Raw genomic sequence first — 71557 nt, 5'->3', positions numbered from 1 at the left:
GCCTAGGCTCTGATACCACTGTTGGGTTTTGAGCATTCTAACACTCCTAAGTGTACATGCAACCCTAAATACCTTGGATCTATGTTTTCTCTATTATACATGCAAATAAGAACTTCCAAGGTATTATCCTAATCTAGCATATAAAACAATGAGTGTAACAAGATAGAATACATACCTCTTAGATGTAGAAAGTCTTCATGAAGCTTGAGTGCCTAGTGCCCCAAGTGTGACACCTCAAATGGTTCACACAACACCAAATACACTTGGAATAACTTGAGAGAATTCTACACTTCATAAAATCAGCTAGCCCTCTCTAGATTGATACTAGTCGCCGATTTTGTCAAGAATAAGATCTTTATATAGTGTTACAATTAGGGTAAACCCTAATTGTCATGACTTTCCATTTCCTTGGATCCATGGGTTCACATACACCATGGATCATCCATGGAGCATCCTATGGGTTTTAGCCCAACTTGATTATCCATGGAGCATTAGCCCACTATACAAGTATGGATGATTTACACAATCAACTCATATATTTAATTAGTCTTCTTTTGATCACTTAATCAATCCTAGATTAATTATTGATCAATACTAATTAAATAATCTTATTATTCTTATTATTAATATACTAGAACTTATAATATATTAATAACCATAAGTGTCTTATTTCTCTCATTATAGTCTATCCAAGTGCATGATGCCATGCAACCCAAATGGACCATGTCGGGTCGGGTCAAGTCTTACCAATTATAGTTATAGACTTAGACATTAATCCAACAATATAAACGTCTTAATCTTCTTCCTAGGGTTCCTTACTGCCTCTTTAGCCCTGGATACCAAACCCTAGCCGTCATATCCATTGATTGAGCCAATTATTGCCTTGAAGAGTGCATTAAGCTTGGAGAAAGAAGAAGAACCTTGAGAGTGCAAAAAGGGGGTTGTAGATCCGGGATTGGGAAGACATTTATGAGCTTTTGGAGGTAATAAGCTAGTCCTTGGACTCCCTTGCACCTAGATCTATGTGTGTGTTAGGCATTCTTGGCATGATAGTAACCATTCCGAGCTAGAAGTCCAGATCTGAGGTTGCTACCTCAGATCCATGCTTGTTTTGGTCTAGTGTCCCATAAAGTATCTGCCCTTGAGCTGATTATGGAGCCTTCTTGCCTTAAACCCTAGTTTATGGTGTATTTTGCTTAGATCTCCTTCTCTACACGTAAAGTTTGCAACTTTACGTGAGGAATAGGCTTGGGAAGGGTAGATCTACAGATTTGAGTCCCTGCATGACTTAAAATTCCTCTGCATGTATGAAGGACCAGGTGGACTCGGCGAGTCCTTTGAGTGGACTCGACGAGTAGCTTGAAGATGAGGAGGAACTCGACGAGTGGGATGAACAGCTCGTCGAGTCGGATGAAGTTGGGCATGAACTTGGCGAGTTGGAAGAACAACTCGGCGAGTTGGATGAAGATTGCCTTGTGCTCGGCGAGTCTGTTCTTGGATTCGGCGAGTCAGGTCGCGGAACCCCAAACCCTTCGAGTTAAGACTCGATTCAGCGAGTCGAGCAAGGACTCAGTGAGTTGGACAGGACAGGATTCGGGAATCAGAAGACTCGGCGAGTCAAGTCGCGATTGGAAGGACTTTGAGCATAAGAACTCGGCGAGTCAGTAAGTGGACTCGACGAGTAGGGTTGACCTGGAAGGTTGACTTTGACCAGGACTTTGACTTAGACCAGAGTTGGCTTGGTAGTCTTTCGGGGGTCAGTTAGACTCAGTGTCGCATTGTTATTGGTAGCTCGGGGAGCGGGTGGAGCTGGAGTTCAGAGAGTTGCCGGGCAGCGGCTAGTGGGATCATCAGCAAGTTCAGCCAGTGCAAGTGAGTTTCCCTTTGTGAGAATGGGTCTAAGGCCACAATGCCGGCCCATGTAGTTATGAGTAGAAGACCCGGGGGTTAGCCCTAGGCACAGTATGCTAGTATGATATTCGGGACGAGGTCCAATGATAGAGGACGGGTGCCCAAGGAATGGTTTAAATGATAGTTTATACTTGTTGTCTGTGTGATACTTGTATGTGCCTGGTAGGGAGGTGAGTGTGGGCGAGGTCCCGTATCTCACCAATAGCAGAGTGTGGATGGCGTTCCATATCTCAGTAGCAGCAGATCAGGGGCGAGGCCCAAGTTAGGGAAGGAGTGAGGGTGGGTTGGGCCCGTATCTCACTATCAGCAATAGTATGGACGGGGTTCCATGACTAATCAGTAGCAGGACATGGGCGGGGCCCAGAGATAGGCGAGGCCTTAGAACAAGATCCGTTAGTATGTATTTAGCTTATGTGATGTGATGTGATATGTTTATGTGCTATTATATGTTAGTGGGCGGGGCCCTGTGACAGGCGAGGCCTAAGTGAAACAGATCTGTATTTGAGCGGGGCTCGAAGCCAGGCGGGGCCTGGAGCGGCGGGGCCGTTGTAGCGGACGAGACCGAGGTAGGGGCGAGGCCCAGGATATGGGGCGTGGCCCAGTATGTGCAGTATGTGGTTATGCATGGTATTTGGTAGGGTGGGGAACTCACTAAGCTTCGTGCTTACGGTTTTCAATTTTGGTTTCAGGTACTTCCGGTAGCGGAGGGAGGAGCTCGGGATGATCGCATGGTACACACCATAGTTTAGACGGCCTGGGAATGTTTACTCTGATAGCGAACATGTATTTTGGAAACTAATACTCTGTTTATGTTTTGAAATGATGAATTTGCTTAAAGTAATGGTTATTTAAAAGAAATTTTTAGTCTTGATTTTTGGGACGTTACAGTATTTTAGGCTATAAAATTAGGCATGTCACACTCTAAAGTTGATACCATATGGTGTAAAATTTAACATATGGATATCTACTTTTTGTGGGTTAGTTAACTTGTCTGCTTCCAAGTAAATGTTACATACTAATCAGATCCCTTTGTATTTTAAATGTCCTAGATCAAGCGCTATTATGCAAATAATTCTAATACTAAGGTATTATTAGTGTTGTTACTAATATGAACCTAAATATAGTGTAACTGTTTATTATGAATAATATTATAGAAAGTGGTGTTAACTGATCACTTACATATCAATCGATAACTCCCACTACATATCAATTTCTTGGTAAAAACCTTTCAAATAGAAATTAAGCGTTTGAAGTCGAAAACAGTTAAATATGTAATTTATTACTTATGACGTTGAGTCTTTTGGACATAGAGTACACAACAAAACTTTCTTACAATGTGATAAGTGAGGTTGATGTTAAGCATAGAGGTAAAATAAATGAATATGGTAATTCTTATCGGTTATGATGTTATTTCACGTTTACAAAATGTGTCATGTTGTGTTACTCATTTAAATATGTATCATACTTCAGTGAACAAATTCAATCATCATTTAAATACATCATTTAAATAATGAATTATATAACAAATGAATAACATTTAATACATCTGCTCATATGTAATGAAGTTTAACAAAATATAAAACCTAATCACTTTTTTTCCAGACGGTAGAGATATTACAAAACCAGTACAAAGCAAGGCAAAACCAAAAATGATTACATGTGAGAAATAGTCAAATATGGATCTTATAACTAGGCCACCCAATTCAAGTTTAAACTAAGACACCTACTATTCGACCATATGAAAGATTGTGTAACAATTTTATCAAACAAAAAAACCTTTTTAAGGATTTCCTCTAGCAAAATTACACTCTTGGTGAAAACACCAAATATGCCCCCATAAAGTGAGAAAATAGGCTTCCAAGAAATCCTGTTTGCACCTTAGACGTCCTCAGAGAATGAAAACCAAGTAATCCAATCCCACATAGAGTCCAATATAGGCACCAAAATATTCCACCATCTACCCATAAGAAGTAACAGATTATGAATTGTGGAACATCCATAAAAAAAGATGACTAGCCAATTCCATCACATGATCACAAAATAGACACGTAATAGAAGGCAAGTCAATGACTCTATTAGAAAAATTGGCCCTATTAGGAAGTTTATTAGAATACAAATGCCACAAAAGAACATTAATTAACAAGATTACACCATCTAATCGCGGTATCAGAGCAAATCAAAATTTTCTTATCAATCTCAAAACGAGCAGAGCAAACCAAAAACAAACCTGAGCCAGTCAACATCCAACTCCACCTATCATGGCTAGAGGAAAGAACCATCCTACGAATTAAGGCCGATAAATCCTCACCCTAAACACTCTTAACTCCTCCTCTAGGCATACAACGAAATGAGCTTGATCTATCAGACCGAATAAGCTTTTGAGTAACCAAAACCTGCTTATCTAACTCCAACGCATAAAGTTTATGAAACTTAGCCTTCAAAGGCATGTCACCAATCCATATACAACAAGAAAAATATCAATACCTTTAGATTGTAAATTATCTAAAGCCTTTATAATAAAAACCCAAACTGAGCTACTAGGATTCCTATGAGGAGTATGACCAATCAAACCACAAAAATTATGGACAACCTTAATAATTCTCACCCAAAGAGCATAGGAGAGAAAATAAAATGTCACACCAATTTAAAAATAAGAGCTCGATTCAAGGCAAATAAGTTACTCACCCTAAGACCACCATCTACCTTTTACGCCATCACCTTATTCCAACTCACCGAAGTCATTTTTCTTTCTTTCAAATCAACACCCAAAAAGAAATAATTCCACAGAGATTCGAGGAATCTAAGTATACCTTCCAAATCCTTAAAAAGAGACATAAAAGAAGTAGGAAGAGTACCCAAGAACGATTTTAGCAAGGTCAATCTACCACCCACCGGTGAAGTTTAAATTTAATCCATAAACCATAATGGACTGCCACTACTCAAGTAAGTGCTAGTGTTTCTTCCTCCTATATACGTAAGTCATCAACTAAGACTTTTATGCATCATGTAACGACCCAAAATTTCACGTCCAAAAATTTCGTTTATAAAACATTACATAGAAAACATTAACAATTACAACATTGTTTAGTTGAACCACTTCACATCGAAAACCAAATTAAAACCACAACATTCGATCGATCACAATATCAGAGTATCAATCCCATAATAAACTCGTAACTGCGGAACCAAGAGAGTGTATGTGACATGCTGCTACCGTGCCGACTCCTTTCCCCTAGCTGAGGAGGTACCTGAAACCAAAACTGAAAACCGTAAGCACGAAGCTTAGTGAGTCCCCCATAATACCTCATACCATGCAAGCATATAACAAACAACGTTCAGCTAGGAGTTACGGGCCCCGCCCACACTCGGGAAGATACGGGCCCTGCCCACACTTCGCTAGCCGGGAGATACGGGTCTCGCCCACACTTGTGAAGATATGGGCCCTGCCCACACTTCGCTAGCCGGGAGATACGGGCCTCGCCCACACTCTACTATCTGGGAGATACGGGCCTTGCCTATACTCAATCGCTAACCCATAATATACAAGTATCACACAGACAACAAGTTTAAGCAACTCTATCATATTGACACATATATCATACTCGACTAAACCCAGAGATACGGGCTCGGCCCACACTCTCGTACTAACATCTCGTCTACACGGGTCGGCCTTGGTGCCTTAGACCCGTTTCTACTGAAAAGGAAACTCACCTCGAAATAGCTGCTAATCTGGTCGAGAACTGACTGCCTACTGCTGCTCCGGAAATCCTCCGGCTGCAAATCCCACAACATACTCAGTCAATCACTGCTAACTGCCCATTGGGTAAAATGACCATTTTACCCCTGATCATGTCATAAGTCAAAGTCAGAGTCAACTTTCAGTTGACCCGACTCGCTGAGTTGGCTCTCCAACTCGCCGAGTCCCTAACCAAACGACTGTCCTGGATCCCGACCCTACTCGTCGAGTTAGGCGTTGCCTCGACGAGTTCTTCTTCTTAACTGAGGTTCAAGTCCTTCATCCTACTCGCCGAGTTGTATGAACAACTCGCCGAGTTCATCTTCATCCGAAGAACACTTTATGCTGTGACTCGCCGAGTTGTATGAACAACTCGCCGAGTCTGTTCTTGATCTAAGGAGATTGCCTTGAACTCGCCGAGTCAGGGCATGGACTCGCCGAGTTCCTCCATGGATGAGTTTGGCTTCCAACTCACTGAGTCACACCCCGTGACTCACTACACCCACTTGGCACAACGAAAAGGGGACAACTCGGAGACTCGCGAGCAGACTCGTCGAGTCTGATGAACGACTCGCCGAGTCGTCGCCATGCATTCACTATATATGCGATTTTGCTCGATTCCAGTCCATGCCATTTACAGATCTGGGTTCCTAGAGCATGAATGACACGTAAAGTTTCCAACTTTACGTGTAGATACTCACCAATGAGGGATTTAGGGCTCAAAATGCCTCAAAAGGGGTAGATATAAGGTGAACAAGCAACATGGGTCCATAAAGGTAACATATTTGAGCTCCTGGAGCTCAATCTTGCCTAGATCTAAAGGCCAATCAACTTATTACGACTTATTTTGCACATACAAGCTTGGGGATTGGCTCAAGAATGACTTAAATGAAGTAATAAGCATAGAAACAGGGGGAAAACGGGTTATACCTCAAAGGAACTGCTGAGAGAGCACAAAGATGCTTGGATTCCTTCCCTTCCTCTTGATCTACTCCCCTTCTGCTTCAAAACCTTCAATAACACACAACAATTTCTTCAAACTCTTAATGAACAAGCTTAAAACGAGGGTTGGGAGCTCTGAGGGTGAATGGGGGCTGGCCTGGGGCGGATAAGACGTTTAAATAGGGTGCAAACCCCTTAAACTTAGGGTTTCATCCAATAGCGGCGACTCGCCGAGTCCAGGATATGGACTCGCCGAGTCGCCAACTTAAACGTGTCCCGGGTCCCGTATCTACTCGGCGAGTCAGACCTATGACTCGCCGAGTCCAAGGCTACAAAAAAAATACTCAAATAAGATTTACGTACCAGGAACCAGGTGCTACACATCAATTCAATGATTCACTTGACACATAATCCATCATAGTTTTTTTAATGTGCACCAAGGTCTAACACCATGAAAGCTAAAGTAATCACCAGTGAACAACCCTCATATCTTGTAACGTCTGAAAATTCAGGCTATAAATTTTAATGATTATAAATTATATAAAATATAATTTTATCATGTACATATGTTATGGGCTTATAAAATTTGAATAAAACATTATTATTATAAAATTAACAAATTACGTCAAATAAGCATCTAAAATTGAAAGACTATTTAGGAGAAATATTCATAAAGAAAGTTGTAGTATACGTGACGAGGATTCCATAAATATAAAGAACGCCCAAATCCGACTTCGTATAAAGAAGTTATGGTTTATTTGAGTTTCACGTTCAAACCGTTATGACAATACGTGTCATGAAAAGTGAACCGAATATATGTTGCTTACCAATAGGAACTCAACAATATAAAGAAAGCCAAAATATGATATCGTATGAGGAAGTTATGACTTTTCAAAGGTTCGAGTGCGACACAGTATAACAGTGTGCGATACATAAATCAAAACTAAGATCGGTTGATTGTTAGCCAAAACTGTGACAACCGAAATTTATTCCGTCACAGTATCCCATTTCCCTTAATAAAATTTATTTTTATTAAAATTTTCCGTTAACTTTTGGATTAAGTTAATTAAATTGGGACTTTTATTTTGACTTCATAAGTGTTGGAACACATTAGAAACACGTTAAAACACTCTCAATATTCAATTGGAAAAGTTTTAGTTACAACTAAGTCGGGTTACAGCAAATTAATCGGGTAAAAATTTTAAACCCCGTTTAACGTCGGTATGGGGTGCATTCCCACTTGGACACAAACTCAAGCCTTATATAAAGGATGAGAGACTTCATTTGAGCTTTTTCCCACCTTCTCATCACTTTCTCTCTCTTCTCCCTCTCTAAAACTCGAGTTTGATCCAAAAACGCCCCTTTCAAGCTCCAAAATTGTAAGTAATCTATCCTAGCTTGTTGTTTAACTTGTTAAGCATGCAAATCTGTGTTTAAATCATTCAAAACACTCAAAATCATGTGTTTACGGTTGGGGAACATCTCCCAAGACCGTTAACTCCCATAGAGGGGTTTTGAAGCCCCAAAACCCTTCCAAATCCTTTCTAGTGCTTAACTATGACTTAAGGACTTGCATGTACGAGCTAAGAACACCAAAATCTTCCAAACCGTAAACACCTTTTACGGTGTTAAATAACCCCTTAAACACCTCCAAAAGCTTCCATGAGTGCCTAGAACCTTATATTCCTTCATGTGATGCACCAAAGCATACACAAATGAGCCACACTTGAGTTTACGGTTTGGGAAGGTCTCCCAAAACCGTAAACACCTCCAAAGGGTGTTTAAGTGCCCTTAACACCTTGTATGGCTTAGATTTGGGTCTAGAACCTTGTATGCTTAACCTACAACCACCAAAACACATGAGAATGAACCAAGCATGAGTTTACGGCCGTAAACTCATGTGTTTACGGTAGTAAACTCACCAAGGGTCCTTCAAGAACCGTAAGCTCCATTTCCAAGGTCATTTCAAGTCCCGATCACTTCCATAGCCTTTGATGCAACCTTAGAACCTTCCCTTGTGCATTGTAAGACCTTTGAACACCCAAAAACACCCCTCCCATGAGTTTACGGCCGTAAACTCATGGGGGATATGGTCTTTGGACCGTAAACACCCCTAAGGGTTTACACTTGAAGAGTAAACTCCTTATCAAGGCTCTACACTCCTTAGATGCAACCCGTATCATTCCTAACACTTGAAATAAAGTGTTTTCGCGCCTTTGAGTGTATTTGCTTGCTTAATTAGTGGTTCAATAGCTAATTAGATACAATTATGTATCTCCTTATGTTACATAGGGACCCCACGCGTGTTCAAGCCTTAAACTGACACTTAACATCCTAACCGGCACACTTCTCGTCTGGTGAGTTCATACCCCTACACCTTTTTCCGTGTTTTTCATATTTTCAGGGGGAATACAAGCAAAAGTACAAGGAAATCTTGTACTCAAACTTATTATTTCGTATGAAATGTTACATGTTTAGTATGCTTTTAATACTGAAAACCGTATATTTAACCGTCTAACTTGCAGAGTTAGTTTTCGAACTAATTGTGAAACTTATTATAAAATGTTATATTTTATATTTCACGAAGGATTTCATGTTATTCGTAAATCTAGATTTTTCCGTATTATTACTTGTAAATTCGTTATTCTTAAGATTGGAGACACGTCCTCTGAAACACTCCACAGAGATATGCGAGTGGAGGACCGCCCCTGTAACCAGAATCTCCTGGATGGAGAACGTGACTTGAGTGTATAGATCTATACAGGGCTGACTACCCCGCATTTCGCTGCTAGCTACAATGGGACCGACAGGTCTACGGGTGACAAAAGTCATAAAATGATATTGGACTTCTTATTGCCATATCTAGTCTATCGTATGGTTATGTAACTCGCAACTTAGATAATGGAGATTTACTCTTAAGTAATAATGAACCTAGTGAACTAACCTCAAAGTAATAACTGTTTGATTACTAGAGGGTATCAGTAATACCCTTAGGTATTAGTTCACAACCTACATAATAGTTTTATATACGTGTTAAAACTAATGTACTTCCAAGGATAACTAAACTTTCAGGGAAACTTTACTTAACATTGCAAGTATGGTAGATACTTGTACGTTTCATTCCGGATCGATAACCAACCACCTACTTTTAAGGAAAATAAGGGTTTTTCCTGAGATAACTTAACTTGACTTGTCATAAATAGGTTGTTTAACAAACGAGTAACTAAACTTCTTTTATAAGAAAATATGGGATTTTCTTGGGAAACAACTTTTCGCAAACTTAAAGGAACATTTTCTTTCACAGAAACAAACCGCTTATGAACTCACCAGCTTTATGCTGATATTTCTAAAATTGCTTGTATTCTCAGGTTCACATTAGACAGGTAACCCGCTTTCTTTTGGAGAAGATGGAGCGTATAGAAGTCTCGTCTTTACTTTTGTTATACAGTTATATATAAAACATGTATTACTTTGCTTTTAAACAAATGTAAATATTCCTATGTAATGTAATGGTTGTGTTTACCATGCTTGCTATGTACATTGGTTGTGATACTTTACATGACGTCCTCCGCCCCAGAACGTTTCCGCCATCGGTTTCGGGGTGCGACAAAAACAATGTAAACGAGAGTTGAAAATCTCGTAAATACGAATCCGTCGACATAAAGACAGTCAAGAAAGGAGTTCATATGTGAAGGATATAACTGAAACTTGGTCCCTAAGTTTCGAAACACAAGCGAAATTTGTTCAAGTTTGTAAAACTGAAATATAATGAGAATTAGCCGATGGAGTCTAAATGAAAGTTGTAGTAGTCGTTGATATAAAGTCAGGGATATAAAGACAGTAAAAAATCGAGTTCATATCAAGATATTATGAATTTCATAGCGTTATTTATAGTTCAAGCCTACTCAAACCAAAACACGAAAAAATGGGAATTAGCCAACATAGTCTAAATGAAAGTTTTAGTACTCGTCGATATCTACGCATGGATATAAAAACCATTTGATCACAAAGTGCGCATGAGAAAGTTATGAATTTTAGAAAAAAAAAATCGGACCGTTGAGATTCTGGCTCATATCGCCATCAAACGAACTCCATCCTTCCCAAGACAACTGCTTCGATCGTGACACGTGGACGAATGAGAGACTAAAGGGCACGACGAGCCTCAACATGACATGTCTTTCTAAAATTCCTATATATTGGGACGATTTTGATCATTTTTCTTATTCAATTATTCTCCAATCACTCTCAAACTTTCCCAAGGCCCGACCCTAGTGGTTCTTAAGTGTTAGCAGCGAAGCTATGGAGCGTTAGAGAGCCCCGATAAATTGAGCTTCCGGTTTTGAAGTTTCGCCTGCATAATGTATGTTTTTTTGTCAAACAACCTGCAAGTTGAGTTATGCTAATTGTGCTTTACGTATAACTTATATTTATGTTTATAATCGTTATTATGAACATATAAATACAATATTTTAGTAATACTAGTCATTACAGTGACCAGTCTACTTACAATAATGATGACAAAGCAAGATCAATGAGGTGTTTAAAGTTGATTTTCCAAACAATATATCCTTATATACCAAACGGATCCTATATCTGATATGTTCTTACCTAGTTGTTTTTTATGAGCTATATGTAAGTGTTTCATTTGGGATTATTGATAAATTTGATATAAAAACTTATAATGATTAACCTTTATAAATACGAACAAAAACTAAGGCTTAGTAATATTTGTATTTAGGTTGTTTTAAAAGGGAATCTGAAGTGTGCCAAAGATCTGACTTTCCCATAAGTTTTCTACATATAACATGTGAGTGCATAGTTACTTTCAAGAACATGATTTTAACACAAAGCATTTATTATATGTTGAAAGTTTATACGTAATTAAGTACCGATTATTTGAATTATGTGTTAAATGTATATTTGATAACATATACTGTATGAACCATATATGGTTAATCATGTGCTAAGTGATTTTATGGTATTATTACATGATAATCTTAGGAAAAGTTTTATTACTTAAAAAGATTAATGTGTAATAAATACCAGATGTTTTGTGTTGGATATATACCCTGAACTATGACATTGTTGTCTGAATAAGGTTAGTATTAAAGGTTTGATTACATGGATTATAGTCTAGTCTAGTTTTAATCTAAGACGTATAAAAGATTACTAGATCCTGTTAAATTGAATAAAAGCGTAGTCATATACTCTATTGCAATAGTATGGTATGAAACAGAAAAATAGTTTTGGCAAATGATTATAAGCATTACAGTCTTGTTTGGTGATAAAATAAGACTTATAAATAATGTTTAGCTCGAGTTAAGTTGGATGAGTACTGATTATACCATGTACTGTAAGAATACTACATAGGATGGAGATTTGTGTTGATTACAGACATTTAAATTTTGTTTAGTTATACCTTAAGACCTAAATAAAGATGCTTAGTTCAATTAAGTTTGGATATTGGATAACATCATATTAAGGGTATCCAAGAGATGAGAACAGAGAGTAGAATTATGTTCGATGATACTGATGATTGGTGAAGTGCGAGAGCATACATGAGTGCTACATTAGTATTCCCTTCCTTATCTTTTGATGAGCTTTGTGTGCCAGCGTTTTCATGATGATCGAAAGAGCTTTGTGACTCAGACCACTACTACGTTTGTCTGAATTATCTTTTCGACTGTTGGACAGGGTGCGTCAGAGGACTATTACTAGGCATGTCGAATCCATCTAGCGGAATATTGATGGTCACCCCTAACTTAACTATCTTGTGATGTTAATTATAGAGATCCGAGGAGACTGTATCGTATGTTTATTCGTGTATCCCCTTTCTCCCGTTTGTTATCTTTTTGATCCTCCTCTACTGCCAACGAGCCCCCAAAGCAACTTATTATTCACAATGATCATTTTTGATAAATCTCGCGAGGACGTTGTGTAGGGTTGGTATGTGAGGATTGATGGGATGGGTAATTGATGATGGATCGCCTTACAGGATATCTAGGTTATATGATATTGTTCGGTAACAATTGGTTTTGCATGTTTGATAATTATAAATTATTATCATAATAATATTGCAGGATTAAAAACCTTATGTGTCTCATCAGGTTTCCCAACATGACCCACTCTATTTATATGCATCACATGTAGCGGTATTATGACTACTAAAGATTTGACTAGTATGCTGATTGATTAAAGAGAATACTTACAATAAAGTTCAGGACTGTAGGTCTTTACACTAAAACTATGTTGTGTATTGATTATGACATCCTTATAGTTTTGTAATTTGAAACAACATCTTTATTCAAAGACATTTTAATAAAACAAAACAGTTTCTACAAAATGTTTTATTATTCTAAAATTTTCCACAAACAAATATGTTATGGTTAAGTGTAAAGAAAAAGCTTTTATCGGTTTTGGAAGATAGGGAATGTCACATATTTCTTCACGACAAACGATGACTTTTCTTATATTCATTACACTTCGAATTTAAGTAACACTTATTAAAAACTAAATGATCTAATTTATGTAATATGCATTAAGTCCAAAATCTGAAGAACATTTTTGGAATAAAACGCTTTGACCTTTAAAAAATGGAATCATTTTATTATTTCCGGGTCAACATCATTATGTTTAACAAAAAGATAGATATACACAACATTTTATTATGCAAAAGGGGAATAAAACATATTCCATAATCTGGAATTTGATAAACATAGATGATATGCTATCCGAAATCTAATGAGCATGTATAGAATACATGTTTTTACAGCTAGTTACAAAATTTTAGCAAAAAAAAAAAAAAAAAAGAATGCAAAAGAAAACATGGAGAGAAAAGAATAGAAGTACAATCTAGTTACGTATGCACTGTGTTTTAATTATTTAGAACTACAATGATTTTAATATAAAAATAGAAGAAAGTTTTACATAGACGTAGCAGGTAAACGAGCAACAAGTTGTATCACAACCCTTTTTGGATGACAAAACTAATTCCTTTAAAAACAACATTTATAGATCTTGGGTCATAACATTACCATGCATGACCTATTGTGCTGTATTGAGGAGCTCCACAACTTTTGGTGCAAGGAAATTGAAAGTATCAAATGCAAAAGGTATAAATGTGTGTTGATTTTCCATGCACTCTTTCTCATGTTTTGCCACTTTGCATGATGCAACTTTTAAAGCAGCATGCCCCCACAGTGAAAACCCCACTCTCCAAGCCCACAAGAGGGGAAACCCCTGTTAGATCTACACATGCATGATTCCCCACAACCCATCCAAATACTAAAACATCAGTTGGCCTAAGTGTTGATCTTACTTCCAATGGGTCGGTCAGAAAGTTCACAGGTGACTCTTTCTTAGCAGAAATCCCCGGGTGCCTAAATATGTTGAAGAGAACATCCCTAACCAGATTGTGTCGGTACTTGAAACCTGGGAGCTCTTTACAATGATCTGTATGCTCCCTAAAGGAGTCCAAGCATGCCTTGCGACAAACAAGACAAGTCTCATCAGCCGGAAATAAAAGGATCTTAAAGGTGATATTTGAGGATGACACGATAATGTACTGCCGACATATGCTGACCAAGACCGTCAATAGGAATAGTCATAAGAAATTCCTAAGCATGTGGAGCCCTTAGACACTCAAAATTTGCTTTCTGTCTAATCGTCATGTCGAAGTGATCCATGTCCTGGACAATTTTACTAAAAAGGACACTCGCTAATGAATGTTGGGCTTTTGGAGATGTGGTGTCATTATTAGTGAAACCGTTGAAGTCAACTATATTTATATATGCTTGTATACGTTTTTCATTCGTATATGATTACAAATATACAACATTGCAAAAATGGTCCATGTGGTATGCAATTTTTTGGGGTTTTGGTCAAAACCACGAGTTTTTTGGATTCGTGGTCCTTTTGGGCTAGTTTCATTGTAAAACTGGTCCCCGATAAACTTGAAAAGACGACTTTGCCCTTTTAATTTGTTTTTTCCATTTACTTAATTATTTTTTTCTTTTATTTAAATATAAATGTTAAATCAAATCAAGAATGGGACCCACCTGCCCTCTCTCTCCCTCTCTAAAAAAACCCACTTCCCCATCCCTTCTTCCTTTTCTTATTCCTTACCTGCACCACCGTTCTTCAACTCGTGATTTACAGACCCGTCTTCAACACACAAGAAAATAAATCGAGACCTTCGTCCCTCGATTCGACTGATGAAACATATTAAAGGGAAACGACCAATCTATACAGAGCGAGGGGATGGATGGCTTACCAGCGACGACAATAGCAGCGGACGGCGGTGGCTGGAGGCTGGAGGCGACAACAACAACGAATGACAGCGATTTGCGGTGACGTGCGACAGGGGGGCTGCACTGACGGCCTTCTGTCGCTTCACTTCTGTTTTAATTGGATGGAGACACGAGTGGGGGAGGAGGGGGAGCTCGGTGGTGGTCGGAATCAACAATGGCGATGGTTGTGGGTGGTTTTCTCGTCGGTGAAGGTGGTGGATGGCAGTTTTCGGCCTTCCTTGCAATAGAAATGGTGGTGGTGGTTGATTATATTAACATCAGATGAGGTTAGGGTTGTTGGTTGCCAAATGGTGGCCAACGGTAGTGATTCACGATAGTTACTAGTGGATCTATGGCGGAGCATTAGTGTAACGGTGGTGGTGTTTCCAAATCAAGAGGCTTGGATTGTGAATTGGTGTAGATGAAGTGGCCCTTTTTTTTTATCAGTCATATCCTACTATCTGTGTAGGACGAAAGAAACACATTCCAATACTAAAGAGAGAGAGAGAGATAAAGAGAGAGAGAGAGAATGTAGGCCACTTCTTGATTTAATTTAACATTTATATTTAAATAAAAGAAAAAAATAATTAAGTAAATGGAAAAAACCAATTAAAAGGGCAAAATCGTTTTTTCAAGTTTATCGGGGACCATCAATAAAACTAACCCAAAAAGTTCACGAATCAAAAAAATCCGTTGTTTGGACCAAAACCCAAAAAATGAATATCACACGAACCATTTTTGCAATTTTGTCTTACAAATATTTTAATGAGATAAAAAAATTTATTCAACTCTATAGTTGATCGATATAAATAAAATAAAAAAATATATGCTTTTTTTAGAAGGATAGTTTAAATAGTAATATTTTAATTTCCGTAATTAAAAAGGTAAATTTTTTATCACTTAATGATTTATAATTTTGAAAACTGAAAATAATAAAATTATTAATTAAATATGATTTATTTATTAATGAATAATAACATAATAATAATAATATAGATAATTAGATATTACCGTAAACCAAAGCCTGGCTCGAGGCTGCGCGCACCAGAACTGAAGCATATAACCCTGTCATTTTTGATTTCCGAGCAAACCAAAAAACAATTCTATCTCTCTCTCTTTCTCCTTTTTGAATCTCTCTCTCTCTCTCCCTCTCTCTCTCTCTCTAAAACACTTCATCTTCTTGGTCTCAACCACTTAAAAATGTGTAGGGTTTCCCTCTCATTCTATCTTCACTCCTCCATCTCAGCTCTCTAATGCTGCCTCTGTTGGCTCTCTTCTTCTTCACAGCAAGAACCCAAAGAAAGAGAGCCTTAAATCCCCTTTCATTTTTCTCCAATTTTGCAGGATTATCATTTCCTTGCAAGTTTTAAATATATTTATCTTGTTTTTTTTGTTTTTTTTTTTCCCTTAATCTTCCTTCAGTATTATTATTATTATTATTTTTTTAAGTTTATTTATGGAAAAGACAAAGATTTCCCAGGTTGTTTAGAAACCAAGTGAGGTAAGCAACTCTTTCCTTTTCTTTTCTCTTTCTCCCTTTTGATTTTGCAAAGATTTTGAAGGGGATTATGTGGAAAGCAAAGTGAAGTCGGTGAATATTTGGAGCTTTTGTGGGTGGTTATAAGTTATTAATTCTACCCACAGCTTCATCATAAGAAAAAAAAACTGATTATTTTGTCTGTATATTGGTCATACATAACTTTCCCTTTCCTAAAATTTGGCTCTATGAACTGAAAACCCTCCAAAAAGCAACGGGTTCTCTTTCTTTCTTGTGATCCTTGTCTCTTAAAATCCTCGGTTTTTGTTTTCTTGCATCATGTATCTATCTTCTCTCTATCTATACCCATATCTGTAAAGAACCAGAAGAAGTTACAAGAATTAAGCTTTTTGTAGTTGGGTTTCCTGAAATTTGGTAAAAAAATGGCGATGGTTGCTCAACATCAACAGCACATGGAGACGACAAGCAGCAGCAGCAGCATGAAACACCAGCTGGATAACGGGAAATACGTAAGGTATACCGCCGAACAAGTTGAAGCTCTTGAAAGGGTTTATTCAGAGTGCCCAAAGCCAAGTTCTCTGAGGAGACAACAATTGATCCGAGAATGCCCTATTTTATCCAACATAGAGCCCAAACAAATCAAAGTTTGGTTTCAAAATCGCAGGTGAAATTGAGAAAAGGGTTTGTTTGTTTGTTAGTTTTGTTATCAATTGTTTATATTCTTTTATGCAAATTAGGTATCTTCTTTTCATGCTCTTAACCTCACATAGATCTTTCATTCACTCGAATCTATACGTGCCCTCGATTCCCGAATCCAAGATTCGTATATATATTAATCAGTTTTTTAAACATTCTTTCTTAATTTTGTTATTTTCCCTCCATTTCAGATGTCGGGAAAAGCAACGAAAAGAAGCATCTCGTCTCCAGACAGTGAATCGGAAGTTGTCCGCCATGAACAAGTTGTTGATGGAGGAGAACGATCGCCTGCAAAAACAGGTCTCTCAGCTTGTATATGAAAACGGACATATGCGCCAACAGTTGCACACTGTAAGCTAGCTGCTTCTATTTTTTTTTTTATAAATAAATCTTTAAACTTGTATACTTAATCATATAATCAACCATGATTTATTGATATTATGGTGTTCTCTATTCAGGCTTCAGCTGTTACAGACGCAAGCTGTGAATCTGTAGTTACCACCACCCCCCAGCATTCTCTTCGAGATGCTAATAACCCAGCTGGGTAATTACTAATGAATGGCAATCTTGTAATTTTATCATGTGAGTTGTTGTTTTTCAATTCGATCATCTTATTATACATCTTCTGTACATTTCCTTCCCAGACTCCTCTCGATTGCAGAGGAAACTTTGGCAGAGTTCCTTTCAAAGGCTACAGGAACTGCTGTCGATTGGGTCCAGATGCCTGGGATGAAGGTTTGTGAAGTACTATATTTATTTTATTAATCAAAAATTAATTAATCTCCGTTTTTTATTTTAATAATAAATTTTGTTGATTATGTTGTTCCAGCCTGGTCCGGATTCGGTTGGGATCTTTGCCATTTCACAGAGTTGCAGTGGAGTGGCAGCTAGAGCCTGCGGTCTTGTAAGTTTAGAGCCCACAAAGGTAAAAACAAAAAAAATAAATTCCATCTTTTTTTTTAAAAAAGAAAGAAAATATATAAATTATAAACAATTTGTTTACTTTTAATATTAATTTTGTTTTCATTAGATTGTGGAGATCCTTAAAGACCGAACATCTTGGTATCGAGACTGTCGGAATCTTGAAGTTTTGACAATGTTACCCGCTGGAAACGGTGGAACTATCGAACTTGTATACACGCAGGTAAACTAAACAAATGAATTAATCTTTTTTTTTTCAATCAAAAATAAATTATAAAAAAATAATCTTAAATTTAGGTCTACGCACCAACTACATTAGCTCCCGCACGGGATTTCTGGACTCTGAGATACACTACAAGTTTAGACAACGGTAGTCTTGTGGTAAGTATCATTTTTCTTCCATTCCATGATATACAAGAACAAGATTGAATTGTTTTATGGGATTTTGATTTTGAGAATTTGTGTTGTTTTACATTTAGGTCTGTGAGAGGTCTCTTTCGGGCTCGGGTGGGGGCCCACATGCTGCCCCATCTGCCCAATTTGTAAGAGGGGAAATGCTGCCTAGTGGGTACTTAATTCGGCCCTGTGATGGTGGAGGTTCAATTATTCACATAGTTGATCACCTTAATCTTGAAGCATGGAGTGTGCCAGAAGTTTTGCGTCCACTTTATGAGTCATCCAAAGTTGTAGCACAGAAGATGACAATTGCAGTCAGTGGAGTTTTCTTATTTCATTAACTTCAGTTTTCATAGGCCCAACCCGGCCCGTTTAATTCCTTTTTAATTTATAAATCTAGGCATTGCGGTATATCAGACAAATAGCCCAAGAGTCGAGTGGTGAAGTTGTTTATGGACTCGGTAGGCAGCCTGCGGTTTTGCGTACCTTAAGTCAGAGATTAAGCAGGTATAATTATAAATATAATGTTGTCTAAAATAATTAACTTTATTTAAAAAAAAGTTGATGGTTTTAATTCAACAGAGGTTTCAATGATGCGATCAATGGATTCAATGATGACGGGTGGTCATTAATGAACTGTGATGGTGCTGAGGACGTGATTGTCGCGATTAATTCAACCAAGAATTCAAATTCCCTCTCGTTTCTTGGAGGGGTTCTTTGTGCAAAGGCCTCGATGCTGTTTCAAGTGAGTGTTGTGTATCGACTAAAACGCCCCTCGTTTTGATTAGCGGCTTATATTCTTTGAATCTTTCTCTGTTCTAGAATGTTCCTCCGGCTGTTTTGGTAAGGTTTTTACGGGAGCATCGATCAGAATGGGCCGATTTCAATGTGGATGCTTACTCTGCTGCTTCGGTGAAAGCTAGCCCATATGGGTATCCTGGGATGCGGCCCACAAGGTTTACTGGGTCCCAGATTATAATGCCACTTGGCCAGACAATTGAACATGAAGAGGTAATGAGAGATAAACCCCAAATCTTGATGTTGGTGAAACCCAATCTTGAATCTAAACATTTGTGATGACTGATATATGTAACAGATGCTTGAAGTTATTAGACTCGAAGGTCATGCAGTTGGTCAAGAAGATCCATTTGTGTCACGAGACATTCATCTCTTACAGGTTTACTTTATTAAATTCATTAGAATTTAAGTTTATTTTTAGTCTTGTATCTAATTTTTTTTTAATTTAAAATTTTGGTAGCTATGTAGTGGAGTCGATGAGAATGCAGTGGGAGCTTGTTCTGAACTTATATTTGCTCCAATTGACGAGATGTTTCCGGATGATGCCCCCCTTATACCATCCGGTTTCCGGATCATTCCATTAGACCCGAAATCAGTTGAGTTTGACACTTTCACTGACCTTGGTCTTTTCTTAATTTTGACTTTTGTTGACTGAACCAATTAATTTTGACCAGGGTGATTTAAAGGATGCATTGGCGACAACACATCGGACCACCCTTGACTTGACTTCGAGTCTCGAGGTGGGGCCATCAACGAACCATGGCCCGGCCGATACATTGACCACAAGATCGGTGTTGACCATCGCGTTCCAGTTTCCTTTTGAGAATAATTTAGCTGACAGCGTGGCAACCATGGCCCGCCAGTATGTCAGAAGTGTCATCAACTCGGTGCAGAGGGTTGCCATGGCGATATCTCCTTTAGGAATGAGCCCATCACTGTGCCCTAAAGTATCTCCTGGTTCACCCGAAGCAGTTACTCTAGCTCAATGGATCTGCCATAGCTATATGTAAGTTTCTTAACATCGTCAACCTTAAAAATCACAAAGAAACGTAAGTGTGTTGTTTTGAGTTTTGATAGCCTGTTTGTGTCAGGTATCATTTGGGGTCGGATTTGGTGAGTTCTGGTTCAGTTGCTGGGGAGTCGTTGTTGAAAGATCTTTGGCAGCATCAAGATGCTATTCTGTGCTGTTCTTTGAAGGTACAATGAGTTAGATATAATGAGTGTTTGTTTAAGTTGTGAGAAGTGAGACATGGATGATGATGATGAGTCTTGCGGTTTGGTTTTGTTTGGTTTGTAGTCGCTTCCGGTTTTTATATTTGGGAACCAGGCGGGTTTAGACATGTTGGAGACGAGTCTTGTGGCTTTGCAAGACATCACATTAGACAAAATGTTTGATGATGCGGGTCGGAAGGCGCTATTTCCAGAATTTGCCAAGATAATGCAACAGGTATGTATGTATGATTTGTGAATTATTGTGGCTTTCGATGTGTTTTTTTAGAATCTAAAAGTTTAGGGTTTTTTTAGGGTTTTGCGTATTTACCTGGTGGGATTTGTATGTCGACAATGGGGCGTCATATTTCATATGAACAAGCTATAGCTTGGAAGGTTCTTGCAGCTGATGAATCGACGGTTCATTGCCTTGCTTTCTCCTTTGTGAATTGGTCGTTCGTGTGAGGCCTCAGGCATCAGGCATCAATCAATCAATCACTTCCTGAGTTTGGTATGTAAAGACGTGTTGATTGATATGATGTTATTTTTGTGTTGAATTGGAGATTTGCTTAATTTAATGCCGTTTCAATTCCAGATTTTAGTGTGATCTCATCTGGTTTTAGACTTTTTAATCACAGGTTATAACGTTATGGTCACCTAAGTATGCGTGGAAATAAATTTGATATCGTCTAGGATAACAAATCGGGCAATCGTGTCTTGTTTGAGTAATTACACGACAAAGTTTTATGTAATACGAACACGATAGGACATAATGTGGTTTTTAATTAACACAGAAACGAATTAATTTTAAAACGATGAACACAACAAAGATAACATACAAATCAGAATTATTTTATTTAATTAATATTTAATCACACATAAGAAAAAACGATAAAAAAAAATGTAAAATCGTGCCACTTTTGTGTCAAATTTTGAACATGAACATGGTATGATATAACGTTTTACATTTCACATGAATTTGAACGATTTACATTTGACATGAATTTGAATTTCAGTTGTGTTCAAATTTTGTAGTGTGTAGTCTCATCAATTGTGACCCATAATCTCATCTCCATCCCTCTAAGACTTGGGGAGTAGGTTTGGCAACTGCGCTCCGAGCTTGCTTTCAATGCCCACTTTTGATCTATTTTTTTTCAAAAAAATGTCATTTTAACCAATTTCACCAGAATGACAAAGTTGAATTTGTTGTCTGCTAAAATTGCCGTCAAAAAACTGAGGTGGCCTAGCACAAACATGTCACCATTCATGATTAAATTACACATTTGGTCCTTACGGTTTCTTCAAATTCATACATTTGATCCATGTATTGGATTTTTGACATGGTTGGTCCTTGTGGTTTTCATTGGTTGCACTCGTGTCCTTGAGGTGTTAGATTTAACAGCTTTGCTGTTAGTTTTTTGAATATGGCTAATTTGCTCATGTATCCACTAACTAAAATTGCTAATCCTAGTCGCTTTAATTACAATTGTCATCGCCACCAATACCATAACCACCATTACCACAACCACCACAACACCACACCTACCAACTCCTCACTCCAGTCACCACTACACAACTACACTACCACTCTTGCTATCATCATTACAACTACCACAACATCACTCTTACCACATTGCCACTCCTGCTATTGCCCTCACCTATACTACCAATTTGAAATCCCGAAACTCTAACTATGTTATCGCTTGCCACTTCACATAAGTAATCCACATAATACCAAAGCATAACACATTCTATTAACTAGCATCACTTTTTGATTGGAAATAATATTTATTTTAACATTTTAGCTAACCATAATACCATATGTGTTATTAAGGTATCTAAGGTCCTAACTAAATGATATAATATTGATGAATAAGAGTAAAGTCCTTTTTGGGTTACATTCATAACCAAGAAATTGACTAGATTGATTTTAGAGAGATAAATGATTTATTAATATTTTATATGATTAATATATTAATTATAAATAGTTGTATTTAATTTAGAATTAATTTCGAATTAATTTTGAGTTAATTAGAATTTATTAAAAGTTGAAGGACTATAGTAGTAATTATTCAAAAGTTGAGTAGACGTCAGATTCTAGAACCCTCCTTGTGGTTGACGATTTGGAGGCTCTCTTGGAGCCTTCTGGAAGCCTTCATGAGGATAAACTAAGGACTAGATAATTATCTTATTTGAAATAATATTATTTTATGTTCAATAATGATTTCTACGTGTTTCTTTGTCAACTATAAATAAGCCTTTAACATTGAAATTTTCGGCTAAGCTTTCTAAGAGATCAAAATGTGAAAATTTCATACCTCTCCTCCCTCTCCTAAATCTTATAGGGTTCTTATGTTGTGGGTGTGAACCATTAAACTCTTGAACACAAATGAAGCTAGTTTTCAAGAGACTATTGGATTGTTCAAAGGGTTTGTTTACAACAACAAATCAGAGGTATACAATTAACCTTGTGAATTTCAATTTCATCTAGGACTAGAGTTTTTGTTGTTCAGTTGTATGTTGCTTCAATAGAGTTATGACATAGATCCAAAACTAGGTTGCATGTACCCTTAAGAGTTTAAGATATTTTCCGTATTATTACATGTAAATCCCATTAGTGGTATCAGAACATTAGGTTGTCTAACAACTAAATGTGCATAAATTAATCTTGAACAATTAGAGAAAACATAATTAACATTTTGTTTCGTCGCCACGTCGTGACCAACTGTCTAATCCGGGTAATTTTCTTCTGCCACAACGTAGAGCTTATCTGTCACGTCGTGGTGGACTTTCTGTTCAACGATTTTGTAGATAATTAAGATCTAGATTAGGATAATTACAATTAAAGATATTGTTTTAATTGAATAAAATTTGAATATTTAAAATTGGTAATGTGATCTTCTAATATCTAGTATCTTTGAATTATCCTCATGATTTAATTAAAATTTAATTATTTGATTAATTAAAAAGATTGATTTCAAAATTGGTAATAAAAATTCCTGAACTTTATTTAAATGTTTAAAATACACCACCCTTATACTTATATACATTATAAGCTTAATACTATATGTATAACATGAGTCAGTTGAATCGCTACTATGCATTATTCACGAAGTCATACTATAAAGAGATTATATGGAAGCGACCTATAAAATGATCTTTTAATGAGTGTCTATTCTCACTCACCGCTCCCATATGTGGTGGAGGGTCGTTAGCAGAACGAGCTCAATAGGACATAATCACATTAAAAGTATAATGCTATAAAGTAATAAAACCTTTTACAAAATTACCCACTCTAGTTACTTTAAGAAAAAAATGTGAAAGTGTATGCTAATCCATGAAAACGCACATCAATCTTTATGAGTCGTTAGTGGAGCATGTGTGGTTAACCAACACACTAATTAGGGACTATAAAGTTGAAATGATGACACAACTCAAATATTATCATTAATTAATAGAGCGTGATTGATTTATCAACACATTAATTTTAGTTGATAAAAGACATTGAGGTTGTCAAGTGAGTTTGCATGGTTTTTCACATCTTATTTGTGATCCTTGGTATCTCAGTCACAAATTGAAGCGCATCATCGAGACTAAACATCTCATTGATAAAATTCAGTGAATCTCAAATCATCTAGGACTTTCATATAGTAGGACTTTCATATAGATTGGGATTGGTAAAATACATTACCTACCTTAAATGAATCCGTGATTAGATTACGACATCTTTTTTTCTTAATTTTGAATTGCATTATTGGATCCTAGCCTTGAATACTAATTTGGGTTAAAATATCAAGGATTGAACCAACTAACTAAAATTTTGTCTTTATTTCACAAAGATATGTCTTCAAATGGTGAACTACCTCATCCTCCTCCTCCATCAATCCACAACTTCACTTTACTATCAGTTCTTGCTAAGGACAAACTTGTCGGTCCAAACTACATGGACTATATGAGGAATATGAAGATGATGCTTCGCTATGAGAATAAAGATTATGTTCTCACTACTCCAATTCCAGAAATCAATAAAGAAATTGCCACTCATGAGGATATTGCTGACTATAATCAGCATGTGGATGATGTCACGAAGGTCTATTGCATTATGATTGCAACTATGACACCTAAGCTCCAAAAGACTTACGAGGATTACTAGCCATATAAACTTAACACGACTTTGTATCAAATGTTCCACAAGAAAGCAAGATAGGATCGTTATGAACTGGTCAAGTCCCTGATGGCATGTAAATTAAAAGAAGTGGAATTTGTGTGTGCTCATGTGCAGAAAATGCAGAGGCATGTGGAAAGATTGGAAAAGCTCAATGTGAACTTTGATAAGCACCTTACCATTGACATGGTCCTCAACTCTCTGCTCAGTAGTTATGATCATTTCATTTTAACCTATCATTTGAACAATACAGAGGCCATATTGATTAAGATTCACAATCTGTTTTGTGTTCAATACTTGCATGTCCAATAGTGAAAACATAGATCCCACAAATCAGGGTTGCATATACACATAGGGATTGTTTGTTATGCTCAAAACGGATTTGTGGTAGTAGAGCCAAGGATTGTTTTTTATTGAATTTGATGCAATTGGTTGAACTTGACAATTAGGGTTTATGGCAATTAAACCCTTAGGCCTTGGGTTTTTTGTAAATTAGGGTTTCATGACCCTTGTTTTTGAACATTAGCAAAAGGGTTTTAACCCTTTCCTTTGGCTTACCAATTTTCGAGATCTAGGGTTTCCGAACCCCAGGGTTTTCGAATTTTAGGCAAGGATTGAAAACATTGCTTCCCCTAGGGACACTAATATGGACTAATAAAGGGACACTAATATGGACTAATAAAGGGTGACAATGGGTGTCTCGTAAATTATCATTGGTTAATGGAGCGTGTGTGGTTAACCGGCATATTAATTAGGTGATAAATAACATCGAGAGTACGAAGCCAATTTGCATGATTATTCACATCTTATTTGTGATCTTCGGTATCCCAGTCACAAATGGAAGAGCATAATCGAGATTAAACATGCCATTTAATAGTTCAATGAATCTCAAAAGATCTAGGATTTTCATTTAAAACCTAATTCATTTAAATTTTATTTTTCGTGGTGAAACTTGTAAAACGACATTTACCTACCTTTGAATAATTTACAATTAGATTACGACAACCCTCTTCTGAATTTGAATTATTTAGTTGGATCCTAGCCTTAATGTTTCATTTGGGTGTTATATTAAGGATTTTCTTATCTAATCAAAGCTTGTCCTTCTTCTTTTTTAGATGTCAACTTCCAACAATGTTTTTGGTTCCTCCAACAACAACTCCTCCAACCACTTCTCGCTCTTGATCATCTGCTCAAAAGTCACTTTCGATGGAACCAATTATAATGATTGGATGTGAAACATCAAAATGGCTTTACGGTTCGAGGACAAGGAATATGTGCTCGAAAAAGAGCTGAACGAGATTGATGAAACAAAAGCTACTCCTGAACAAGTGGCTGAGTATATGAGACACTGCAATGATGCTACCAAAGTCTCATGCATCATGGTGGATACTATGACTGCAAAGGTTCTATGAGGACTACTGTCCTTATGAGATGAACAAGGATGTACTTGATGGTGAAGTACCATCAACGAGCTCGTCGGGAAATGTACGAGGTTGTGAAGTCCTTCATAACAAGCAAGATAAAGGACATAGAGTATATTACGATCCACTTGCAACGTATGCAACGATATGTGGATCGTTTGTTGAAGCTCAATGTGAACTTCGATGAGGAATTGGCTATTGACATAGTCTTGCACTCATTGCCTAGCTGTTATGATCAGTTCATCATGACTTATCATCTGAACAGCCAAGTAACCACATTGACTCAACTTCAAAGCTTGTTGAGAACTGCTGAAAGTGGAATGAAAGGAAAAAGGTGTTGTCTCCACTTCTACTGTTGCTGCTCATGTCTTGGCCATATGGAAGGAAAGTGTCACACCCCAAAACCATGAACGGCGGAAACGTTCTGGGGCAGAGGACGTCATGTACAGTATCACAACAATGAATGGTAGTAAACAAGCAACAACATCATCCATTGCATTAATAATATAATTTCATACAAGTGTGTTCTGTCAAGTTATATAGGCACCAAAAATATATATCAAAATAAGAGATGAGTCTTGAATGAGCTCCATCTTCTCAAAACCTGGCACCGGTACCTGTTTACTAGTGACCTGAGAATACAAGTTATTTTGAAAGAGAGTATCAGCTTTAAAGCTGGTGAGATCATAAGTATATTAGTGTCTGTATTTGTATGAAAATATTTGTAAGATGTTTTGTAAGATGTTTTGAACTCTCCTAGAAAACCCTATGTTTCCTACTAAAAGAAGTCTTCTACCAAGACATCTAGTGTATGTATGTGTGTCTCTTGTAAGAGTGTGTATTTTCCCAAATCCGGCTATCATTAACCAAAAATATAGTTTTTTACATTACTGTGCATCGTGTGAATGTTCGAGAAGTGAATGTAATGGGAAAAATATTATACTACTGTAGTATTGTAATAAGTAACTACTGTTGTACTAACTACCTTAAACCAATTGTAATTTAAAGTAACATGTGATTGGCCTGTATCCTGCTACCGACTCTAGTAAAACAACGATGTAGGACGCCGTAAGAAATGACATTTGGCACCCGTAGACTTGTAAGTCCCACTGTAGCGAGCAGCAGGGTGTAGGATAGTCAATCCAGTATAGATCTATACGCAAACTCATACGCTCCTCAATTAAGGAGATTCTGGATACAAAAACGGTCATGGCAGGTAGTGCCATGCCCCGTTTAGTGGCTCACATAACTGCATGAATGTATATGTAATGTATGTGCTAGCTGTATTGTGTGTTCTTTCTCTGTCTAGCCTGTATGTATTGTAATGTTCTGCGTGTACTAGCTGTATTGTGTGTTCTCTCTCTATCTAGCAAGTATTGAAATGTACTGTGTGTACTAGTTGTATTGTATGTTCTCTCTGTATCTAGCAAGTATTGACTCATGAATGAACTAGCTCTTTGTATGATTCATTGTTCTAGTAACAATATTAGTAACTTCCTAAACTACGCCTATCGTAGTTTACTAGTAATATGACTTGTACGTATGATCATGAATGTATACCCTTTCTACCCAAGGGTATTGAATTGACTGATAACACTTTTATGTCTATATATGTATACATAATATATAACTAATATTTAGATGAACTTCGGACGACTAACCGATGCCCTAAAGCCACATCCAAACAAGGAAAAGGAGGTAAAGCGAGCTAGCCTTCCTAAGTCCTTTAAACATTTCTTATATAACTATACATACATAGGCATGCATTTGACAATATAAAGTATAAAAAGAGTTTAAGTAAAAGTATTTGACAAGCAGAAGAGTTTGTAAAATAGTTTGAAGCAAAACAGTTTGATAACACAGTTTGAAAAGTATGAAAACCACTTGTTTGGTAGTTATTAATCACATATGATTGATATAATAACTATAATTATTCAACTTGTATCCCCCCCATAAAAGCATTTAAAAACATTTAAAAGTTCGATTTAAGGGGTATGAACTCACCTGTAGTGAGTGGTATGGATGAACTGATGAAACATGATTGCTAGGCGTCAAATGAAGTCTTGAACACACACAAGGATCATAGTTAACATATAATACCACATATATGTATCTAATTAGTCTTTAAATATCTAATCAACAAAGTTAGGACATCCTAGGACATGCTAAACACCTTATATAAGTGTTATAAGTCCCAAGGATTGCATCTATGTAACGCCTGTGTTTCCGGGCTTGCCATATTTAGCAATATAATAGTCTAGGTTAACCTTTGTAACCCGTTTTGAAATAATAAGAATATATTATTTGGGTATTATGTGTTTTGTGCTTAATTGCTTAATTATGTGGTCTGATTAATTAAGAACAAAAATAAGCGTCAAAATTTAAGTGTAAAATAAACTTAATATCTTTGGTTAATGTTGTAGTAGTCGAAACGAGGTTTCCGAATATATATAGAACGCCCAAATCTGACTTCGTATGAGGAAGTTATGATTTATCGAAGTTCCGGCTTAGCGGTATACAGCCTGAAATACTCGAATTGAGATCGAGCGGTTGTTAGCCGAAGCAATCTAAATGAGAATCAAAGATCTCATTGTTGGTATCGAAGCGATAAAAAGTTAGGCGAGAACGGACGTCAAACGAAGAAGTTATGAATTTATAACGAAAGTTTCTGTCGCGGCCTATTAAAAATAATTAATAAAAATAAAGTCAAAATTAGCCGACGGAGTCTAAACGAAAGTCGTAGAGCGTGGTCTCACCTTCGCGTGGATATAAAGAACGTCGAAAACGGAGTTCGTATGAAGAAGTTATGAATTTCCGAAGTTTATTAATCATTTTATATTTTTATTTAATTCAAAATCGGAGGTATTATCCGAAGCCGTGTCACCGGTGTAATCCGGAGTACGCCCCGCGTACGAGGTTATGCTATCGCGTAACTCCGATAGTGTCGACACTTCGGATGACGCATGCAATGACGATTTCGGACGCGTACGCGCTGCGTACGCCTATACGCCCCGCGTACTCCGAGGTTCCAGCCTCTATATAAAGGATCCAAAGGCAGCCTCATTTCTTGTTCATTTTCTTCTCTTCTCTCTGGTCTTTTGCATCGTTTTTCGTGCCGAAGCTACCCCGAAGCCCCGGTATCATACTCTAGCCCCGAGGCAAGTCCCGAGACCCCGAAGATCCCGAGAAGCGCGGTTCCCGAGTCGAAGCTCTGCCCGCGAGAAGTTCGATTTTCGAGGAGATCTTCCAGATCTGCTGAGGAATACTACTTCTATAAGCCGTAGTGCTGTCGGATCGTCTTCTGATCAAGTGAGTGTGTAGTTATTTCTTCTAATACAATAATACGAAGTATTTTATATAAAAATACGTGCTATGTGTATATATTTGGTTGTGTTATGTGTGAATGAGTATTCACTCTCTTCTATCTTATAGATCTGCTTATTTCTTTATGAGATATGTGTTATGTGTGTGTGTGCCTCATCTGTTATGTGATATATGTGTTGATTCAAGCATGCTATACAGGTTTTCTTTAAACTATGTATACAAATGTATATTTTTATCTACTAATATGTTGGGTAGAACATGGGTAGATAGTTGGTGTGTAATAAACAGATGAGAGGCCTCGATGTTGTTGTTGTTATTGATCTAGTTATTCAGCGGAGTATGGATAACGACCACAGACTCTTTCTAGACAGTCCAGTGGAACGCTAGCAGGTTCATAACCTGTAGGTGTTGTGAACGATGTGTTCACCGGTGTACTCTATCCCCCTCATGGTTGCCTTTAGGATATCTATTATTGAGGAAACCCCTTCGCAGTGATGTCCGTCCCGATGAAAATCCTAGATTAGGTCCCTTGAGATAGTTGTTGTTTTAGGGACGTAAAGTGAGGATAACGGGAATGGGTAATCGGGATAGTGATTGGTTGTTGAAATTAAATATAACTTATTTATTGTGGGTTGAAAAACCCTATATGCTCACCAGGCTCCCAAGCCTGACCCACTCAGTTTTATTTGTATTACAGGAAGTGGCACAAGGGCGTAAGATGGATTGATCATCTTGTTGTTTTGTTTACAAGTCTGTATATGTATATATTTGTTGAATGACTTGTAATGTTTATCGTTTATGCTTTATGGTCTGTATCGGAACATGACATCCCGAGTTTTGATTATATAATGAAATGCATCTCTTGATGAAATGCTTTGATAAATATTATTTTATCATGTTTTGTTTTGGGAACAAATTCCGCAACTCTTTCAAATCAAAATGATTTACTCTGAAAATATTTAAAAGCATAAATGAAAATCGGTCTTTTCTGGCCGAGATTTTGGGGATGTCACAATCTAAGTGTTGTAGGACATTACTATTGAGTTTAGGGTTCAAGGGAAACCCCTAATATGAGTTTACGGTTTTGTGACCATCACTCATTGAGTTTACGGTCGTAAAATCATGAGTTTACGGTCATAAACTCATGCTCCTTTAACCATGAGTTATTTTGAAGCTCTACAAGTCCTTAGAAGCATGTCCACTTGAAGTATAAGCCTATGGAAGGGTTTAGGGCACCATTTCACTCCTAAATGGATATTATGGCCCTTGGACCATTTCCATTTGGGTTTACGATCGTAAACCCCTATGGTTTATGGTCTTTTGATGATTTCAAGCCCTTAACGCATCAAGGAAGGGATCTATGCAAGTTTCCAAGGCTTATGAGGGACTAGGGCACACTTCGGCACCCTTTATAGGGTTTACGGTTCAAGAACATCTTGAACCGTGAACACCTTGTTCTTGGTGTTTCTTGGGTGATTTCTTGATATATGTAAGTGTAACAAGCCTTAAGATACTCTATGATAGAAGTACTTACAAGATAGAGGCTTGCAAAGGTGCTAAAAGTCCAAGAACACTAGTGTGTGTTCTTGGTGAAACTTGAAGATCTAACCTTTTGGAATGATTTCACGGATGAAAGCGTGTTAGATCACTAGATTAAGTAATATATCAACTTAATAAGGTTAGAAACACTTACAACTTGAAGATCTAGGAGGAAAAGTCGGATGCTACTTGAGAGGATTTGTAACATCCCAAAAATACCGGTTAAAAATTTCATTTTTAATTTAGATTAATACGTAGAAACATCATTACAAAACATTCATAACAATAATCCATGTCTGAAAACCGGTAACATCATAGTAATAATTCAGAGTACATCCCAGAAATCCATAGTGCGGAAAACAAGAGTGTGTGTGATATGCCGCTACCATGCCGGCTCCTTTCCCCTAGCTGAAGAGGTACCTGAAACAACAACTGAAAAACGTAAGCACAAAGCTTAGTGAGTTCCCCCTTCGTACCACATACCATACAAACACATAACATACATACTGCCAGACTATTCTGGGGTGCCAGACTACCCGGTACGGCCATTCTGGGGTGCCGACTACCCGTGCGGCCATTCTGGGGTGTCGTTTACCCGTGTCAAGCCATTCTGGGGTGCTGACTACCCATGTCAAGCCGTTCTGGGGTGCCGACTACCCTTCGGTCCTAACGACCAAACCTCGGGGACTATTTCACCCCCTACTACTACTACTATCACATATCATAACATAACATATTATCAGACAGATCTGAGACATGCAACGCTTCAAAACCACATATCTATGGTCCTAGGGCATGTTTACCACGTAAAGTTGCAAACTTTACGTGCATGCATGGCCCTATGAGCTCAAACATGCAATTCCAAGCTCTTTAAGAGGTCCTACACTCAATAGGGACCTCAATCACCTCAACCACAGAGACTTTATGCTACTAGGATGTCCAAAAGGTCCAAATCCGAAGTCCTTGCAGAACATTAACCATAAACACATAGGGATTTAGGTTCTTAGGGCTTAAAACCACTTTTTAGGGACAAAAAAGGGGATTTAATGAACTAGGGATCAAGGTAGGAACTTTTCTACCTGAATAAAAGTCCTTCACAGAGTAGATTCTGGATCTTCTTCCCTTCTTGCACTCTTCAACCTTCTCCTTCTTCTCCTAATCTCCAAACCACCTTCACAATGCTAAAAAATCACCCACAAGGACACAAAGGGGCTAGGGTTCGTTCTACAGATCTCTGGGAGTGCTAGGGGAAATGGAGGTTGGGTTAGATCGTTTAAATAGGGTGCAAACACCCGGGTTAGGGTTTTAGTCCAGACAGGGTCTACTCGCCGAGTCCCACGAGCCTACTCGCCGAGTAGACAGAGTAGATCTCGCGTCTAGTCCCGCTTCTACTCGGCGAGTTAGTCCTTCAACTCGCCGAGTCCAAGGTTAAAATGCAATATATAAGGAGAGTTAGCAACCAAGAATACATACCAGGAACCAGGTGCTACAGGATTTGAGTTCTAACTTTGAAATGGTGAAAAAGTGTGAAAAATGGCTAAGTGCCATATATATAGTCACTAGGGTTTACGGTCCAAATACCATTTGGTCCGTAAACTCCAAACTCTTGAAGTTTTTGGAACTTTATTGTTGTACAATAAACCCTAGGGCATCCTCTCTCCTGAAATCTCCCGAAGTACTATCTTAAAAGACTCAAACTTAATCCAAAAAGCTTGAAAGTTAGTAGAAACTGTTCTGACTTCTATTGAATTGAAATGTTGTACAAAATAGAAATTTCGGGTTTTCACAGAAAGGGGAAGAAGAGGAAATCTCCCTTAAAACAGAATTTGAAAAGAAAGTCCCAAGCAGGGTTCTCAAGCAATGGACCCAAAGGAAAAGCCAGCTCTGATGCTCCTCCTGCCTCTGGCCCTAAAGTGACTACTTGCTTCTACTTCCATGATAAAGGGCATTAGAAACGAATTTGCCCCGAATACTTGCATGATATAAAGGATGGAAAGGTGAAGCCAACCTCAACAAGTATTTACATTATCCTATCTAAAAACTCGTCACATTCTAATTCTTGAGTCCTTGATACATGATGTGAATTCACATTTGCTCTGACTTGCAGGGACTAAAAAGAAGTGAGGATGTGGAGCATGGGAAGATGAACTTGATTATGGGCAATAGGAGATCGTCACCTGTTACCAATATTGGTGTTCTTCTTTAGTTCTTAGTAGTGAGTTATGTTTAGATTTGAACAATTGTTGCTATTCGTCAGAAATGACGAGAAACATCATTTCATTTCATGGTTTATATTAAAAAAAAAGGTTTTAGATATTCTTTTGATAATGAGAATGGTTTTATTTATGCTTACAAAAATGGAGTATTTTATTTTGAAGCATTACCTTGTGATAACATGTATGAAATTGTGATTGTTGTAGACAATTTAGGTAATAGTGTTTTGCAAAATGATTCGTCTAATGGTTTAGACAAAGTCTGCTTGTGGCATTGTCGTCTTATACATTTTAACAAGAAACGCATTGCCCAACTCTAAAAGGATGGAGTGTTGGAATTATCTGAATTAAGGTCAGATAATACATGCGAATCATGTTTGCTTGGAAATATGACTAAATCACCTTTCACTGGTTCTTGTGAAAGAGGTGCATGATTGTTGGATCTCATACACACAGATGTGTGTGGTCCCTTCAAATCCACCACAAGGAATGCAAATCGATTCTATGTGACTTTCGTTGATGATTATAGCAGATATGGATATATCTACTTAATCAAGCACAAGTCGGAAACATTGGAAAAGTTTAAAGAGTTCAAACATGAAGTTGATAATCAATTGGGCAGGAAGATCAAGATGCTTAGATATGATAGAGGTGGTGAGTATCTTAGTATCAAGTTCTATGACTATCTCAAGGAATGTGGAATTGTTTCGCAGTTAACACCTCCTAGGACACCACAATTTAATGGTGTGGCTAAGAGGCATAATCGAACCTTGTTGTACATGGTTCGTTCCATGATGAGTCGAGATTCACTTCTAATCTCATTTTGGGGGTATGCCTTAGAGACTGTCGACCACATTCTTAATCTTGTCCTAATAAATAAGGTTGTCAAAATACCTCACGAGATGTGGATAGGGAAGGTTCCCTCATTGGCACATATCAATGTTTGGGGTTGTGAAACTTTCGTTAGACGAGAGACTTACGGCAAGCTTGAACCTTGAAGTGAGAGATGTATTTTCATCGGCTACCCACAACATCCCTTTGGATATTTGTTCGACAGACCTAGTGAAAACGTGGTTTTTGTAGCACAAAGGGGAGTCTTTCGCTAGAGAGAACTCATATGTAAAGAGTACAGTGGAAGTATAATTGATCTTGAAGAAATTTAAGAGTCAAAGGATGAAGGAACAACACTAGCGCTCAACCCGAGGAAGAAACTCCTGTTGAACCAGTTGACGAGTCGTTGCTTCTTAGGCGTTCTAGTAGAGTTAGCGTTCCGCCTGTGTTATATGGTTTCCATATAACCACAGAAGGTGATATGCTTGTCAGTGATAGCACACTGGTAAATTTGGATGATCTTGTTAACTACAAGGAAGCAATGGCGGTCCCTGAGTTTGCCAAGTGGAAAGAGGCAATGAACAGCGGGATGAAGTCCATGTATGACAACCAAGTTTGGAATTTGGTTGACAATGTACCAGGTCGTAAGACAGTTGGGTGCAAATTGATGTTCAAGAAGAAGACCAACATGGATGGAAAGATACACATTTTCAAGGTCTGACTGGTTGCGAAGGGCTTTACTCAAACCCCAGGGGTTGAGTATAATGAGACTTTCTCACCAGTGGCTAAGATTAAATCTATTAGGGTTATGCTAGCCATAATTGCGTTTCATGATTATGAAACTTGGTAGATGGATGTCAAAATTGTTTTCCTTAATGGAAAGTTGGCTGAGGATGTTTACATGAGTCAGCCATAGGGTTTTGTGGATGCTAAGTACCCCAATAGAGCGTGTAAGCTTGAGAAATCAATCTATGGATTGAAATAAGCTTCTCGCAGATGGAATTTTTGCTTTGATGAGAAAGTCAAAGAGTGTGGCTTCTCTAGAAGTGAAGATGAATCTTGTGTATATGTCAAAGCTAGTGGGAGTATAGTCACCTTCCTGGTATAGTATGTTGATGACATACTACTTATAGGAAACAACATTCCAACCTTGCAGGAGGTTACATCCTGGCTTGGAAAAGTGTTTCGTTATGAAGGATCTGGGAGAGGCTGCTTATATTCTGGGAATATGGATTTTGAGAAATAGGAGTAGAAGACTAATTGGATTTAGTCAAAGTACATATTTGGATGAAGTGTTAAAGCGTTTTTGCATGGAGAATTTCAGGGAAGGAGAATTGCCTATCCAGAGCAATACCAAACTGAGTAAGACTTAGAGTCCGAGTACCGATGTAGAGATAACAGAAATGAGTCGAGTACCATATGCTTCCGCCGTTGGACCGATCATGTATGCTATGAAATGTACTCGCCCTGACGTGGCTTTTTCTTTAAGCATGATTAGTCGATATCAGGGAAATCCGGGTAAAGCTCATTGGATAATGGTCAAAAACATTCTTAAGTATCTGCAGAACTAATGACTGGGTCCTTGTGCTTGGTGGCATTGATGACTTAAGAGTTACTGGGTATAGTGACGCCAACTTTCAGACAGACAAAGACAACTTCCGTTCTCAGTCTGGCTGGGTGTTTACCCTTAATGGAGGAGTTGTGACTTGGAAAAGTTCCAAGTAGGAAACAATGGTTGATTCTACCTGTAAGTCAGAGTACATCGCAGCAAGCGAAGCAGCAAAAGAGGTTATATGGTTGAAGAACTTCACTGGAGACTTTAGAGTTGTGCCAACCATTAAGGAGTCGATGGAGATTTTATGTGATAATAAAGGAGCGGTTGCCTTGGCCAAAGAACCAAGAGATCATGGCAGATCTAGGCATACTGACATAAAATACCACTTTATCAGACATCGAGTAGAAGAAGGACATCTTGTCGTAAAGAGGGTATCATCTGAAGAAAATCTTGTCGATCCCCTCACAAAGGGTCTTAGTAGGGTTAAGCACGTTCAGCATGCGATGAACATTAGTCTGAAGGATGATATTAATTTTAGTGATTAGATAGATATTTAGAAACTTATAACAAATAAATGTAAATGACATTTGATGATTAAATAATAAATATTTATTTATGAGTATCGTTTACTATCTTCTGTCAATTGTTTATCATTGTGTTTCACTTTTGCATGTTTACTTCCCGAATAATTAGAGTATTCAAATATCCACAATCGATCATACTTTGGAAGTAAAAAATGAATTAAGGCTGTCATGAATTGGGTTGTAGATTGTCTAAGGTTTTAGACATAATAATGGTTTACTGCAACATTCATGAGTACTTTTGAAATGAGGATTTAAGTGTTGAATTAAATCCACGCTCGGAGAATTACTTCATGGAATTTATCACGAGTAATTTCGAGACGATAATATCGTATAATCTTTAAGCGGAGATATTAGTTTTTGTTTACGAGTTGGTTGTGCATTGATATTGTGTAAACGCATCAGTAACTTGATGTTATAAAACGTATTGTTGTAGATGATTTGATGAGTAAATAATGCAAACATATAATTCAAAGTTTATATGTTCCTTTTTTTCTAACAGGAAAAGCGATATTTCGGGCTCCTCGATGATTTGGTGTTGACTTATGTGTCGGGCCTAGTCAATACTTAATATATATATATATATATATATATATATATATATATATATATATATATATATATATATATATATATATATATATATATATAATAGTTTAATATTTGTAGATAATTTTTAGAGAAGATGCATATTAATGTTTTTTGTTAGGTTAAACTTTTTGAAGATATTTAAAAAAATAAATTTATATAATAATAATAATAAATTGTTATTTGCTTTTTTTGGACTATTCGGTTTTATTTTATAATCCAAAACCAATCTGAAATTCAAAACAATAATTAGTTTTAGTTGAAAGTTAATCCAAAAATATGAATATCCGAACTAAATAGTCAAATCCAAATTTTTGAATCGAAAAATTCAATTTTATTCAAATAACAAATAGTCTTAACTGGGCGTAAAGGGGTCATAAATCACCATGTCATCTCAACATTACGTAGAAGAGCTTGTTCACGCCGTGATATGGTGGAGGTGAACTCACGCATGGGCCGTGGCGCCGACACAATATTCATCTATGAAACTAACTCACTTAAAAAATAATAAATTATTAAGAATAATTATAAATGTAATTTTTAAAGTGTGTTTGCTTTTATTCTTGTAGTTTTTATAATTGTTTGGGTGATACTCGCATTGCTTATTGTAGTATCTTTATTTTGTCACGTGTGAAAAACAAGGTCAGAAATAATAATAATATTATTATCAAACTCAAGTCGACTGGAGCAACTTTATTCATGGTCTTAAATACAGGTGTACTTTTTTTATTCTACCCTAAGTCAAGTTTGAGCTGCTCTCTTTGATTTACAATCGTAACTTTAATACAAGTCTCTTAGTCGTATATATGAGAGAGGGATAACCCAAAAAATTGAGTAAAATGTGTTAAATTCAACAGCTCGAAAGTTTGTTTCAAAATCCTCATACTATTTTAAGTGGAGAGTGTTAATCATCTTTTTCTTGAGTGTATGCTAGCAAAAGCATTGATTCAGAAACTGAGTCTGTGGTGTGATCTTAATCTGTTTAAATTAAATTCAGTCGATGTGATGTCTTTGTATTTGAAGATTATTTATTTAAGTATGAATATGAAGAATATCTTGGAAGTTATTATCTACATGAACTGAACTAAGTGTGTGTTTGACCAATCGAAACCTCAAAATATATTATTCGAAGATATTGTTATTTTTTTTAATTGGGTGGCACATCGGAAGCATAAATTCTCTATTCCGTGGAATTTATGGATTCAACCCCCATTTTGAACTTTATGATGTAATGGTTCTGTTTCGCTTTTAATTTCTTACTTAGATTTTTTTGTTTTTTTTTTTATAAAAGTTCAGTCATTCAAAAAAAAATTAATAATATAAATATTTTTAATTGTGTCTAATTTCTTTCTTATTTTAAAACTTAATTAATCAATTTGACGTGAATTTTTTCTTATTCAACTCTTTGGCTATTTAATATAGAGATTTTCTAATATGTGTTAGTTTTAATTATAAAAATATTACTATAATTTAATACGAAATATATATATATATATATATATATATATATATATATATATATATATATATATATATATATATATTATAGGGATTATTAATTCATTTCATATTTAATGATGATAATATTATGCATTTCTTATTTAATTAATTATATGTGTCCTTAGGACTAGAGGTGGCAATCGTGTCGTGTCGTGCCGGGTTCGTGTCGTGTCAAAACACTAAACGGGTTGAAAGTACTTGACCCTGACCTGACCCATTTAATTAACGTGCCGTTTCGTGTCAACCCGTTTATTTTCGTGTCGAGTTTCGGGTTAGGGCTATACCTTGAAATATGTCGTGTCATGTGAGGTTAAAAGATTGAGTATGTTGAAAGAGTAGGAGTTTGGTAGGCGGAAATGAAAAACTAATTGTTTTGAGGTAGAATTGATGAACCCATAGCAAGTTTATATGACAAAATTAAAAGAGTGGGAGTTGGGGAGGCGGATGACAAGGTCATGAGGATGTGAGAGTGGTGAAAGAGATTGGGTAGTTTGGGAGAGAATGGAAAAACTGAAATTAAATCTTGATCTAGACAACTAAATCATTTCAACATTACAAAACAATTCAATTCGAAGGTTTTCTTTTACTTATACTTTTGGTTTTGTATCTTTCTAGTTTATTTAAATAATTCAAAAAACCTGCATCTAAATAAACGAGTCATATTCGAGTTGAAATTCTCAACCCTAACCTTACCCATTTAATTTTTGTGTCGTGTCGTATCAACCCGTTTATTTAAACGGGTTGATATATCTTACCCAAACCTGTTTAGTTCGTGTCGGGTTCGTGTCGAGTTTCGTGTCGTGTCATTTTTTGCCACCTCTACTTAGGACGCATGTTAAAAACACAAAGCTTATTTATACACTCTTTTATAGGTATGTTTGACAACAAATTTTAAGAAGTTTTAACTTTTTTTTTTAGTTCAAACTACAGCAAAAGTTTCGTTCCTTATTTAGAATTTTATTTTAGATAAAAAAACTTTCAACCTTGTGAAATAGTTTTTTAAAAGTTTTTAGTTTTTAAAATTTACTTTTTATGCTATTTTACATATTTAAAAATGTATAATTATTTTTGTCTTGCTATTTTTATAGAAATAAAAGCTATAACTTTCAGTTTTCTAATTTCCAACTAACAGTTAGTTTTTGTAAAAATAAACATTTAATTATTAATTTATTTGTTTTTTGTGCTAATAGAGTTTAAGATTTAGGTAAGAGAAAATGACAAAAATAGCCAATTATACTAATTGCATTACAAAAATAGCCAAAAAAAATCGGGATTACAAATTTAACCACCCATTTCGCAGGTGAGAAGGCCCCATCTGCGAAATGGGCATCTCATCTGCGAAAGTACAAGTGCCTGAAGCACAGCTGTGCTTCAGGCACTTGTACTTTCGCAGATGAGATGCCCATTTCGCAGATGGGGCCTTCTCACCTGCGAAATGGGTGTTTAAAAGGTATAAAAACGTTTTTTTTTTTTTTTTTTTTTTTTCATTTTCACCATTCTCTACACAAAAACTCTCTCTAACTTTGGGCTTCTCTCGGAATTTTGGCTAGTTTTTGAAGAAAATGGAGGATTATGTCAACAATCCCGCAAATATGGTTAGATTTTAACTCTTTTAATGTTTAAAGTTATTTTTTTTTTTATCAATTGTTGTATTATTTAGTGTTAAAAAAGGGTAATTTTGTTGTGTTTGATAGTTTTAGTATATTTTTAGTATACTTGAAGTTTAAATGCAAGTAGAGACAAGTAGAGACTGCGTGGATAATGTTTACAATTTGTTATTTTTGTAGTTTTTTTAGTTGTTGTATAACCTGAAATCTTGTAAATTTTTAGCCTATAATTGTTTATATAAACTGTATATATATTTGTCGTATAATATTTATAAGTTGAAAATTTGTCGTATATATATTGTTAGAAATTGTTTTTATTTGTCGTATAAGTTGAAAAATTTGTATAAAGTAGTCGTATAACTTGCAAAATTGTTAGTTTGGTTGTCGTTTTATTTTTAAATTTTTTTGTTTATATGGTTATGGTTATATAATGTTAGTTTTAATTAGAAAGATAAAAATTGTTTATATATTTGTCGTTTAAGTTGAAAATTTGTTTAAGTTGAAAATATGTTTAAGTTGAAAATATTTATATAATTATGTATGATATTGTGATCTATCGTAAATATATTTGTTGTATAACTTGGAAAATTGTTTATATATGTGTATGTTATTGTTTTTTATCGGAAATATATATATTAGTAATTAAGAAAGTATTTGCAGTTCGTAATATATTTAAAAAAAAGTATATTTTTTAGTTATCTAATTTGTTTTTGTGTTTTTTTTTGCAGCATGATTTTAGTTTAATGAATACGAAAGCCTTTGCGAACCTAAAAGGCTCTGGCGGTAACATATGGGAAGTCTTTGAAGTTTTAGATGATGCCCGACGTGCTATTTTCAGAAATACCGTCTTTGGCTATTTTATTGATGTCCCTCGTTTACAAGGGGACGCTTTATTGTTTCATAAAATGTTCCTTCATCAGATCCGGCCGGACCCTGTTTTATCTCCAGATGGAATAAAACGTTTATATTTTCGAGTAGGCAATACCAAAATGGTTTATGGGCCGGAAGAGTTTTGTTTGATTACCGGCTTCAATTTTGGGGAGTATCCAAAAAACATTGGGAGAAAAGGGTCGGAAAAATTAATAAGCAGTAAAAAAAGATGTTTACTGCGTGAACGGCTATTTCCGGACCATACTAATAGTTCGGTGAAAATCGGCGACCTGAAAAGTTTAATTTTAAATCAAACATTCCTAGCACTTGACGACCTTGATGCAGTTAGAGTATGTTTGATATACCTTTTGTGTGAAAGTTTTTTGGGCAAAGAAGTTAACGATCGGGTGCCACAAGATTGGTTTTATTTGGCTGAGAATTTGGATCTCTGGAATACGTATATTTTCTTTACGTTAAAAGTTCTATTTTATTAAAGTTATAATTTATATAATAATCAATTTTGTTTTTTTTTTGTTTTGTTAGCTTCGCTTGGGGTAGCTATCTATGGGATTTTACTTATGTTGACCTTGAGGATACGTGGAATAAGATACATCATTATTTATCACTTCCTGAGCGTGGTCAAACTTTAAAGTATTCCGTCTCAGGATTTACTGCTCCAATTAGGGTATAAAAATTTTATTATATTTAAATTGTTTTATTGTTATATTTTTTATTTTAATTTTAACTTTTATTACTGTTATTGTACAAAATTGTAGATATGGATATATGAGATGATTCCGGCTGTTCGTGCATGTGGATTTGCATTGAGAAAAAATAAAGACTTGCCTCGGATGAAAAGATGGAGCGGAACAAAAAAATTGAAATGGGTTGACGTGAACAAGATTTGGTCAAAGATGCAGGTTTAAAAATAATTCGTTTATTATTAATAAAGTTGATTATTATAGTTTTATATGCATTTTTAATATGTTTAATTTTTTAGGAGGGGCTACCACCAAGACAAAACTTGTTACCGGGTGATGGTGAGATGACATCTTTTTATTATATGTCATTTCAAGAGTATGTATATGGTGAAGGGAAAGCAGTTCCATCCCCAGTACGGGACCATTTTAGGAGACAAGACGAATCTTCGTCTAGTATGTCGTCCAGTGGTCGCTCTCATGGTAGAGGTCGGGGCAGTGGGAAACACAAGCTAGACGAGTTGTTGAAACGGGTACATGCACTGGAGCAGCATGTGTTTATGAATCAACAAAAACCTACAGAGGTTTTTTATGAAGAAGTGAATAATGAACAATTTTGGAACGACATTATTTTTGAGGAACTGACAGTGTCACAAAAAAATTATGATGAACAGGTTAGTTACACGCTACATTATTTATTAAATTTTATTAACATATATGAATACCTGTGTTCATATTTTATATTTGAAAATATAGGTTGTGCAAGATGAAGTGATGAATAAAAACAATACAACTCAAAATGTTTTTGGTGATACTCATAACGACAAGGTTGTTATAGATGTTACCTTTACGATTTTAATAATTACTTTTTAATAAAGTGTCTTTCGTTATTAAGTAAAAAGTTATATTTTTAATGTAGGTGTTGGAGGAGAGTAATCAGTATGCGGGGAACAAATTTGATGATGATGTGTTTGATGTAAACGATTATAGTGAAGTTAAAGAGGTTATTATATAGTTACATTAATATTAATATTTTGTTTATTTAGATATTATTGGTTATTAAATTATGTGTATTTCGTTATTAAGTATAAAGTATTATCTTTAATGTAGGAGTGGGAGGAGAGGAATGACAATGCAGGGAACAAATTTGATGATGATGTGCCAGATGAAGACGAACTTATAATAATGGGAAATGTAGATTATTTTCATGATGATGATGATGACAAAGAAGTTACACCCGATAAACCTAGGAGTCGAAAACCATCACAATTTTTATGCACTCCTTACACCGAGGTATTCGTTTTATTTATAAACTGATGATTTTATGTTTATGTGAATTATCTGAAAGATATACATTTAAACATTTGAATATTGTTTTTAGTTGCACACGACACCGAAACAAAAAAGAAGAACAAAAAAGAAGGTTGGTATGAAATCAACAAGCCCCGTTCCTCCTCCAGTTTTTGGTGTTGCTCATGACTTCTCCATGTTGCGCCTGCAACCTTACGTAGCAGGCGGTGAGGATGTCATCCAAAATTATGTATTGCATTCATACGATGTGCAGCATCGTTTGTTTAATTTCGTGTTAGATAGAGATTTTTGGAGCTCATTGTTTGGGCATACACACGACGGATGGTTGGAGTCAGCGGTAAATAAATTGTTAATTAATTCTTTTAAAAGTTAATCGTTTTTTAGTCAATAACAAAAGTATCATGTGTGCAGCATATAACCATTTGGTACCGACTTTTGATGGAGAGACGGTTTGAGAGCGACCGACATACAATAATGCCTCCAAATTTTTTTGTTTCTCATGCTTTGGAAGAAGGACAGGACTGGAGGGCGTTTATGGCTGGTATTGCTACATACCCCAACTTCATGGTTGCTTGGTGGGATGTTGATACGGTAAACTTAATACTTTATATTGAAAATAATATCGTTTTTTTGTTATGTTTTTGTATTGTGATGTAAATAAACATAAATTTATTTTCTGATCCTTATACAGGTCTTATTGCCGATTCATTCATCCCCTAATCATTGGCTATTTGGGGAACTACGATTAGCGTCAATGGAAGTGCATATTTATGACAGTCTTGGTAGAGGTGCTTATGAAAAATTCCAATCCGAAGGAATCTTTTCCAAATTTGAACGTCGGGTGGCAAATTATTTGGACAAGATTAAGTATTGGGCGCGGAGGAACATCCCAAGGATTCCATTGAATATGCAATTCATTTATGAAGAAAACGTTCCCCAACAAAGTAGTCATTTGGGAGATTGCGGTGTTTTTCTTTGTATGTTTATGGAGCAATTGGTTTCAGGTCAACCAATACGTGTTCTTATTGACCCAAAGAACGCAGCTTTAGAGTTCCGTCTCCGGATGGCAAAAATTATTTGGGGGTCTAGTCTTGCTCCTCTGTAGTTGGATTATATAAATGTATATACAAATTAATGTTGGATTTCATTATTAGTTTATCTTTAGAGTTTACTCAACGGATGACAAAAAATATAACGTTACGACAATTACAACAATTTAATGACCTACTAATTACTTATCAATAAATTCAACATAAGAACGACCACAACATTTGTTTTAACGTTACAAATACAACAATTTATTGACCAAACAACTTCAAAACCATAAAAACAATATTGAAAAACTTACAACTTGTAAACAAGAACTGCCAAGAACAACACCCAACTACAAACCAACGCTATCTTTAACTTCTTATTTTCTGATTGAAAGAGCTTATTAGAGTTAGCTACTTTAGCTATTACCATAGAAGATTGGTCCTTCTCTTCATCAACCCAACTGATAAACCCGCATTTTGGTCCCTGTTAAATTTAATATCCACAGTAAGAAAATAAATTTGTGTCATGTAAACACGAGGGTTTAAATTTGAATGACGGTAAGAACATGATACCAAATACGGGCAAGCGTAGAACAATCTTCCTGGGTTTTTAGCTGTACCCGAAATCCTAACGATACGTTCTCCTCCACAATTGCAGTATGCCATTAGCCTTCTTATTCTTTTAAATCGGAGGTAGTTTCTCAGTTAAATTTTTTCATAATGAGTGACACCCATTTATAGAATAAATCATATTACGGACAATTCTTTTTGACTATGAAATAAACTGGTTTGACTATGAATTCAAAAAGTTCAACTATGGAATGCAGACAAGTACATTCTGTAGTATTGTCATGTCGGTCAGTGAAATTTGACTATGAAATGAACTGGTTTGACTATGAATTCAAAATGTTCAACTATGAAATGCAGACAAGTACATTCTGTAGTATTGTCATGTCGGTCAGTGAAATTTGACTATGAAATGAACTGGTTTGACTATGAATTCAAAATGTTCAACTATGAAATGCAGACAAGTACATTCTGTAGTATTGTCATGTCGGTCAGTGAAATTTGACTATGAAATGAACTGGTTTGACTATGAATTCAAAATGTTCAACTATGAATTTAAAGGGTTAAACTATGAATTTTGATCAGTAGAGATACAATATCTTCTATTTATAATTCCATTTGTGTGATCATTGTAGAGCACAATTATCGATATTGAAAATGAGTAGTCACAGCCAAAGAACCTTTTCTCAACTACCAATTTTCTTGCATAACCTTCAAAGAACAAATCCTAATACCTTCACAGCCATTAAGAAAACCGATAACAACCGCTTTCAATTCTGTTTTGTGGCTTTAGGTTGCGTGGTATAACATACTTCTTTTATTGAGTTATACAATATTTCATGGTAATCTATGTCGATTAGTTCTTACATTACACTAATATGTCTTCGTTTTTATGTAGATTCGTACCTTCCTTAGGTGCATGATACCGCTGATATATGTAGGTTATTTACCCCTTCTTGGGAGCTTTCTGACAACAATGTACTTCGCAGTGGCTTTAGATGGAAATCATGAGCCACTACTCTTAGCACTTGGTTTGGGAACCTTACAGTGTGAAGAATCATGGAGATGGTTCATGATGAGGTTAAGAGATTGTTTAGGTGAGGACACAGAGGTTGGTTTCATAAGCAACATGTGTGATAACATAGACTTTGGTGTTGACAGTGCCTACCCGGATTCCTATCATGGATATTGTCCTAAAGATATAGCTCGAAAGATACGTGAGTCTATCGGACATAACAATACGGAAGTCGAATCGTTGTTTTGGAAGTCATGCAATGCATATAGCGTTGATGATTTTTACTTGTGTTTCGAAAGGTTGCAAAGTACATGTAGGCAACCACCTTTCTGCACCTTGCTTATGAGTCCAATTTACTGGCTTGACGATATACCGATTTCAAAATGGACAAGAGCATTTTTCCCAAAAATACGTTACAATGTTAAATCGATTGACGTCCCTGAAATTTTGCAAATTATATCCTCACGTGAGTTTCCTATAACAACGATAATTGAGTTAACCACCACGTCGATAAAATCAAAGTATGCTGAGCGGGCCGAACTGGCTGGTAAGGGAGATTGTTATGTTTTGTTTTTTTTATTGTGCTGCTATTTTTATTAAAATATCAAATTTTACAGGGAGGTTGTCTGGTGGGTTGACCCCTTACGTTGAGAGTAAGGTTCAAAAAAGTCTCAGCAAGTCTTACAATTGTAATGCAAAACGTTTGTATGGGGATACATTTGAAGTCCATGACACTTTTGCCACCAACAACGTACAACTTGAACGAAGGGTATGTAGTTGTTGTAAATGGCAAAAAAGCGGTATACCATGTGGTCACGCTATAGCATGTCTAAGAACCCGTACATCTGAGTCCATTCAGAGAATGGTTGAATACAAGTTCACTAATTATGTGTATCGAGTTGCATATGGATCTGAGTTGGTGAATGGTATACCATCATATGAGCATTGGGAAATACCAAATGAAACGGTGGTCCTGTTACCTCCCTCAATGCAGTAGTTATTCATGTAGCACATTTATGTTTTATGTAGTATTATGTATTAGTTTTTTATGTACTCCGTTTTTATTTTACTGCTGTGTTACGTATTAGTTATCCATGTACCCAGTTTATTTTTTATGTCGTATTATGTGTTAGTTATTTATGTACCCCGGTTTTATTTTATTGCTTTCTAAATATTGGCTATTGAGGGAACAACATACATTAAAAGAAATGGACGTTTATTAAATAGTAACGGCTAGACACATACAACAAAAAGACTCCTTACTTTCCTGGTGCAATGAGTTGTCAACTCAAACAGCAATGTATTGTGTTGTCATTCAACTGGGGATGAATTGTCAACTCGAACAGTGATCTGTTGTGTTATAAGTATAGTACACTGCATTCGTCAGTTAATTTTGACTATGAATTGCAGACATATTAGAAGTTTGAACTGCGATTTTGTGTAGAAACTACTATAAATTGACCCTAAGTTACACGCAAAACGTTATTAAATTAACCAATATAGTTGTTCAAATATTGTTTTTTAGATTCTACCCTCTTTGTTTCAATCCAAATGACTTCTATATCATGGAGCAATGAAGAGTTCTTGGTTCTTACACATGCTTATATTCATGTGTACGAGACAAGCAAGTTGAATGATCCAATGTTTTGGAGCCGTCTAACAAATATTTTCAATGCTGCAAACCGAATGGCTACAAGAAACGATCGTGACGAACTAGACATCTTAGCAAGATGGTATGAAATGAAAACCGAAGTTCTATTATTCAACGATCTTTATACCAAAATTGACGAAGCCCGTCTAAATGCTACTGAGGATGTCATCTTGGAAGCTGCTAAGGAGGAATACAAGTCATTAAGTAACGGGTTGGAATTCCAGTTTGAAGCCCCTTGGAATATTTTGAAATATATCCCGTTTGTTTAAAATCTATTTTAGTTTATTATTTCAGTACTAGGTTATTTTCATGTACTAGGTTATTTTCATGTATTTCTTATGTATTTCGTATGTATTTCGTTTGTTTAAAATCTATTTTAGTTTATTATGTGAGTACTAGGTTATTTTCATGTATTTCGTATGTAATTCGTATGTGTTTCATATGTTTAAAATATATTTTAGTTTAGTATGTGAGAAACTCGTATGATTAAGTTGAGTTAATATATATATATATATATATATATATATATATATATATATATATATATATATATATATATATATATATATATATATATATATATATATTTTAGTTTATTATGTGAGAAACTCGTATGATTAACTTGAGTTAATAAATGGCCATTGCATTAGTTATCAAAATATATTAGAATACATTAGTAACAAGATTCCATGAACCATTAAAACATCACAACAATTACATGAAAAAAACAACATAATACGAACAAAGCATTAACGTAAAACACAAGTCCATGGCTTATTCTTAACACAAATTAGAGCGGTCTACTTGAAATACTGTTTATCTCTAACAACCTTCCAAACTTCCTCATATTCGAAGTCTCTGCCTTCATGCTCAAAGATGTAAAACTCTGTAACAACTTCCAAGAACTCTTCTTCGTCACGACAACGAACATTGTTACGTTTCGCATAACTACATGCTCGATTGAACCATGTCACTTCCTCCTTTACATCCGTCCACTTAGTAACAACATCTGATTTTTCTCTTTTTTGCCCTTCTCCCATCTCATGGTTAAACAAAGATGTGATGCGACTCCATTCATCACCAATTAGGCAATGCGGGGGAGCAAGTAACGGTTCACCATCCTTAACACTTAGCCAGCATCGTGTTAGAACTAACACCTCGTTTGTCGTCCATGGCCTTTCAGAATTGGAACCAGGTACTTCATTCAAAGAACTTGCTGCATTCGACGACATTTCTAATAATGGGAATTCGTTTCGTTTAGGTGATTTGGGTGTTTGGTTTATAGATCTTAAACATCTATTTATATAAATAAATAGACTATGAAATAATACTTTGACTACGAAATGGTTATATTTGGACTACGAATTTCAGCTTTATGCAGTGTTTTGTCATGTCAAACTGTCATTTATCTCTTGTCACTAAAGGGACCCACTGGGATGTGCAGGTTACTACAGTGACTTGTCATTACTGTCTAGTCATTTCAAAGTTCGACTTCTCATTACTGTCTAGTATGTATAAATACCACTTATTGCTCCAGTTTAATACAACATCGATTTTATTATGAGTTCCTCACACAAATTCGAAATTTGCTCATGCAACGAAGTAGATTGTTACTACTGTGATTCGGTAGACCCTTTTTTTACACCCTCTTCAGCCGGGTCATATATGTCACATGAAAATTTTGAAGAATTAAAGAAGGCTGAAGCACAACAAGAAGAGGACAAAGAGTCATCCCGACTTCTCACTCAACTTGCTAATGATATAGGTTCGGAATGCAAACAAGCTGAAGAATGGATTGACCTCAATAAAAACAAAATCAAAGAGCATAAAGATTGGATAAAAAAGAGTAAGAAGGCAATCAAAACGACTGAAAAACGGCTTGCTGAGAAGGATGAGCAGTTGATACACATTATGGTAAAAAAGGATCGTTTCGAAGACAAAATGAGAATTAGGGATGACTATATAACAATGGAGAAAGAGAAGTACCCGTTGCAGTTCCCTGAGTTTAAAAATTAGTTATAAAGTTGTTGTAATATTATCATGAAACAGATTAGGTTGCCAAATGATCGTTTGTTGTTTTTTTTAAATAACATGTTGTAACTGTTAAAATAAATCTGCAAACTATATTTTATAATATAAAGGCTTCATTCATTGTTATAATCAACAAACTTAACTAAAATATGAAAGCATAGCAATGTCTTGTAAGAGTTAATAAAAATATTACAATACATAATAAGCTAACAACTCGTCATTACTCTTAATTTCAAGGTTGTTTTATATCAAAATCAGCGTTATGGGTTTGTGAGCAACCCGCTGAACCACCAATATTATATGCCATTTCTGCAGTAGAAATTATGTGACCTGCTCTGCTACCAGAGGCCCTTCCAGTACAATTATTTCTCGTGTGTCCTAGGTGACCACATGTAGAACACTCTTTTATAATTGGACCCTCGCCTTGGGATGGAATGCGGTCTGTGTTTCTTGGCCTGCCTGGCTGACGTTTATCCATTATAGGTGGCTTAACAATCATCAAATCATCGGGGATCTCCCATTCGGATGGCTTCGGCAGAGGGTTTATTGATTCCTCATATGTTTTCCTCAGTGTTTCGGTAAAGTAAGCATTTAATGCAAACCTCGAGCAGTCTTGGTCATTGTTCACTGTTAAACATCTTATGACATGACCACAAGGTATCCCATCAAGTTGCCAATGCCTACATGTACATGTCATATGTTGAAAATCAACAATCACATTTTGTGCCCCCTTTTTGACCTCGCATTTCGTATTTGAGATCATGCGAACATCCCATTTGGTAAAATTTTTCTTGTTTTCTTTTACAACTTCATCCGCCCAAGGGGTAAGTGTTGTTGTTGCTTCCGCTAAAAAAACAGCCAAAATGAAGAAGTTAAAATCAATAACATCGAAACTAATAAAACATTAATATTACAAATTTACGTAATACCTGCAAAGTTACGTCTTTGAAACCACCATTGTTGCATTGTAGCACGAAAAAAATCAATCAACATAAGTATTGGCACCTTACGTGCGTGTCTAGATAATGCATTTATAGACTCCGCACTGTTGGACGACATAAGATTGTATCGGTTCCCTTTAAAATGTGCCCTTGACCAGGTTTCTGGATTTATACTTTTTAAGTACTCCCATACTGGTTCTTTTGTCTTTTTCATAACATCCATGGCAGCATCAAAAGCATCAACTGTGTACGCCCTACACGCCTCCCAAAAAATTCCTTTAACCGTCTTACTCTTGCCGAATCTAGATACTATGTTGAAATACAAATGGACACCACATATTCCATGATGAGCGTGAGGAAAAATGTTGGCAACGGATGTTGCTATAGATGGAGACCTATCAGATATAATTGTAAGCTCCTGCATATTTCCTATGCAATCACGTAGTTTTTGAAAAAACCATGTCCAAGAATTAGTACACTCATTTTTGCATATACCATATGCAACCGGTAATATTTGATTTTGTCCGTCCTTAGTAACTGCAAGTAGCATGGTACCTTTGAACTCGCCCTTTAGGTGAGCTCCATCTACTACTAGGGTCGGCTTACAAAAATTGACAAAAGCTCGTACCTACAATACATTGTATATCTATTCAAATACACCAAAATAAATATTAAAAAAAAATTAGAACATGATAATACTAACCGAGCAACCGAGTGCGACGTACAAAAACTCAAACCGATCATCAACATCTGTTTTAATATGTGTGACAGTACCCGGATTATGTTTGGCCAAGTTGTGACAATACGCCGGAAGTTTGGTAAAAGAATCCTCTTTCGTACCCCTTAACGACAACAATGCATATTGTTTCGCACGCCATGCCTGATGGTATGAGATATTGATATTCAATTGAGCATTCATATCATTAACAATTTCTTTTCCCCGATAAACTCTACTATAGTCTTCAGCCAAAACATCAGCAACATATTCACCCAAAACATATTTGTTTGCTTGTCGATGATTAGGTTGCAACAATGTTGAAGAACATGTGTGTACATCAACAAATTTATTCACTTGGAAAAGTCCATCAGTATTTTTAATTGCTTTTGCTCTTAGTAACCAAGAACAATTTTTCGAAACACACACAGCTTCATACCTTGATTTGGTGGATCTACTTGTCCTCGTCTGGAAACCTTCTCGAAGACATTTTTTACCAATACACCGCTTTAAAAGTTCTTTGTTTTTAAATATACTCTCACATTGAATCTTTTGAAGATTAATGTCTACCATCTGTGTTGGGATATCTTCATTATTATCAACTGGCCATGCTGGTACAGGGGGCATACCGTAAAAAAGGTTATCGGGATACTTAGCTTTAACTTCATCACCCAACTCATCTCTATCGGAATTACTTTGTAGCTCGGTTATATCTAAACATACATCACCAACATCAACATAATGCCCGTAAACATGATTTTTTTCATTTTTTTGAGTTGAATTTTTTTTCTTTTTAGTTTTATCTACCACACGCCTATTCATAAGTTTAACTTCTTGTTCGGCAACATCATCACAACGACCACCAACATGATTAAGATATGTACCAACATCATCATCACCAACATACTTGTAATTCTCGGGATCCACATATTGAATAGGTGAATAACTAACATTAACATTTTCAGCAACACTGTGAAACTGAGGTACACTAGGAGTATTGAAAGTACCTATCGGATCGTTGCTCCCTTTAAAACTGCATAAATTACCAACAACTTCGTTTCCAATTTCACCGCCCCCATTAACCTCCTCAACTTCATCAACCACCACAAACACTTTCACAGCCCTTCCTCCACTACATTTGATTACGTTTATCAACATTCTAACATCCACGTCTTCAACTATAGCTATATAATAATTTAATTCAGGATGGTGGAAACGAAGACTAATTCTATATTTGTCTAACAAACCAATTTTGCTTCTTACCATAGATACAAAATCACTATAACTAATATACTCAGAAAATATCAAAACAAATTCAGAAATACCTCCCTGTGGACATATGTATTCCAGATTAGTTCCATTAACTTGCCATCTCCCACCGGTTACAAGACAAACCAAATATTCAATCATTTTTTGAGCAAATTGTAGAGATAGAGAGTATTTCACAAACCAAATAACAACCAAAATGATATTTTTTCTACAAAAATTTTTATATAGCAAAGCCCATTTCGTAGTCAAACCAATTCATTTCGTAGTCAACCTTAAAAAAAAAAAAAAAAAAAAAAAAAAAAAAAATCATCATTTCGCAGATAGGATCAGAGTATTTCGCAGATGGGACCTATTCCATCTGCGAAATTACCCCTATTTATACCGAAAAATATTAAAAAAAAAAAAAAAATCTCATCTGCGAATGTACAAGTGCCTGAAGCACAACTGTGCTTCAGGCACTTGTACATTCGCAGATGAGATGCCCATTTCGCAGATGGGGCCTTCTCATCTGCGAAATGGGTGGTTAAATTTGTAATCCCGATTTTTTTTGGCTATTTTTGTAATGCAATTAGTATAATTGGCTATTTTTGTCATTTTCTCTTTAGGTAATCGTTATATCTAAAATGTCATTATCGTTGCAAAATGAATCTATATGTGAATCTAAGAACACTCTTTATCCGGGTTTTTTTTTTTTTTTTTTTTTTTTTAGATGTAAAATCCGAACCTCATTTTAGCATTTTAGACGTCCAGACCCGGGCCTTTGCCCCTTGTCACCACACCACACAGCTTTCGTCTTTCTCTTAGCTGCGATTTTGAGAAAATTTTGGAGCTCCTCTCTCCTCTCCCTGTCTCTCAAATCTGTCAATTTTTACTGCCTTCTGATTTTCTCTCTTTCTCTCCCCTCTCCCTCTCTCTCTGCAATATCCAAAACATAGGGTTTTTGTTGGATTTGTTCCCAAAGTTTTTGACGCGCAACCGTCAATCTGGGACTCATCTTCATACGTTCTATCTCCTAGGGTTTGTAGATCCAAGCGAGTTATAATTCATCATGTTTTGGAAACTTACAGCTCTATCTGCTTCTTCACCTGTAAGTTACGATGGAATATATATCTTTTTGTTGAATTTATGTGTAATGAAATTGTTGATGACTAGTATTGAGTGATTTGCATGTTTTTTCGTTTATAATCTGATTTTGTTCTGATGCTGTATGGATCTCGATATGGTATTAATTTGCTATCTTATTCATGTACACTATTGGCATCATTACAGCGTAAACGTGATGGGGTTTGGCTCATTCAGACCTCAGCTTGATTCATATGATTAAGTAATTAAGTGCGTACTTGATTATGAATAACTTATATTTGAAACTTATTTAGTTTTGGATACTGAGGTTCAATTACGATTTGGTATGCTAATTTAGCCGTAGGCGGCCATCTGTAATGGAAGTTGTGAGAACATATGGGTTTAAGTTAGCATGACTGGCCTTGCAGGTCGGCATGAATAGTACAGAGGGGATGTAATGAGCAAAAAGAACTTAAATTTGTTGTTACATCTTCCAATTGCCTTGGTTCCATAGTCAAGCTACCCCAACCCCATCTAACCATAGTTACAGAACTGAATTCTTTAACATGTCTTGTGAATGCTTCTAAGATGCATCAGAAACATCAGGAGTCAGGACACAAAACATAAAGATGTGAGAGGACATCTCGCATCATTAAGGTAGAACATAAGTGTATAAAAAGTCATTCCCTCCTAAACCAAGTGATTGAGCATAGGATGATAGGAAAATGATGCAACAAATGCCATCACATGGGATTCAGTAACAATGTCTATAGCACTCAGGAATGACTTCATTTTCAGATTGATCGAGAGGTTACTTGATGACACAAAAGATTATTGGAAGTTAATATTTCGACCATGAATCTTCCCCTAAAAGTTACATGCTTCATAGTAAATAGATTTTTGGTTGATAAGTCAGGCTTTAAATAACAAGGGGGTACATGCTCACTTGGTCTGAACCTCTGAGGGACAAGAGCGTCAATTGAGAGGATTTACAAGATATCAGATTATAATATGGGCGTGGTTAAATAAGTTTCTTTCTGGATGGCTTGATATCTAATTTTGTAAAAATCAGGCTGATGCTTTCTCTCTATTCATGGGTGTGTTCATATTATATGACAGCACATCATATTGTTCTATCAATCGTATGTGTTCACTTTAGGGTGGTCTTTATCTTAATGTTAAGATGAGACTCCATAAAGCATAAATTGTTTACTTTTTACTAACAGTTAGTTTGTCATGTGGTTTAGGTTGAGTCAGTCTTGGACAAGGAAAATTTCACATTGGAAGAGCTCTTGGATGAAGAAGATATTATTCAAGAATGCAAAGCATTGAATAGCCGCCTCATTAATTTGTAATAACACTTTACTAGTAATTTAAACTCATTGATTTACCACTATTATCTATGTACACTTTACTTCCACCACTCAAGAAATCATAATGTCTCCACAGTATTAAACTATAATTACAGTAATAGGAGTCTACTATGTGCACTACTTAAAAGAGTACTTTTTTTCAGTTTGCGAGACAGAGCCCAGGTTGAACAACTATTGCAGTATATTATAGTAGAGTCTCAAGAGGATGCTGATAGCAAACGTACATTCAAGTAGGTCATTCATTACTAAATTATTTGGAATAAAGTTTATGTATATCTACAATCTACTAATATCTCTTAATATCCTTCAGGTTTCCTTTCATTGCTTGTGAGATATTCACATGTGAGATTGATGTAATCTTCAAAGCTTTAGTTGAGGACGAGGAGGTGTGCTATTAATTCTATGATTACTTAACATTCATGACTTTATAAAATATGCATCTAACTTTTAGTTTCACAACCCCTTCCTCCTATCCCATAATTGCAGCTAATGAATTTACTTTTCTCCTTCTTGGAGCCAACACGTCCACATAGTGCCTTGCTGGCCGGGTACTTCAGTAAGGTATATTCCTAAATACTACAATCTCCTTGCCTTGATTGCCATCTGTCATAATTTGGTTGGAGGGATGGAGAGAAACAGGTGACATAACTATCAAGATGGTATTATTGGTCTATCATGTCCTTCAATCTGAAGCGAAGTCATCTTTGTGTGTTGAAATATAGTTATAACATACATAGTTTTTTTTTCCTCATTAGGTTCTGTATGGATAAAGTGGCTGAATGGTTATTGATGTCTGTCTGGATAAGTCTTTTATACATAAAGACTGTTTTTTGGGCTAATGGAACTATCTGAATTTGAATAAACGACCATTTTACTCTTCTGTATAGAAATGATAGCACATAACAAATGACTATGTATTTGATTACAGTTTGTTTTCTAAAATTTATAATACCAATGTATTTAAAATTAGATCACAATATGATCAGTAACGTGAATTGAACATGGTATCCACTCCACGAGGGACAAAGTAAGGGTTTGCATGTGCATGGTTTGGCCGCAGTTTGTAATTTTTTTAAAAATATGGATCGTTTCTGTAAAAAGATACACAAGGACCTTTTCTGTAAATCACGGGAACAGTTTTTATTATTTATTTTCTACACAGGGGCCAAAGCTGCCAACATATGAAAATCTTAAACATAGGGACTGTTTCTGTAAAAAACCCTCACAGGGACCTTTTCTGTAAGTTACTAACTTGTAGGGACTAAGTGTGTTGATATTCAAAATATTTGTTGCAAAACTCTTAAAAGTGGAAAAATATACTGTTCATAAGCACTTTCTAATTAATATCTGATATAATATCAGTAATAATTGAAACCAGACATAATAGTTAAGAACTGCTTTGATTGTGGGTAAATTTCAACTATATCAAGTGTGTTGAGCTAAGGAGGTTTTGCATTAGTTCTGATTTTAAAAAGTTATTAGACTTAAGTTTTTAAATATGATTATTATGAGAAATATATTGTTAAAATAGTATTCTTGAATTTGCAAGCTGGAAACTCTTGTAACTATAGATACACGAGTTGATGATTTTTTTAACCCATATTTGATTCGTTTTATTTTGAACCAAGTGTTTTAAGGTTTATTTCTATGAGTTGGTAAAAATAATATACATAAATTTGTTTTACTTTGAACTAAGGAAATTACTTAGATTTTTATCTGCTTCTTGTAGGTTGTGATATGTCTCATGGTACGCAAGACGGTTCCACTTATGAATTATGTTCAAGTGAGTAAATACATTGTTTACACGCTTCTTACTTTTACATTCCTATTGTGTGTGTGTATTCGCTTTTTTGCAAAGTAAACATGCAAGTTAATGGACATATGATTGAGCTTTGAATTCTCAAATGCTACAGGCCCATCAGTATGTTTTCCAGCAGCTAGTTGATTTAATAGGAATTACATCAATAAAGGAGGTTAGTAAATTTCTTATTTAGCTTGCAGAAAGTCTAGTTGTTGACCATATGCTTAAAAATGACACATGCGATTGAGTTTGACCTTTATGATCACACACACATACACACAGGTGTTGGTGAGACTTGTTGGAGGTGATGATCATATGTATCCCAATTATGCAGAAGTTATGCAATGGTTGGCAGACAGCAATCTGTTAGAAATGATTGTGGATAAACTGAATCCATCTGTAAGTAGAGTAGAGTTTCATTTTTGATGTATAAACATATATCTGATCATGAGAGACAGCTGTTGTTAAATTTATATATATAATTTTATGCATGATATGCTTCTAATTTCATATGTTACTGACAGGCTCCTCCTGAAGTACATGCTAATGCAGCCGAAACTTTATGTGCTATAACCCGAACTGCTCCATCTCCACTTGCCTCTAAGCTTTCAAGCTCAAGGTTCATTCACTGCTTAATTACTATTACTCCCTCAAATACTTTATCTTAATAGTATATTGTTTGATATTATATGTAAAATCTTTTTTTCAGTTACGTTACAAGGATATTTGGTCATGCATTGGAAGACTCACATTCAAAATCAGGACTTGTCCACTCATTATCTGTGTGCATATCCTTATTAGATCCTAAAAAATCAACCCCTTCATCTTTATTCAATTCTTTTCGAGGTCAACACATGTATGAATCACCCGTACAAGTCAACCAGGAGACTGTAGGTGCAATGCTGCCAAAACTTGGTGAGTTTCATCCATCTCATGTCATGTCAGTAATTTTTTGTCTTGTGCATGTGATGATATCATGGTATTTATTTATTTTTAAATCATGTCCCATTATTTCAGGTGACTTGTTGATGTTATTGAATGTGTCGTTGGATGATAAAATTTTGGCAACTTCATATGGGCAATTGAAGCCTCCTCTAGGCAAGCATCGTTTAAAGATTGTGGAGTTCATAGCAGTTTTACTGAAAACCGGAAATCAAACTGCAGAAAAGGAATTAATTGCATCTGGAACTATTCAAAGAGTTGTTGATCTTTTCTTCGAGTAAGAATATGATGATTAATTTATGAATAAGTTGAGGTTGGTGTTACTAGGATCTGAAGGGTTTGAGTTTATAATTATATGTAGGTACCCATTTAATAACGCTTTACATCATCATGTTGAAAGCATAATATATTCCTGTTTAGAAAGTAGAAACGACACCATGATGGATCATCTGTTTCAAGACTGTTCTCTGATAACAAAGATCCAACAAGCAGATAATTATTCCACCCTTAATCAGGTAACGAACCAACTAAGTCTCTATGAATGTAAGATATTTTTAATTCCTTTCAAGTGTATATGTAATACTCAGTGTTGTGTGGGGTGTTGGGTATGCAGCCGACATTGGTGGCTTCGGGAAGAAATCCGCCCCGAGTTGGAAACCTGGGACACGTGACACGTATTGCCAATAAAATCATCCAGCTGGCAAACAGCGATAGCCGTATCCAGACACACATCAAGGTAAGTTTTGCTTCATAGAATCTTTGAGATGAAGAATTAATTTGATGTACCAATTTGTGATGTAGGAAAGTAGTGAATGGAGCGAATGGCAGACTACAGTTCTACAGGAACGTAACATGGTTGAAAATGTGTACCGATGGGCTTGCGGGTATGTTTTTTTTAATCTGAATTTTCTTCATATAAATTTGTTTTTTTTTTTTTTTTTTTTTTATTTATATAAAGAAATAAATATGTGTGTGTTGTAATGACAGGCGGCCATCTGCACTGCAAGAGAGAAGTAGGGACAGTGATGAAGATGAGATTCATGACAGAGACTATGATGTTGCTGCTTTAGCAAATAATCTAAGTCAAGCATTTCAATACAACATATACGATGACAATGAAGAAACTCAAGAGGTATGCTAAAAGCCTAAACGTAAAATGTTGTGTTTAGTTACATAAATAAAATTTCATTCCCATATATATATATATATATATATATATATATATATATATATATATATATATATATATATATATATATATATATATATATATTTTTCTATGTTTACTTTCAGGGTCATGGAACTCTTAATCGGGATGATGAGGTAATAAAGAAATAATAATAATAATAATAATACCTGATTTAATTTATTGATTTTGGAAAATATAAAGTATTTTTAAAAAAAAAAATAAATAAATTGCAGGATGGTTACTTTGATGATGAATCGGCTGAAGTTGTGATATCATCGTTGAGGTTAGGTGATGAAGAAGGCAGTCTGTTTACAAATTCAAATTGGTTTGCTTTTGAAGAGGAGAGAATGAGAATGGGTGAGGGTGAGGGTGAGGGTGAGGGGCCTACATCACACTCTGAAGCAATGGATGAGATCAATTTGAATGGAAGTGGGACATCTAACGGTGGTAATAACAGAAGTGATGATGAAGTGGTGGTTGATAAAAAAAATCCGTTTATTGAAGAGGAGAATGTAATAAACGGAGATTTGAATGATAAGGAGAGGGAGGAGGATCTGTTTGCAGATAGGCCGATGCCAGAATGGGTTTCAGGAGGAGGAGGGGTGAATCCGTTTCTGGATTACGAAAATACATCTGCAGCAAATGCAAATGGGTCAAGCGAAAAAGAAAATGAAAAGGGTGGTGGTTTGTTTGAAGAAGATGTGGAGTTTGTAGGGGTAGAATTGGAATTGGAATTGGAATTGGAAGGGAGTGAAAAGGCGATGGATGGGGCTCTTAAGGAGGGGATTGTTGGGGAAGCAGGGCCTTTGAAAAAGCAGGAGGTGATTCCTGGACCTGAGAAAGAGGAAAATGAGTTGAAGAAGGATTTTAATGATTCAAACTACTGGAGGGTTGACCCCGACCCCAACCTTGATGTTTCTGAGTGATCCATTCCAGGATTGTTCACAAGAACAAGAACAAGACATGAATGAATGGATGTACAGAGTGAGTACCGAGTAGAGTATAATTTTGTTTCAGAGTTGGGTGTTTTATTTTTATCTATTTATTTATTATTATTGTTATCATTTAGGTTTTTGTTTTTGTTTTTTGTATAATGTGTCACGTATGTTTTCTTATCAGATTTTGTCAAGGGGGAGGGTTTCTCCCTCATTTTTTGTCCCATAATATTTCATACTTATAAGGCGAGGACTCCGTTCTGTTGTTTGAAGTAAAAGAAAAAAAAACAGTTTACTTTTGTTAAATGAAGTGTAATATCAATATGTAGAGATTTTGAATGGCATTAGACAGCCCAGACTCAAAGGCCAAAGCGGTGGTAGTGTTGTTTGATGCCTTTATTTGTATATCTGGTAACACAAACAAACACACCATTGTTTGTTATTGGTGTTGCATCCGAGCATTCAATTTTTGGACATGATTTGGTCTTGGATTGATTCAACTAATTAAATAATGATTCAAAACCAAAATATATGCGGGCATGGGTGATACAGGTTTAGATTTTTCAGAGTCTAAAGGGAATTTCAGACCTCAAGTGGAGAGGACTAGTGACCCTACTAAACCAAACATTCCTTTTTCGTCCCACTAGTTTTGGCACCACAACATTCCTTATTTTATTGCCATCGGATAGGATCTATTTTTATTTTATTATATAAAAAGCTTCTTTTTATTTGGTTGATGGATATGTTGGTTTACATATAAACGTAAACGTGGGATTTTCATTTTCCCATCCAAATCCAATTGCAGCCTGCCACAAATCCTTGTTTATTGTGTATTTTAGTCGTGTTTGTGAGCTACTACTATTATGATTTATGAGCTGTGAACAACCCCACATCACTTGCCTGCATGTGTATGCACGTGCCATTCCAATCAAACATATATCTACTCCCCAATCCTAACTCTAAAATAATTCAACACCTACACTTCTCTCACCTGGCATTGGTTTGGAATTTTACGCTTCAATAATAATAATAATAATAATAATAATAATTAAAAAAGTTGTTACTTTGTCTGTCTTGGTTATTACATTCCATAATAAATGTTTCATTTTTGTCCACACTTTAATCTTATTTGTTTTTCTTATTTTCATTTTGCATAACTGTTATTAGGGTATATACAACGTTAGCATGGAGATTCATTGTGATGAACCTGGTCATTTTGGGTGGATCTCGGCCATATAGATCTTTAAAAGGGACGTGTTTAAATGAAGTGTGACAAGATGTATTATACCAAAACTCCACCATGGAAGCCATTTCACCCATGTTTTTGGTATTTCGTGATTAAAACAACACAATTAGGTCCCAGACTGATTCGTTAACCACTTTTGATTGTCCATAAGTTTATGGATGATAACCAATACCTCTCTTTAAAATTGCTACTTCCAAGGCTACATAATTCCCTCAAACAATTTCTCATAAAGACCTTGTCTCAGTCAGATCTTATTGAGATTGGAACCATGAAAACAAACTATCTCTTTTATTTATGAGTAAATCCACTACCGATGATGTAGAATGTTGGTGATTTGTATCACTAATATTATTTAAGTGTAATGAGATTAATTTTTTGATCAATGTTGCCTTGATAAATATTGAACAAGTTAGGGTGGTGCGGAATGCACATTTGTTTAAGTTTGTCTTGGTTGAAAGTATACTGCTATTTAGGGGCGAAACCCATGAACCGAATGGGGTTCGGGGGCAGTATGAATTTGTAGCATTATTTGATGTTGGTAAGGAAGCTGAGTGGCTATGGAATTTGATTTATGAAATTCCGTTATAGCCGAAACCGATATCTACCATTTCTATCAGGTGTGATATTGCTGCAACTTTGCCTAAGACTTATAGTCAAGTGTATAATGGGAAGTCTAGAAATTTAGGTGTTAGACATAACATGATTCGTGAGCTCATCATCAGTGGTGTGATATATGTGGAGTTTGTAAGAACTTAGTTGAATTTAGCCGATCATCTAACCAAATGGTTAGCAAGAGATCTTTTGCACAAGATGATTGTGGGATGGGTTTAAAGTCCACCTGAAATCTTTTATATTAAGATACCCAATTCCCATCTAATGCAATATTAGATGCCGAATTCAATACAAAAAACTTGATATTTGAAGATTGGAACATATTATTAACATCATCCCAAGGTATGTGTTCAATACTGCAAGCAAAGGAAGTTGAAATTTAATTTCTTAATAGTTCTTTGAAAAATTGCATGTGTAGGTGCAGAATAAATGACTACCTATATAAGCATGCAGTTTATCCGCTTCAAGAAGTTTGAGACTTAGCTTTGATATGCTTATTGAAGGATATGACACAGGCTAGTACAATATAGTGTCAAGTTGGAACTTATGAGAATGTAAATTGTTGTGTGTATATTCTTCATGTATTCATTATGAATATAAATGGTCCAATCCTTAGTGACACCCTAATATTCAAATATTTGGTATGAGTAATATACGAATGTGGAATTTAATCGTCACGATATTTCATTTATGCAGCAACTTGTTGTTGTTATGACTTTATTTTAAGTTAATCAAGATTACACTTAAATAGAGGAGGTTTGTTGGTGATTTGTATCTCTAATATTATTTAAGTGTAATGAGATTAATTTGTTGATCAATGTTGCCTTGATAAATATTAAACAAGTTTGGATGGTGAGGAATGCACACTTTTTTAAGTTTGTCTTGGTTGAAAGTACATTGCTATTTAGGAATGACGCCCTTGAACCGACAGGGGTCCGGGGGCAGCGCCCTTGGGAGCGAGGTCCAAGGGGCAGATCCCTTGGACGGGGTTGAGCTGGTTTTTGGCCCTTATAAATGATACATTAAAATCTTAATTTGTGTCTTAAACCCGGTTTTGTGATCCTGTATTTGAACTCGTTTTCAGTGGCCGTTTATGACAAGTTTATAGTGGTTGTGAAACTGTTTTATGACAGTTTCTTCTGTCAGTTTTCAGATAAAGGTCATATACCCACTTTTTTATCATTTTATTTTGGTACAAATAAGAAATCATCCTTTTCATTCTTTGTTCATGATCTCATACTTAGTTTTATCCGATTAGAGAGTCTGAGTGTATCCTCGAAATGCTTTAATCTGAAAGTATATCTCACAACTCTTGATAATTCAAGCATTCAAAACATCCTGATTTTCTCACATAGAAAACGGGTACTTCAAGATCAAAGTCAATTTCTTTATATGGATCAAAGCCAATGTTGGAAATTAAACTTCCCAAAATTAATTCGCTTTATGATTTTCTCGACAAGACATCTGCCACTTGTTGGATACTCTCATATTATATTGTTTACAAAGTCAAAACCAAATAAGTTACAAAACCATTTTTGATGGTTACTTCCCGCCTCACTTTGTTCGAGAATGAACTTAAGTTCCAAGAATGAAGTTTCGTCCAAGAAGGTAATCTTGCCACTTATGAACAAACATCACAGTGACCATTAATTATTTCTCATAATTAGGTTTGAGCCAGTTCCATCTGTTCAATGTATAACTTAAAAATGCAATGAGATGTATGTTTCGAATGATAACCGCTCTAACCCTAAAATCTGAGGCATGACTTTCAAGAATCGGGCATTACAAGAATTAGGGAGGTAATCATGAGTTGCTTCAATATGTTGAATGCCCTTTTTGCTACTTTTATCCAATGAAGCTAACCTTTTTTTATCTGCTCAGTTCATGGGAGGGATTTTCGATATTTTTGGTAAACCCAAAGGAATCCTCATAATTCCTTAATATTATTTGGAATTTCCTAATCCAACATAGCTTTCACATAGCTACTCTAGATTTTAAGATATGTCCCAAATATGGAAACTCACATTCGAACAAAACTACACGTTTCTCTATTCACATAAAAGGAGTGTCACTTTAATGTTTCAAGGACTAGTGCCACATGTTTCACGTGTTGATCCTCGATGTGTTTGTACACCAATATGTCATCGAAAAATACTAAGACGAATTTTCGAAGATAAGGAAAAAAATTGTCATTCATTTGAGATTGGAACGTAGCTGGGACATTAGTTAGGCCAAAAGGCATTGCTAATAGCCCATCTCCAGTGCTCCCATTGGTACTACAATAAGGCATCCCCTTTCAATGCAACAACCAATGCCTCCATTTTATCCTCTTCGTTTAGCCAATAAAAATTGAAGTACCTCTTTGCTTCTAGAATTTAACCATTAGGGTTGTTCCCATACAAAGAGGCATATCTAACTTTCTAAATCTCTAATTGGGATTTCCATTATTCAACATCGTTCCCATGGTTCCCTACTTATTCCGTCGTTCTGACCTTCAAACTGAACGACCTTCAAACACAAGTAGTGGTTGTAGGGTCAATATTTGTTGTATCGATGGTTGTTGTTGATCATTACCAACTTGGTTGGTTTCTTTTATTAACGGACACTTATCAAATCATCAATAGTAGACAACAACTTACCATAATCGCTATTTCTACCATCTTTAGTTTACATGGATCTAGGAAATTAGGCCTTTATTGTTATTGTGTCTTTGGCTCTCTGCCATGGATGACTTCATTCCTTATAAGCCCTCTTCCATTGATTCTAATTATCAACTGTTTCAGGAGCCATGGATTCTTTGACACCAATTTGATATAGACTGCAAGAATTTATCTCGAATGTCAAGACACAAACACATAAAACATAATAGAAATGATCAACAACATGTTGTGACCGATTGGGCTTGGTTGATATTGTCATAAAAGAAAATAGGTTTCAGGGTCTACATACAGGTCTTGGATCAATAGAATCCTGCAGGAAAGAATATCGAGATTATTAATAACTCAAAAGCTTAAAAACAACTTAGAAATTCAAGATGAGAAGTCTCCCAAACTTGAAAGCAGAGAATAAAAAATCACAGAATGACCACATCCATATTCTATTGATATTAAGGTAATGTTCGTAGATGTAGACTAAGCAAAACTTGATTGGAGTGGACTAATTTTTTGTATACAAAAAAAGACTAAAATTATCATATTACCTTTATATACAAAAAGACTAAAATTACTGTATTGCCTTTATTAAAAAAAACTATTGCTTGTTAAAATTGGAACATAATAGAATTTGTTATCAAAAAAGCATATGATAAAGTTAGAACGGGACAAAACAAGACATAAAAATTACCGTATTGTCTTTATATAGAAAAAAGACTACAAACCTAACTTAACTAAATCATTTCAAAATTAATTAAAAATTTGGACAGATGTTCATAAACCCATAAATTCAGAAAAAAAAAATGGTAATTCTGAAAGTCAAACATGACTTCATAATTCAAAATTAACAAAGATTTCAACCCATATTTATAGTTCTCTTTTCCCATGAGCGTATTAATAACCGTCTTTTCTACAGACACTTTGGTTAGCAGGTTGTGTGCACTTAAAATTGCAGGTCAATATAAAAACTACACAGGCTCGAGCTTAATACACTCCAGATAATTAAATGTAAAATTTGTTATCAACTAAAATTTGAAGGTCAATACAAAAATTATAGGGATTCGAACAAATATTGCGCAAAAATTAATAGCGATTTGCCTAAGACCTAGAGTCTAGTTATCCATCCATCCAATTAAAATTGTATCCCAATTAATTAGAATTGTAGGTTTTGGTTACTCTGAAGATACAATCAAACAAAACAAGTCCCAATTTTTCACAAAAAAAAGGTAACTAAGAAAATCATACAAAGTCAATCGCATATGATATGATATAGTCAACATAAGCAACATCTTTGTCTTGAACTCAAATTCAAGTACAGACTACTACAGAAACAAGGAAAATATGTTTTGTCTTAAACAAAAGTCAAATGCAAATGCAACATATTTCATATTATTACTATGCAAATATGCTCATAGCAGCCCCTGTGTGATTCGAAGACTCAAGTCCATGTTCACCACTTTGCACACTTATTATATTCCATTTTCTGCAACAAAATTAACAACATTTCATTTATATTATATCCCATGAATTATGTATTATGTATACTAACAACATATAACCATAATTGCAAATAAATGGTCACCTTTTATCATTGTGGTTGCATGCATCCAAAGGAATTGTCAGCTTTCTAGCTTTTCTCACAAATTCACTGTACCAACACACACAAAATATTTATTAAAAAGACTTTATATTAACAAATAAATCATGAGTAAAAAATTAGCTGCTGCTTTGACACAAATGTAACACATACCTGAAAGGTTCATCACCAATTCGTTTGACATCACCTTTTGAATCTTTATATAGCACATGAGCATAAGAATTATCAAAGGTTCCAATTCCAAACAAATTTGCCAAAGTTGTCTCCAGTTCTTGATAAGATTCAAGAACAGAAAGGTCAAGAGTTCTCTCAACATTCTCAGATTCCAAAAACACTTTGCAATGACCACTATCCGATCCTTGATTCTTGAAAAAATCATTCCCATTCTTGTTTGACAAATTTGGAAGTTTTGAATCCATAACTTCCTGCTCAATGTGTATCGGTTGACCAAACAGTAAGAAAAGAGGTGCCTTGACTTTTTCATCACTTTTCTCCATCTTAACACTAGAAGTTCCAATGGTCAACAAGCATGACACGTCATCTTTATTGATATCCATGGAAGGTTCATTAATGTCATGAGAAGAAGGAAAAAGACCCAACTGTAGTTTGTGGGTATTAAGGTTGAGATCCATTAATGGGATCCCAAATCGAGCATGCCTGGCTCCCTGAATGCTTGCAGGAATACTGCTAGGCCCAAGGGGGTTGCCTGAAAAGGACGAAATGACGAAATCGCCCTCAGGTGGTAAATCTGGGGGTTGGGGTAATCGGAGCTTCTTTCTTTGTGGTGAAAAGGGTGAAAGATGGATAACTGGCATACTTGACACAAGTTCAACTAACCATGGACTCACCCGCTTCACATTTTGCAACAGATCCGGTTCATCCCAGTTAACCTGCATCAAGGGTAAAAATGTCAGAATAGGGTAAAATAAGAGAATCTTTAGATATATAATTATATAAATGTTACCTGTAGAAGTCGCCATGGAGAATTAGGCCAGTGAAAAGGGTCAGCAACATCAACAGATGATACGGTTCCCATGAACCAGCTTATACGTGCTGAATCCTCTGTTTCAAATGGCATTTTGAATCTCATTCCAACACACCATTGACTGGTCAAAGAAGCAGTCAAAGAAGAAGCTTTCACACAGAAATCTGGAGTGCTTGCACGTGGGTAGTAGGAGACCTCAAATGGCTGACCATTGGCTGCAAGAGATGCAGCTTCAATAACATCTTCAGGTCTCACTTTTCCCCTTCCAGTAATATTTCGTTTACTCCCATTCCCATTTCTCATTAACTTGTTCTCATTGTCACGCAAGAAGGAAGAAAATCCACCATAGAAAGAAGTAGAAGAAGAAGAAGAGTTTCCGGAATAAGAATTCCAGCCAGAAGGGGAATCAGGACCACCAATGCCACCTCTTTTAGCACGTCTGATTCCAACACAAAGATCCCCATTCTCTGCCCTGACAAATACAATGGAATCCCCAGCAACTAACTTTTTCTGGTTCACAAAAGTACTCCATCCAGTAGTCAGAAGATGCCTCCTAGGAGTCCCCCTATAGATATGCCTAAACTTCCAAATCTCACCATGAACATCTTTAGCTATCACAGTTTGAACAGGGGGATCAGCTGAATAATCCAAGCGGGGAAATATTGTTTCAGCACAGTATCGAGGGACAGAGAAACCTCCACCATTGTTGGCATCTGATTGAGTCAATGTTTTTGCAAATGAAGAGGGCTTCTCTGAAGAGTCAGGGGTGTTGCGTTTGTGTGTCTCAACCAAAACCCCATCGTCAATCCCAACATTGTAACCAATATCATTGTTTCCAACAGGAATCAACCTGATCTTGGCGTAAACTTCGTCTGTTTCCATGTCTGCTAGAAACTTAACATCAATCACCCTGCACAGAATGAAAGGAGGAACCCTAGGTATTCCGCCAAAATCTACAGTCGTAAGTGTATGTTCAGCATGACCCTGAGGGAAATAGTAGACGTGTGAATTCGGTAGAGGCATTTGAATCATCCCACCAGCACAGGCGTGCCAAAGTTGAGGGTTTACACCCTTCTCAACCTCGTTCATGCTTGCTTGCTCCTGGCTGGCTGCTATTAGATCCCTAACCTTCAACTGTTGTTTATGGAAAAAAGAATCAAAGGTTGCCTCCTCAATTAGATCCGTTCTCTTTCTCAGTAAATGGTAAATTCAAGTAAACCTATATGAAGGTACACAATTAACAGGACATTGATCATCCTCGATACTACAAGCGTACACAGTACTCAAATACATGATACTTATTACACATAAGGAAAAGGAAGGGGAGAGAGATTACCTTAGAGGTTAGGTCAAGGAAAAGGAATATAGTACGTAGCGCATGCCTTCAACGTACAGCGACTTGAATTTGAAAATATCCTGAAACCACAATGATTTCCTGCCACTGGTTCTATAGTATCTCAACAATAAAACCCTAAGTACGAATCAAAACTAACTCTGTACCCTCAATTCCACCTCCATTAAATTTTTTTAACTCCAGATACATTTATACTCGACAACAAACCGATCTGCAAAAAGTATCTCTTCGCCTGTTGAAAATCACACATTCAGCGCCTCCTCAACAGCCCGAAACAACACCTCCATCGTCGATCGTAAACACCTCCGAATCAGTTGGAGATCTTCAGAAGCGAGCGTACTCACATAGAGAGATATAAAGACGAACAGAGTAACAGACAAAAGAAAACAGAAGACGAGTGATGAGCCATGGCAGGTACCTCCACGAGAAAAGTTAAAAATTCGACTTTCTCTCTCTAAAACATACACTGTCCCCACCCACACACAAACACACACTCCCTCTCTCTCTCTCTCTGTAACCCTACCCAGTAATGTGAATTTTGTTTGTTCTTATCTCCTTTACTCTTCTTTCTCTCTCTAAAACTAAAACCAACAGCAAAAAATTTACAAATTAATTAATTTGAGGAATTTAATGGGAATTTGCTAACATTTTCTTTCGGTAGAGGCCCAATCGTTTTATTGGAAATATTTGAAGTTTGTGTGATTTATTAAAAAGAATGTTAAATGATGATATGATGTCATTCTTTTGTCATTGGGTTAATCTAAATTTAATCTTTTATCTTAAAAGTTGGATGCCATTTATAAATCGTAATTATTTTAGTTTAGTTTTATATAACCATGAAAACAAATCTTGATTTTTTTAAAAAAATATATCTTAAAAACGCATTTGAGATCAAAGCATAGTATTCGGTTTTTGTAAAAACTCTATTATTTATAAAAAAAAATTATAAAAAACTCTATTATTTTGCAAATGGACTTAGATTTTTTTTTTCTTCATCTTAAATTAGTGATATGTTTTTGTTAAGTCCTATGCAATTTTGTATGTTTGAGAAAGCTTTCTTCTATTTTTATCAAACTCATATATATAAATAAAAGCTATAATTTTCAGTTATTAGCTACCAACTATCAACCAGATAATTTTTTAAACATGTCTAACTCATTAACAATTAAAATAGAAAGAGAGAAATTTTTTTTTCGTTTCCACCTTACTCTCTAAAAAATCTCTCTTGACTCCTAGCTCGGAAATGTTTTGTATTGCTGGTTTTCAACGAAAAATAAATGTTTTATGCTCTTAAATTGTGATATACCACGTATTTGTTAAGTTTTTTAAGTTTTGATAATGTTACGTTTACATGTCGAAAATATTTTTTGGATTTCGAAGTTTGAAGTACTAAACATTGAACTAAATAACATAAACATTAAAGTCTATCACATGAAATTGATGCACAAACTATTGAATTGAATATCGTATTACAATCAATAAGAACACAAAGATCGAAAAGTCCTAAAAACAACCCCCAAATGATAAAAAAAAAACATACATCACGGCAAATATGTAAGGTTTTTTAATCAGTCCATTTTACATGTCGTGTGCGAATTTCATCCAATTCTGAAATGTCGGATTAATACGACAGATTAGTTGTTGATGTGATCAAACCTCCATTCTTACTAGTATCAAGCCATGTATTAACACTTCTACAACCTCCCATATCATATGATTATCTTGACATAAAAAATAAAGAAGTCGATAACATAAATTATTTCTTTGACGTTAGTCCATCGGAGGTTTATGACCATTAATTCATTTGACATTTTCTAATTATCATTTCCGTTCAATAGGCAGATCTATAACTATAAGGCCGGTTTCATGAAAAAGAAATAACAAAAATGATAAAAATGTGTAAAACCAAACGATTTCATGGTCGTTGTCGCATGACAAGTGAGAACGTGATATAACAGAGGATTACCATTTATGACCTGTACTTTCACACAACTGATAAGGTGATTATGTTGCTCAAAATTAAAAAGAAAAAAAAAATGCTTTTATATGAAAATCCCATATTGACCAATCAATACCATGAAATTCTAATGCGCCAGTTCACACCTTTGGACTGGTAACTTTTTTTATAAAATAATTAAGAATTCAATAAAGGTTGAAGAATAGAGTTACTCATTTATTAGTTGTACTACATTATTGTCACATGCTATAAAAATAAAATATACATAAGTAGTACAAGTGTTTTGTTATAATAACGGGTACAATGTTCCAATAAATCCACTTCAAAGCAACTTAGCAACCTTTAATACATTGTCCCCACTTGTATCATGTCATTTCGATTAAAAACTGAAACTTATTAAATACGCACAACTAAGTCCATAGCTTTAATTGTCCTTAATCATGTGAATTTGTCGGTTGTATCTATGAAATAAATAAAATGCGGAAAAAATATTTATAACTATTTTTTTTTAAACCATCACCCACATCTAATTTTTATACTCTATTTACAACTGAACCTCCTATGTTTTTTTTTTTAACAAGGATGACATTTTTATTATACTGATAGATGCATTATAAAATCAATTTTTAAAGAGTATATTCTCAACTAATTGTGAGATCCATGTATTATATAGATTTATTTAAAAATAAATAAACATGAAGATCTAACAATTTAGAAAATTTAAATTTATAAGAAAAAAAAGAAAATTATTTAATTATTAAAATTGAATTGCTTATTTATCTTTTAAATTTAAACTAATAATTTAAATAAAACAACTAAAATAATTGAATCCAATTTAAAAATTTAGAAATTATAAGGAAAATTTGCATTAATAAATTGAATATATATATTTATTATAACATTTATTACATTTAAGTATTATTATGAAATTTAATAAAATGAGAAAAAACCCACAAAATGACACATTAATATAATTTAATGTAAATTTACCACAAAATGACATGTGACATAATGCATAATAGGATAACAAGTGACTATTTCTGTTTGGTATCCAAGTATCTGTACTTCAAAAAAATCATGTCGAAAAAGTCATTATTCAAAGAAACTATAAATTTGTTCCCTATGGTATTCAAAAAATTATGGGTAAGATCCAAAAAATTTTCAACTTACACGAAAGGTATAAAATCAAAAAAATTATGTGATTTTAGTCCAAAAAAATTGAAAAAACAGTTATACCCTTTTTATTTTTATTTTCTATAGTTATTTTAAGAGTAAATTACACGAATGGTCATTATGGTTTAGGTCAATTTACGCGTTTGATCTCTAACTCATTTTTTTTAACTCGGGAGGTCCTTATTGTTTGTTTTTGTTACGCGTTTGGTCTCTGTCTTACATTAAAAAACTATTTTCCCATTGATTTTTCAATTTATTTAAATAAACACACCCCCAACCTAGGGCTGACAATTCTCGACACGATCCGCGACACGACACGAAATAAATGAGTTTGGGTTGAGTTTTTCAATCCGCTAACCCGCAAACCCCGTTTATTAAACGGGTCATATATATATATATATATATATATATATATATATATATATATATATATATATATATATATATATATATGTTTCTCAAAAAATAAATGGGTTGACCCGCTAACCCGTTTATATTTTTAATAAAAAAAATTTATTTTATTTTTAAATCTATTGATGTATCAAATATTAATATTTAATAAGAATTATATAATATATACCATTGATTCATAGACAATTTAACTATTTTGACATTTTGACTCGTAGTGGATGACCTAAGGTCGTAAGTCGTAACTTGTAAGGCTAAGTCTGTAAGCATGTTGCCCATTTGTCCTAAATAATAATCTCAAAATCAAACGCGTATGAGCATATCTCCCTCTTCCAGACTTCCAATCTCCCGTTCTCACACAGTCTCGCTCTCCTCTTTGTTACTCTGTGTTCGAAATCATGTATTGAAATCAAATCGTGTATCGAAATCACAAACGACGTTGATACCTTAA

General features: G+C 35.5%; 7 protein-coding genes across 10 annotated transcripts; 5 read left to right on the top strand and 2 right to left on the bottom strand.

Annotated features, from left to right (window-relative positions):
• The first annotated feature begins 15962 nt into the window (after positions 1–15962).
• LOC111899883 (homeobox-leucine zipper protein REVOLUTA) lies at positions 15963–20989 on the top strand. Of its 2 annotated transcripts, XM_023895770.2 has the most exons (18): positions 15963–16378; positions 16771–17039; positions 17263–17422; positions 17530–17615; positions 17716–17806; positions 17901–17996; positions 18102–18215; positions 18290–18373; positions 18472–18702; positions 18789–18895; positions 18971–19133; positions 19211–19399; positions 19485–19565; positions 19647–19781; positions 19861–20192; positions 20278–20383; positions 20484–20633; positions 20711–20989. In XM_023895770.2, the coding sequence occupies exons 2-18, from the start codon at positions 16798–16800 to the stop codon at positions 20858–20860; spliced, it is 2517 nt and encodes an 838-aa protein (XP_023751538.1). In that variant the 5' UTR covers positions 15963–16378; positions 16771–16797; the 3' UTR covers positions 20861–20989. The 2 variants fall into 2 exon arrangements, with proteins under 2 accessions (XP_023751538.1, XP_023751537.1); XM_023895769.2 differs by having other exon boundaries at positions 15963–17039.
• Positions 20990–39602: 18613 nt separating this feature from the next.
• On the top strand, positions 39603–41083 carry LOC128132444 (uncharacterized). Its single transcript, XM_052769021.1, has 2 exons — positions 39603–39707; positions 40448–41083. Exons 1-2 carry the CDS (start codon positions 39675–39677, stop codon positions 41081–41083), a joined length of 669 nt encoding a protein of 222 aa, XP_052624981.1. The 5' UTR covers positions 39603–39674.
• Positions 41084–41120: 37 nt separating this feature from the next.
• On the top strand, positions 41121–42086 carry LOC128132105 (uncharacterized). Its single transcript, XM_052768145.1, has 3 exons — positions 41121–41274; positions 41366–41509; positions 41590–42086. Exons 2-3 carry the CDS (start codon positions 41381–41383, stop codon positions 42055–42057), a joined length of 597 nt encoding a protein of 198 aa, XP_052624105.1. The 5' UTR covers positions 41121–41274; positions 41366–41380; the 3' UTR covers positions 42058–42086.
• Positions 42087–43016: 930 nt separating this feature from the next.
• On the top strand, positions 43017–43855 carry LOC128132104 (uncharacterized). Its single transcript, XM_052768144.1, has 2 exons — positions 43017–43189; positions 43290–43855. The coding sequence occupies exons 1-2, from the start codon at positions 43037–43039 to the stop codon at positions 43701–43703; spliced, it is 567 nt and encodes a 188-aa protein (XP_052624104.1). The 5' UTR covers positions 43017–43036; the 3' UTR covers positions 43704–43855.
• A 5161-nt stretch (positions 43856–49016) lies between these two features.
• On the bottom strand, positions 49017–52118 carry LOC128132228 (uncharacterized). Its single transcript, XM_052768599.1, has 3 exons — positions 50541–52118; positions 49826–50465; positions 49017–49742 (listed from the first exon to the last, which is right to left on the bottom strand). Exons 1-3 carry the CDS (start codon positions 51960–51962, stop codon positions 49129–49131), a joined length of 2676 nt encoding a protein of 891 aa, XP_052624559.1. The 5' UTR covers positions 51963–52118; the 3' UTR covers positions 49017–49128.
• Positions 52119–52517: 399 nt separating this feature from the next.
• On the top strand, positions 52518–59429 carry LOC111899884 (uncharacterized). 2 transcript variants are annotated; one of them, XM_023895771.3, is made up of 17 exons: positions 52519–52908; positions 54131–54234; positions 54400–54486; positions 54567–54642; positions 54743–54817; positions 55986–56039; positions 56170–56229; positions 56340–56456; positions 56582–56676; positions 56767–56972; positions 57075–57276; positions 57361–57514; positions 57613–57735; positions 57801–57883; positions 57987–58131; positions 58293–58322; positions 58422–59429. In XM_023895771.3, exons 1-17 carry the CDS (start codon positions 52870–52872, stop codon positions 59112–59114), a joined length of 2343 nt encoding a protein of 780 aa, XP_023751539.1. In that variant the 5' UTR covers positions 52519–52869; the 3' UTR covers positions 59115–59429. The 2 variants fall into 2 exon arrangements, with proteins under 2 accessions (XP_052624558.1, XP_023751539.1); XM_052768598.1 differs by lacking the exon at positions 58293–58322 and having other exon boundaries at positions 52518–52908.
• Positions 59430–64871: 5442 nt separating this feature from the next.
• On the bottom strand, positions 64872–68083 carry LOC111899885 (auxin response factor 18). 2 transcript variants are annotated; one of them, XM_023895774.3, is made up of 5 exons: positions 67551–68083; positions 66194–67348; positions 65383–66119; positions 65215–65280; positions 64872–65115 (listed from the first exon to the last, which is right to left on the bottom strand). In XM_023895774.3, the coding sequence occupies exons 2-5, from the start codon at positions 67301–67303 to the stop codon at positions 65028–65030; spliced, it is 2001 nt and encodes a 666-aa protein (XP_023751542.1). In that variant the 5' UTR covers positions 67304–67348; positions 67551–68083; the 3' UTR covers positions 64872–65027. The 2 variants fall into 2 exon arrangements, with proteins under 2 accessions (XP_023751542.1, XP_023751541.1); XM_023895773.3 differs by having other exon boundaries at positions 66194–67433; positions 67551–68082.
• Between the last annotated feature and the right edge of the window lie 3474 nt (positions 68084–71557).

Source organism: Lactuca sativa, chromosome 2 (assembly GCF_002870075.4).
Source record: "Lactuca sativa cultivar Salinas chromosome 2, Lsat_Salinas_v11, whole genome shotgun sequence".
NCBI lineage: Eukaryota > Viridiplantae > Streptophyta > Magnoliopsida > Asterales > Asteraceae > Lactuca > Lactuca sativa.
This window is presented reverse-complemented; position numbering and strand designations above follow the sequence as displayed.

Excerpts from the sequence above, each read along its gene's own strand:
- LOC111899883 (XM_023895770.2), top strand. The coding sequence starts at position 16,798 with ATGGCGATGGTTGCTCAACATCAACAGCACATGGAGACGACAAGCAGC. Across the intron at positions 19,134-19,210 it reads AGGCCTCGATGCTGTTTCAA|AATGTTCCTCCGGCTGTTTT; the intron begins GTGAGTGTTGTG and ends TCTCTGTTCTAG. Across the intron at positions 19,566-19,646 it reads GAGACATTCATCTCTTACAG|CTATGTAGTGGAGTCGATGA; the intron begins GTTTACTTTATT and ends AAATTTTGGTAG.
- LOC128132444 (XM_052769021.1), top strand. The coding sequence starts at position 39,675 with ATGGAGGATTATGTCAACAATCCCGCAAATATG. Across the intron at positions 39,708-40,447 it reads TCAACAATCCCGCAAATATG|CATGATTTTAGTTTAATGAA; the intron begins GTTAGATTTTAA and ends TTTTTTTTGCAG.
- LOC128132105 (XM_052768145.1), top strand. The coding sequence starts at position 41,381 with ATGATTCCGGCTGTTCGTGCATGTGGATTTGCATTGAGAAAAAATAAA. Across the intron at positions 41,510-41,589 it reads AGATTTGGTCAAAGATGCAG|GAGGGGCTACCACCAAGACA; the intron begins GTTTAAAAATAA and ends TTAATTTTTTAG.
- LOC128132104 (XM_052768144.1), top strand. The coding sequence starts at position 43,037 with ATGGAGAGACGGTTTGAGAGCGACCGACATACAATAATGCCTCCAAAT. Across the intron at positions 43,190-43,289 it reads CTTGGTGGGATGTTGATACG|GTCTTATTGCCGATTCATTC; the intron begins GTAAACTTAATA and ends ATCCTTATACAG.
- LOC128132228 (XM_052768599.1), bottom strand. The coding sequence starts at position 51,962 with ATGATTGAATATTTGGTTTGTCTTGTAACCGGTGGGAGATGGCAAGTT. Across the intron at positions 50,466-50,540 it reads ACGTCGCACTCGGTTGCTCG|GTACGAGCTTTTGTCAATTT; the intron begins GTTAGTATTATC and ends AATGTATTGTAG. Across the intron at positions 49,743-49,825 it reads TCAAAGACGTAACTTTGCAG|CGGAAGCAACAACAACACTT; the intron begins GTATTACGTAAA and ends CTGTTTTTTTAG.
- LOC111899884 (XM_023895771.3), top strand. The coding sequence starts at position 52,870 with ATGTTTTGGAAACTTACAGCTCTATCTGCTTCTTCACCT. Across the intron at positions 56,677-56,766 it reads TCTAAGCTTTCAAGCTCAAG|TTACGTTACAAGGATATTTG; the intron begins GTTCATTCACTG and ends TCTTTTTTTCAG. Across the intron at positions 58,132-58,292 it reads ACAATGAAGAAACTCAAGAG|GGTCATGGAACTCTTAATCG; the intron begins GTATGCTAAAAG and ends GTTTACTTTCAG.
- LOC111899885 (XM_023895774.3), bottom strand. The coding sequence starts at position 67,303 with ATGAACGAGGTTGAGAAGGGTGTAAACCCTCAACTTTGGCACGCCTGT. Across the intron at positions 66,120-66,193 it reads CTCCATGGCGACTTCTACAG|GTTAACTGGGATGAACCGGA; the intron begins GTAACATTTATA and ends CCCTTGATGCAG. Across the intron at positions 65,116-65,214 it reads TGCAACCACAATGATAAAAG|AAAATGGAATATAATAAGTG; the intron begins GTGACCATTTAT and ends ATTTTGTTGCAG.